The 72,089-nt window shown below is 43.5% G+C and overlaps 1 long non-coding RNA gene across 1 annotated transcript; it reads left to right on the top strand.

Moving 5' to 3' along the window:
- The first annotated feature begins 20,554 nt into the window (after positions 1 to 20,554).
- LOC140186330 (uncharacterized) lies at positions 20,555 to 44,965 on the top strand. The gene is made up of 3 exons (XR_011882844.1): positions 20,555 to 20,607; positions 42,335 to 42,619; positions 44,166 to 44,965. It is a non-coding gene; the product is annotated as an uncharacterized lncRNA (long non-coding RNA).
- Positions 44,966 to 72,089: the final 27,124 nt, after the last annotated feature.

Genomic DNA, 72,089 nt, shown 5'->3' with positions numbered 1-72,089 from the left:
AATGAATTGAACGCCACTGTCAAATGAACAGAATAATTTAAAACATGGAAGATTTATATCTTTGGGGCTTGCGGACCTGAGTTGCAGGGAAAGCAGTTTGACAGATAATGACCTGCCAGGCATTTCTTCCTGCTCTGCTTTTTGCATCTTTCCCATCCCCTGCCCTCTCCGTCTATCTATAATCCATGCGTTCCTCCTTCCAGTTTCCCTTCTCACCTCCTTACCATTATTCCACAGTCTACTGTCCTCTGTTCCCTTTATTCCATGTTCCACTAGCCTCTCCAATCAGATTCCACTTTCTTCAGCTCTTTGTCACCTCCACCTATCACCTCACATCCAGGCTACTTACATCATTCCCACACTCCTTCTTCCTCATCTACCTATCTTCACCCTGTTACGTACCCCGTAACTGGGTTGCCAAACCAGCAGAAATGGATCACTCAGTTGGAGTCTGGATTACTGGAACTAAGAAAGTTTTATTAAAGAAATAAGCAACACAGTACTCTAATAGTAAGGATATAAATGCAACAGGTTAGCAATGAATAAACACACATGTACACAGATCTAGGATAATAGGATCAATCAAGCTCTATCGTCGTCTAGGGGTAAATGACCAGTTTCAAAGAGATGCAAAGTTCAGTTCCATTGAGTTCAGTTCAGTTCACAGTAATCACTGCCATGGCGGTGGACTGGGGGGGGGGGGGGGAGGGAGAGAGAGAGCGAAAGCGAATGAATATTCAAAACGGCTTCCACACAGACCTTCGATATTCCTCGCAGTCAGCTTTCGGGCGAGCCCTTTGTAATGTCTTCTGAGGTCACCGACTGTGACCCCTCCATTTCAGATACGATCGTTCCTCTGCAGTGAACCTGGCACCCAGGCAAGGGCGGACACACACCAGGTTTCCGCCGATCGTACCTTTCCACCCTGTGCATCTATGGCTTGGTCCCACGACCAGCCCTCCAAAACTCCCACTGACTTGTGGGAGACGCACCGCTTCCAGGATTTCGTTACCTCGGGGTGTCGTGTGTGTCCTGCCTTAGCGAACCTGTCCCTTTTTATCCCCCTGCTGGGGTATCGCCTGTCCATCACATTTCAAACAGTTCAGGGTTCAAAATGGAGCCGATCTTGACAGCTCTCAGACCATGTCTCCTTCCGTTAAACTCTCCCATCTCTTCATTAACATTTCCAAATGCTGCTCCATTGTCTTCCTTATCTCTCTTTCTCCTGAAGACAGGTGGCAGATCAACTATTGATCCCACTGGTGCCAGCACAGGACAGTTAACATCTTAATCTATGTGTACTCTTTGTAACCCTCTTTCGTCACAACCCTCACCTGGATCCACTTATCTCCCACCAGCTCTTGCTTCAACACCCACATACCCCACCCCATCTTTTTTATACTGACTATCTTCCTCTTTCTTTCCAGTCCAGATGAAGAGTCTCAAGTCTCAGCCCTGAATATTCACAAACAACAGGAATTCTGCAGATGCTGGAAATTCAAGCAACACACATAAAAGTTGCTGGTGAACGCAGCAGGCCAGGCAGCATCTCTAGGAAGAGGTGCAGTCGATGTTTCAGGCCGAGACCCTTCGTCAGGACTAACTGAAGGAAGAGTGAGTAAGGGATTTGAAAGTTGGAGGGGGAGGGGGAGATCCAAAATGATAGGAGAAGACAGGAGGGGGAGGGATGGAGCCAAGAGCTGGACAGGTGATAGGCAAAAGGGATACGAGAGCATCATGGGACAGGAGGTCCGGGAAGAAAGACAAGGGGGGGGGGGACCCAGAGGATGGGCAAGGGGTATATTCAGAGGGACAGAGGGAAAATTCACAGTCCATTTCCTTTCCCGGGTGCTGCCTGCCCCATGAGATATCCAGCATAATTCCAGAGTTCCAATATCTTCCGCCTCCCTGCTTTTGTATTTAGATTCAGATTGAGATTTATGTATTTATCACATGTACATTGAAACATACAATGAAAGATTTCATTTGCATTAACAACCAACACACCTATGGATGTCCTGGTGGCAACCCAAAGCATTCCCACGCTTTCCGGTGCCAACATAAAATGCCTGTAATGCTCAGCAGGACAACAATGAAAACAACAAAGCAAGCCCCGAACCTCCCTACCAATGCTTACACACTCACCATCCTCCAACCCCAGGACGGGCTGTCTTCAGCCTCCTCCCTCCTCCAATCCCCAGCAGACGCGTGGATTCGCTAACCGGTACACTACCACCATGATAAAGTAAGTGGTGGTTAGCGCAATGCTATTACAGCTCAGGAGTGTTCAATTCCAGCATCCTCTGTAAGAATCTGTGTGCATGGGTTTCCTCTGGGTACTCCAGTTTCATCCCACAGTCCAAAGATGTACCAGTCACTAGGTTAATTGGTCATTGTAAATTGTCCTGTGATTCTTCATCATCATTACGTGCCGTGTCGTATGACGTGGGCGATCATGGTCCCATGATCATGTTTTTTACTGGCAAATCTTTCTACAGAGGTGTTTTGCCGTTGCCTTCTTCCGGGCTGTGTCTGATACAGAAAGATGACCCCAGTCATTATCAATACTCTTCAGAGATTGTCCGTCTGGCTTCGGTGATCACATAACCAGGACTTGTGATGTGCACCAGCTGCTCGTACAACCATCCACCACTTGCTCCCATGGCTTCATGTGGCTCTGACCAGGGGGCTAAGTAGGTGCTACACCTCGCCCAAGGGTGACCCGCAGGCTGGAGGAGGGAAAGGGCACGTTACACCTCCTTTGGTAGAGATGTATCTCCACTCCACTATCTTGTCCTGGGAGTAGAGCTAAACCAACGGGTGGTTGAGTGGTGCGATTTGGTGGGCTGGAAGGGCCTATTCTGTGTTGTATCTCTAAATAAATAAATAAATTGGGTGCACAGCCATCAAACCTCAACTTCTGGACTTCCGAATAACTTTTCGAGCTTTGATCTTTGGTATCGACCCCAGGACTCGCTGATACAAATGAATGAGGAGTCAGAATGAGAATGCCTTGCATTACATCTCCAACTCTGGTCTCCCCGATTCACGTACCTTGGGGGGCACCGTCACTGTGCCTCCTGCCCGCATGGAACTCTGATCCTGGAACCCATCGCTGACTCACTAAGCTGGTGGGGCCACCGGCCCTTGTCCTCACTGGTCTGCTAGCCCAACATCCAACCATACAGGTCCTTCACTCCAGCTCCACATTACTGGCCTTCAAATGTGGATCAGAGACCGAGACTCCGGCCTGACCTGCAACTCCCCCACATTCTTGTGTTGTTCTGCAGAATCTTGTGTACATGTTACGTTGGCACAGAAATGTGAGGCTACACGTGTGGGCTGACCCCGACATACCCTTGGGTGAGTTAGTTGTGAATGCAAATGAATACAGCAGGCCAGGCAGCATCTATAGGAAGAGGTACAGTCGACGTTTCGGGCCAAGACCCTTTGTCAGGACTAACTGAAAGAAGAATGAGTAAGAGATTTGAAAGTGGGAGGAGGAGGGGGAGATCCAAAATGATAAGAGAAGACAGGAGGGGAGGGGGTGGATCTAAGAGCTGGAAAGTTGATTGGCAAAAAGGATACCAGGCTGGAGAAGGGAGAGGATCATGGGATGAGAAGCCTGGGGAGAGAGAGAAGGGGAGGGGTTTGGAACATAGATTGTTCCACAAAGCCAACAAAAAGGCAGGCATAGCTGGGACCCATACGGGTGTCCATGGCTACACCTTTAGTTTGGAGGAAGTGGGAGGAGCCAAAAGAGAAATTATTAAGAGTAAGGACTAATTCTGCTAGACAGAGCAGAGGGGTGGTAGAGGGGAACCGGTTAGGTCTGGAATCCAAAAAGAAGTGGAGAGCTTTGAGATCTTCCTGGTGGGGGATGGAGGTATATAGAGACTGAACATTCATGGTGAAAACAAAGCAGTGGGGGCCAGGGAACTTAAAGTCATTGAAAAGATTCAGAGCGTGAGAAGTGTCACAAACATAGGTGGGAAGGGATTGAACAAGGGGGGATAAAACAGTGTTGAGATATGCAGAAATAAGTTTGGTGGGGCAGGAGCAAGCTGAGACAATAGGTCTACCAGGACAGGCAGGTTTGTGGATCTTGGGTAGGAGGTAGAAACGGGAAGTGCAGGTTGTGGGAACTATAAGGTTGGTAGCAGTGGGTGGGAGATCCCCTGAACGGATAAAGTCAGTGATGGTGTGGGAGACAATGGCCTGGTTCTCCTTAGTGGAGTCATGATCGCGGGGTAGATAAGAGGAGGTATCTGTGAGTTGACACTGTGTCTCGGCAAGGTAGAGGTCAGTACACCAGACTACAACAGCACCCCCCTTATCGGCGGGTTTAATAATAAGGTTAGGATTAGTGCAGAGGGAGTGGAGAGCAGAGCGTTCGGAAGGAGTGAGGTTGGAATGGGAACAAGGTGTGGTGAAGTCGCGGTAGTTGATGTCCCGTCAGCAGTTAGCAATAAAGAGATCCAGAGCAGGCAGAAGACCAGAGCGGGGTGTCCATGAAGAGGAGGAGGGTTGAAGACGGGAGAAGGGGACATCGGTGGGGGTGGGAGAGTCCTTGCCGAAGAAGTGGGCTCGAAGACGGAGCCGGCGGAAGAAGAGTTCAGCGTCATGGTGTACATGGAACTTGCTGAGGTGTGGGCAAAGGGGGACAAAGGTAAGGCCCTTACTTAGGACAGAGCGTTCTGCCTCAGAGAGTGGAAGGTCGGAGGGGATAGTGAAGACCCGGCTCAGATGAAAGCTGGGATCAAAGGGGGGAGGGGGAGGGGGAGAGGGAGGGAGGCAGGTAGTGTCAGTGGAGGGAGAGGGTTGGGGTGAGAGGAAGATAGAGCCTCCCCTCTCCACTAACACTACCAGTCTCCCTCCCCCTCCCCCTCCCCCCTTCTCTTTCTCCCCAGGCCTCCCATCCCATGATCCTCTCCCTTCTCCAGCCTGGTATCCCTTTTGCCAATCAACTTTCCAGCTCTTAGATCCACCCCTCCCCTTCTGTCTTCTATCATTTCAGATCTCCCCCTCCCACTTTCAAATCTCTTACTATCTTTTCTTTCAGTTAGTCCTGACGAAGGGTCCTGGCCCGAAACATCGACTCTACCTCTTCGTATAGATGCTGCCTGGCCTGCTGCGTTCACCAGCACTTTTTGTGTGTGTTGCTTGAATTTCCAGCATCTGCAGATTTCCTCGTGTCGGTGAGTGCAAATGATGCTTTTCACTATATGTTTCGATGTACAAGTGATAAATAACTCTGAATCTGGTCTATCCTAGCCTATATCCACATTGACCTTGCTTCTTCTTCCAGCTCTGCTGTAGAAACTGACACCCCCTCACTCTTACCCCATTTCTGAGGGTCATTGACGCAAACCGTCAACTTGTTTCTCTGGCCTCAACTGCTGCTTGACTTGCTGAGTTCCCCTGGCATTTATAACTCTGTATTTTCAGCTTTATAACAATATGTCCAAGTGGTTTTTAACCGTGAAGACAGACTCTGTTTCTAACACCTTTCCATACAATGAATTAATGGGTTTCTTCATCCTCTGGGCGAAATTCTGATCCTCATCCTCCCATTAAAACTACTATCAACCACCTTAAATATTTAGTCCTTCTAATTCCCTGGAGCGCAGAAGACTGAGAGGTGATCTTATAGTGGTAAGTGCAGGCCGGCTTTTTTCTGCTCAGTTTGGATGAGACCAGAACTAGAGGTCATAGGGTTAGGGTGAAAGGTGAACTATTTAAGAGGAAGTTGTGGGGGGGGGGGAATCTTCTTCATTCAGTGGGTGGTGTGAGTGTGGAATGAGCTCCCAGTGGAAGTGGGTTCAGTTTTAACATTTTTTAAGAGAAGTTTGGATATGGACATGAATGAGAGGGGTATGGATAAGGTTGCCAACTTTCTTACTCCCAAATAAGGGACAAAAGTAGCAGTCAAATACGGGACATTCGTGTTTACCCCAAGAAAGACTACCATGACCATGAAGCCTTGCGCGGGCACCTGTGTGCGCATACGTGTACGTGTCGATTTTTTTTCTACCAATCGGTTTTGGCAATTCTGTTCGGTGAAACTACACTGAACATACATTATTTCTACTTTACATAGGCTGTGTATTTATCATATCATTCCTGCTTTTACTATATGTTAGTGTTATTTTAGGTTTAAAGTGTTATTTGGTATGATTTGGTAGGTTATTTTTTGGGTCTGGGAAAGCTCAAAAATTTTTCCCATATAAATTAATGGTAATTGCTTCTTCGCTTTACGCCATTTCAGCACGAAAGCTTTCATAGGAACGCTCTACCTTAGCGGGGGAAATACGGGACAAGGCTGGTCCGGTATGGGACAAACCAATTTAGCCCAATATATGGGATGTCCTGGCTAATATGGGATAATTGGCAACCCGAGGTATGGAGGGCTTTGACCCAGGCACATGTAGATAGGATTAGACAGGAAACCATGTCCACACAGACAAGATAGGCCAGAGGGCCTGTTTCTGTGCTGTAGTGCTCGATGATTATTGTGTCTTTTTATGCATCTTGCTGTGAGATCCTTATCTCTATTAATAGAAGAAAAGATTTGCATCTCATTAGCACCTTGCACATCCTCAGGATATCCCACAGTGCTTAATGTCCAATGTGGTACATCTGTCGTGAAGTCACTGCTACAATATTGAAAACAAAATGCCTTTGAGAAACTCCTCCGTGCACTCTCAGAGACAGGCATTATACTGTACCCACAGGAGGTAAGACAGAGTTACTCTGTTTACGTTGGCGGACGCTTTTAGACAGAGAAGGCTGGTCTCCACACAGTTAATTAGAAAACTACAGTATATCTGTTGAAATTAATAGCCAATTAGTACATGGATAGGATACAGAGATGCTTGAAATCTTGAGCAACACTCATGCAACAGTTAGCATCTATGGAGGGAAATAAACAGTCAACATTTTGGGCCACGACTCCATCAGGAATGCAAGGACCCTTCCTGATGAAGAGTCTCAGCCTAAAATGTCGACTGTTTATTTCTCCTCACGGAAGCTGCCTGACCTGCTGAGCTCCTCCAGCAATCTGCACATAGTACAGTGTCGGGGATGATTATTCTATGTGCTATCAATGAAATTATCCATTTCACTTTTAATGGGATGAAATAATGAGTTTTGATAAGCCTGCTGTAGAGAAGCAAGAATAGTCTTAAGTGCTTTTCTAACCTGCTCAAGAGACGTATTTTTGGACAGACTTCTGATGAAGTTGGTCCTAAATGTTAAATAGTGAGTGACATTCAATTTTTGGTCTCTAATGTCCTACAATGTCTCTTCGTTACTCCATCTGCAATTAATCAATAGAAGGTTTATCTTATTTATCCAGTCTGAGGACATTAATGAAAATGATGAGATCATGTTGTGTGGCCTCCTAAACTAATTTGCTATCTGCACAGAACTCAACTAATCGCACACCCCAATTACTAGTCTCTGATAGCTGTTCAAATGAAAAACTTGCGAGGAGCTTAAAGCTCAGTGTCTAATTTTGGACCGATATGACCTTGAATAGGACTGTGTTTGTCAATTTACCTTGAAAATTAAATCCAACTTACTTCAAAATCCAATAAGCTTAATATGTCACTAGAGTTTTGGGATGTTTAGTTGCAAAAAGCCTTTGTCCATAGTGTCTTTACAGTGACTGTGGTACATTCAGAAGCAAGTGATTGTTGGGGAAGCACCATTGGTATTTTGTATATCCATTCATAGAATGTTTATGTTAGGATCAGAGCTGGCATCTATTGTCTATCATTAATTGCACCTCAAACTAAACATCTCACTAGAGCGTATAAAAGATTCAGCTACATTGATGGGTCAGGAGTCACATATAGGCCAGAACTATATGTTCTTTATGACAATCCAGTAACCTAATGCTCACCATTATTGAGTCCATACGATCATAAGACAAAGGAGCAGAATTAGGCCATTTGGCCCATTGAGTTTTCTGAGCCATTTCATCATGGCTGATTTATTTTCCCTCTCAACCCCATTCTCCTGCCTTCTCCCCGTAATCTTTGACACCCTGACTAATCAGGAATCTATCAACCTCCACTGTAAGTATACCCAATGTCTTGGCCTCCACGGCTGTTTGTGCCAGTGACTTCAACAGATTTGCCACCCTCTGGCTAAAGAAATTCCCCACTCATCTCTGTTCTAAAGAAACATCTTTCTATTTTTGAGTCTGTGCCCTCTGGTCCTAAACTCTCCCACAATTGGATTCTCCCTCTGTAGGTCCAGTCTATCTAGGCTTTTCAACATTTAGTAGGTTTCAGTGAGATTCCCCTCCTCACTCTTCTAAACTCCAGTGAGTACAGGCCTGGAGCTATCGAATGCCTGTTGTACATTAACCCTTTCATTCCTGGGAGTCATTCTTATGAAGTTGTACAAATAAAGAAGATAGGGTTGGGGATATTGTCTGTGTGGATATCAGCAAATCATTTGTCAAGATTCTTTAAGATAGACCCCTTATTTTGAGATGTTGACCTCTGGTTCTAAACATCCCTACTGGGGGAAACATTACATGAGTCTTATTTCTGAAGCTTTATAACATAAAACGTAGTACATTACAGCACAGTACAGTACAGGCCCTTTCATCCACAATGTTGTGCCAACCTCTTAACCTAGTCTAAGATCAATCTAACCCTTCCCTGAGACCTAGCCCTTCAATATTCTATCATCCATGAGTTAAGGTAGACTAAATCACATTGATCCATGGTGAATTGGTAAGGTGGGTACAGAATCAAAAGTATGTTTAATATCACAGATACACATCGTGAAATTTGTAGTTCTGTGACAACAGTTCAGTGCTTTGAAACAGGGGGCAGTGGTGGAGGGGTGTTGGATGGTGGTCTCTGACCAGTGGTGTTCTGCAAGCGTCATTGCAGGCAACACAATTTGTGATCATTATAAACGATCTGGATGAAAATGTAGATAGTCTGTTTAGTAAGTTTGTAGGTGAGCAAAGAAATGGCAGATGGAATACAGTGTCGGGAAGTGTATGGTCATACAATTTGGTTGAAGAATTAAAAGCATAGACTATTTTCTAACTGGAGAAGAAAATTCAAAAATCTGAGGTGCAAAGGGACTTGGGAGTCCTTGTGCAGGATATAAGACCAGAGGACACAGCCTCAGAATTGAGGAACATCCCTTTAACACAGAGATGAGGAGGCGTTCATTAGCCAGAGAGTGGTGAATCTATGGAATTCGTTACCACAGGTGGCTGTGAAGGCCAAGTCATTGGGTATAATTAAGGCAGATGTTGACAGATTCTTGTTTAGTTAGGGCATGAAGAGAAACAGGAGAAAGGCAGGAGATTGGGGCCGAGAGGGAATATGGATCAACCGTGATAAAGTGGCAGAGCAGACTTGATGGGCCAAATATCCTAATTCTGTCCCTATATCTTATGGTCTTATGACATGAACATTGATCGATACATGGGCAGCAAAGAAGGTCTTCAAAGAACCTTTGAAGGATATACAGCAGATCAGTTGGAGATTCAGGCCTGAAAAATGGCAGCTAGAGATTGATCTGTACAGGTGTGAAGTCCGGATGAAGGGCCTCAATTCAAATTATCAGAATTCGGAGTTCTCACAACAACTGCAGCAATCAAGCTCCCAAAGACGGCAACAATCACGTGAAGACTAAGAATCACGAGTCCTGAAATCTTTGTAGAAATCTTTGAAACTTACTACTATTTAGTATTTGATGTGGTTTACATGTGTTTTCTATTTTGTGATAATAAATTAGGCTTAAGTTAATTTGTTGTGTTTGTGCACTTTGTTATGTTTGTTCTTTAACAAAGACAAACTTGTGTGGGTAAAGGCGCTAGAACTATTTTATTATCTGCAGATTTACAGAATGGCTTCAGCTCGACCCCAGTTTACTTGGGAACTTCAGCTCGTCAAGAGCGTGTATGAGAGTGCATGACCTGGTCACCAATGTCACTTCCGGTTCCGGGTGAACCACCCGCTTAGCACACCGGGAACTGAAATTCTTTATTAAGTACACACATAATAACACATGCTTTATTGCCACATTTCCTGGGCACTTGAGTTGTTTGGGTCTGATCAACCCAGTCCACTACACCTGGTTCTGAAGTTTTGTGCAAAAGCATGTCAAGTTCTTTATTTTCAAGAACCCTCTTCAAAGATGTGCAGTCTCGCACGTGGTGAGGTAACCACTTGTACTCTGTAAACGCTTCTCGCAGTGAGGTAGGCAGGTAAAGTTCTGCTTTTGAAATCTGATTCTGCTGAGGTCCACGGAGTTTCAGAAACAAACTTCAAGGGGCATATATTACTAGAACAGAGCATGGAACAGCACGACTTCACCCTTGCTCTTCACCATTAAAATGTATCACCTAAGGCCTGCTTTCAGCTCTTCAGAGAGTCATAGAGTCATAGAGTCACAGAGCTCTGCAGCACTGAATCAGGCCCATGGGTCAGCTAGTCTACACCAGCCTGATTTCCTGCTTAGTCCCATCTCCCTGCACCCAGACCATATCTCTCCAAGCAACTTTCCTTCCATGTACCGACACAAACTTCTCTTAAATATTACAGCTGAACCTGCATCCACTGCTGGCAATTCACACCACCCTCTGAGTGAAGAAGATGCCCCTCAGATTACTCTGGTGAGGTAGTTCACCTTTCACCCTAAACCTATGACCTCTAGTTCTAGTCTCACACAACCTGAGGGTAAAAAGCTTGTAAGTATACAGCTTATCTATATCCTTACTGATTTTGTATACCTCAATAACATCGTGCCCTCATTCTCTTGTGCTCCAGGAAATAATGTCTTAATCGATTCAGCCTTTTCCTATAGCCCAGGTCCTCAAGTCCTGGCAACAGCCTTGTAAATTTTCTGTGCACATGTGAGGAAGGAAGTAAATCTATAATTTTCTTTTTCTGTTTTTGAGATGCTTTCGCATTCGTGTTTTGGTAGCAGCACCCAATCACATCCCAAATCACTTCAAATGTAATGGAGTTCATCCAAAGTGTTGCTACTGTGTAAATGGGCTGTAACTTGCCTTAAAGCTATGGAACAAGATCACAACTTACTCCCTCGAGTTGAGGCTTTAAGTCTCAGGGTAAGGCTGCTGAATCAGAGTCAGAAGCAGGTTTATTGCCACTAGCGGCACAGTGGTGAAATGATTAGCGTTGTTACAGCAACACACACAAAATGCTGGAGGAACTCAGTAGGTCAGACAACATCTATGGAAATGAATTAACTGTCAACGTTCTTCAGAACTGAGAAGGAAGGGGTAAGTGCTATACAAGGGGTGATTGATAAGTTCGTGGTCTAAGGTAGAAGGAGTCAATTTTAGAAAATGTAGCACATTTATTTTTCAACATAGACCCCTCCTATATTTACATACTTAGTCCAGCGGTCGTGGAGCATACGGATCCCTTCTTTGTAGAGGTCAGAGTCTTGGACGTCCAGAAAGTGGTTCACAGCAGGGGTGATTGATAGGTCCGTGGCCTACGGTAGAAGGAGATGAGTTATACAGTTCTCGTTACATGCACGCTCAGTTCAACTCTTTGAGTAATTATGCAGAAAGTTTGAAGCTAATAACTCATCTCCTTCTTTAGTGAATAATTTGATTCAGTATTCACTATGGAAAAGGATCTTGGCAATTGTAGAGATGACTTACAGCGACTGAAAAGCTTGAGCATGAACACATTAAGAAAAGGGACATGCTGGAGCTTTTGGAAAGCATCAAGTTGGATAGATAGATATACTTTATTGATCCCTAGGGAAATTGGGTTTCGTTACAGCTGCACCAACCTAGAATAGAGCATAAATATAGCAATTCAAAACCACAAACAATCAAACAACAATATGCAAACTATGCCAGATGGAAATAAGTCCAGGACTAGCCTATTGGCTCAGGGTGTCTGACCCTCCACGGGAGGAGCTGCAAAGTTTGATGGCCATAGGCAGGAACAACCTCCCATGACGCCCAGTGTTGCATCTCGGTGGAATATGGCTGGAGTCCAACAACAAAAAGTTCAATATCCGTGCTACAAACACGTTCCTTGAATATAATATGACCAGGATTGCTTAACCAGATAAGTCACCAGGACCGGATGAGATTTACCCCAGGCTACCGTGGGAGACAAGGGAGGAGATTGCTAAGCCTTTGGCAATGATCTTTGCATCATCAATGGGGATGGGAAAGGTTCCAGAGGATTGGAGGGAAGCAGGTGTTGTTCCCTTATTCAAGACAGGGAGTAAGGATAGCCCAGGAAATTATAGACCTGTGAGTCTTATTTCAGTGGTTGGTAAATTGATGGAGAAAATCCTGAGAGGCAGGATTTATGAACATTTGGAGAGGCATAATATGATTAGAAATAGTCAGCATGGCTTTGTCAAAGGCAGGTCGTGCCTTACGAGCCTGATAGAATTTTTTGAAAATGTGACTAAAACACATTGATGAAGATAGAGCAGTAGTTGTAGTGTATATGGATTTCGTAGACGGGTCATATTCTGCATGGAGGTTGGTGACCAGTGGTGTGCCTCAGGGATCTGTTTTGGGACCCCTTCTCTTTGTCATTTTTATAAATGACCTGAAGGAGGAAGTGGAGGGATGGGTTAGTAAATTTGCTGATGACACAAAGGTTGGGAGTATCATGGATAGTGTGGGGGGCTGTCAGAGGTTACAGCGGTACATCAATAGGATGCAAAACTGGGCTGAGGAGTGGCAGATGGTGTTCAACCCAGATAAGTGTGAGGTGGTTCATTCTGGTAGGTCAAATATGATGATAGAATATAGTATTAATGCTAAGAGTCTTGGCAGTGTGGAGGATCAGAGGGATTTTGGGGTCCGAGTCCATAGAACACTCAAAGCTGCTGCACAGGTTGACTGTGTGGTTAAGAAGGCATACGGTGTATTGGCCTTCATCAACCGTGGGATTGAGTTCAAGAGCCGAGAGCTAATATTACAGCTATATAGGACCCTGGTCAGACTCCACTTGGAGTACTGTGCTCAGTTCTGGTCGCCTCACTGCTGGAAAGATGTGGAAACTATAGAAAGGGTGCAGAGGAGATTTACAAGGATGTTGCCTAGGTTGGGGAGCATGCCTTATGAGAATAGGTTGAGTGAAATTGGCCTTTTCTCCTTGGAGCAACGGAGGATGAGAGGTGACCTGATAGAGGTGTATAAGGTGATGAGAGGCATTGATTGTGTGGACAGTCAGAGGCTTTTTCCCAGGGCTGAAATGGCTAGCATGAGAGGGCATAGTTTTAAGGTGTTTGGAAGTAGGTACAGAGGGGATGTCAGGGGTAAGTTTTTTACACAGAGTGGTGAGTGCGTGAAATGGGCTGCTGGCGACGGTGGTGGAGGCGGAAACAATAGGGTCTTTTAAGAGACTCCTGGACAGGTACGTGGAGCTTAGAAATACAGAGGGCTATGGGTAACCCTAGGTAATTTCTAAAGTTAGTACATGTTTGGCACAGCACTGTGGGCCGAAGGGCCTGTAATGTGCTGTAGGATTTTTCTCTACTTTCTATGTTTCTATGTTTTTTTTTCCTTCAGGCTCCTGTAGCTCCTCCCTAATGGTAGTAATGAATATTAATCAGTTAAACTAAGTGATTCATTAAATCAGTTGAAACAGTATATGCTCATAATGCTGGACAAACAAGGCAAGGTGCACACACCAAAGCTAAAAAAATGTGGAAATTAAATGGTAATAGGCTACCTTCTCTCCGACACACACATGTCGGAACCACTTACACCTTAGAAATATATCTGGTTATGATTTGAATGGTGAATAATTAATTATTTTGATAAGTAAAGAAGATTCCCTACAAGACTGCCATCTAGCGCTGCTCACCAACCAATAACGTGCTCTTTGAATTCTAAGAGCAACAATTGGCGCAGACCCTGCCGCAGGCTTGATCCAGACCCAGACCCAGACCCAACAACAGCATAGCCCAGCATTAATGAGACCATCTGAACAACAAGTAGCATTCAGTTTGGTTTAGCACCCACGAGCCTAAGAAAAGCCAAGGTCAACATCAAAGACTTGTAGTTGGTGCCATCTCTAATGTAAGAAAACATAGTTTTGTTGCCTGGAAGTCTTTCATCACTGCCGAGACACCATTCTGACAGAAGTGCCTTCATCTCACCATCAACATACGGATTCACTTTACACGGCTCTACAAATTACGTTCTCAGCATCTATCTATCTATTTATTTATTAGCATGGTTTATCTCCTTTTGTACATTGGTAGTTTGTCAGTCTTTGTGTGTAGTTCTTCACTGATTCTATTGTATTTCTTTGTATTTACATAACATAAGAACATAAGAAATAGGAGCAGGAGTAGCCATCTAGTCCATCAAGCCTGCTCCACCATTCAATAAGATCATGGCTGATCAGGCCATGGACTCATCTCCACCTTCCTGCCTTTTCCCCATAACCCTTAATTCTCCTCCTATGCAAAAATCTATCCAACCTTGTCTTAAATATATTTACTGAGGTAGCCTCCACTGCTTCATTGGGCAGAATTCCACAGATTCACTGCTCTCTGGGAAAAGCAGTTCCTCCTCTTCTCTATCCAAAATCTACTCCCTGAATCTTGAGTCTATGTTCCCTAGTTCCACTCGCACCTACCGGTGGAAGCAACTTTCCTGCCTCGATCTTATCTATCCCTTAATTTTATATGTTTCTATAAGACCGCTTCTCATTCTTCTGAATTCCAGCGAGTACAGTCCCATGTGACTCAATCTCTCCTCATAGCCTAACCCCTTCATCTCTTGAATCGACCTGGTGAACCTCCTCTGCACCACCTCCAAAACCAGTAGATCCTTCAAGTAAGGAGACCAGAACTGCACGCAGTACTCCAGGTGTGGCCTCACCAGTACCCTGCACAGTTGCAGCATAACCTCCCTGCTCTTAAATTCAATCCCTCTAGCAATGAAGGCCAGTTTGCCTTCTTGACAGCCTGCTGCACCTGCAAACTAATCTTTTATGATTCATGCACTATCACCCCCAATTCCCTCTGCACAGCAGCATGCTGTAATTTTTATCATTTAAATAATAATTTGCTCTTTCAGTTTTCCTTCCAAAGTGGATGACCTCACATTTCCCAAAATTGTACTCCACCTGCCAGACCAATCATCACTCACTTTACCTATTTATATCTCTCTGCAGACTCTCATTATCTTCTGCACAATTTGCTTTTCCACTCAATTTGGTATCATCAGCAAACTTAGACACACTACACTTAGTCCCCTCTTCCATATCATTAATGAATATCATGAACAGTTGAGGCCACAACACCGACCCCTGCAGCACACCGTCACCATTGTTTGCCAACCAGAGTAACACCCATGTATCCCATCTCTCTGCTTTCTATTAATTAACTAGCCCTCTGTCCATGCTAATACATCACCCCCATCTCCATTCATGCTTATCTTATGTCTTTTATGCGGCACCTTATCAAACGCCTTCTGGAAATCCAGGTAAATAACGTCCAACTGTTCCCATCTATCTACTGCGCACGTTATATCCTCAAAAAACCCCAGCAAGTTTGTCAAACAATATCTGCCTTTGCTGAATTCATGCTGCGTCTGCCTGATGGATCCATTTCTTTCCAGATGTCTCACTATTTCTTCTTTAATGATAGCTTCAAGCATTTTCCCAACACAGATGTTAAACTAACTGGAATATAGTTACCTGCCTTTTGCCTACATCCTGTTTTGAACAGTGACGTGTCATTTGCCATCTTCCAATCTGCCAGAACCTGCCCAGAGTCCAGAGAATTTTGGTAAATTATCACAAAAGCCTCTACTATAACTTCTGCCATTTCTTTCAGTACCTGGGATGCATTTCATCAGCACCAGGAGAGTTATCTATCTTCAGGCCCACAAGTTTGCTCAGCGCTACCTGTTTAGTGATAGCTGTTGTATCAAGGTCCTCACCTCCCATCACATCCATAACATCTCTCTTTGGCATGTTAGATGTGTCCTCCACTATGAAGACTGACACAAAATAGTCATTCAAAGCCTCTGCCATTTCCTCATTACCCAATATCAATTCCCTTTTCTCGTCCTCCAAGGGACCCACGTTCACTTTAGTCACTCTTTTCTGTTTTATATAATTTATAAGCTTTCCTTTCTTTATTGCTTGCTTAGTAGTTCTTTGCTGCTTTTTAAAGTTTTCCCAAGCTTCCAATTTCCCACTACTCTTGGTGACTTTGCATGCACGAGCTTTAGTTTGATGCCTTCTTTTATTTCCTTAGTTATCCAAGGCTGGCTCTCCCCACCTTTACTGTCCTTGCTTTTAACTGGAATATACTTTTGTTGAGCACCGTGAAAAATCTCTTTGAAAGTCTTCCACTGTTCCTCAACCATCCCACCATATAGCCTGTGTTCCCAGTCTATACTAGCCAAATCCTCCCTCATCCCATTGTAGTCTCCCTTGTTTAGGCATAACACACTGGTTTAAGATTGAACTATTGCACCCTCCATTTGTATGAGAAACTCAGTCATACTGAGCTCACTCTTTCCAAGAGGATCCTTAACTACAAGATCACTAATTTTACTTGTCTCATTGCACAGGACCAAATCTAAGATAGGACATTCCCTTGTAGGTTCAGTAACATGCTGTTCAAGAAAGCCATCATGGATGCATTCTATGAAGTCCTCCTCTAGACTTCTCTACCAACTTGATTCACCCAATCTATGTGCAAGTTAAAGTCCCCCATGATAACTGCAGCCCATTCTTACATGCCTGAGATACCTCTCTGTTTATTGCCTGTGCCACTGTAATGTTATTGTTCGGTGACCAATAGACAACTCCCATCAGTGATCTTTTTCCCTTTACTATTCCTAATCTCTACCCAGATGAATTCAACATTCTGCTCCTTAGATCTTATATTGTCTCTCACTATCACCCTGGTCTTTTCTTTAATTAAGAGAGCTACCCCACCTCCCTTACCTTCTTGCCTATCCTTCCGTATTACCAGATATCCTTGGATATTTAATTCCCAACCCTCTCCACCCTGCAACCATTTCCCTGCAATGGCTACTAAATCATACCCCTTTGTACTGATTTGTACCACAAGTTCACCGAACTTGTTTTAAATACTAAGGGCATTCAAATAAAGTACCCTTACACTCATTGTGCTTTTAAAATCTCGTAATCTTTTTCTCTCTTGCACTTGACTTTTCTTTGGACGAACCAAGGCAGAACATACAGGGTAAGTGGTAAGGCACTGAGGAGTGCAGTAGAACAGAGGGAGCTGGGAATACAGATACAAAATTCCCTAAAAGTGGCGTCACAGGTAGATAGGGTCATAAAGAGAGCTTTTGGTACATTGGCCTTTATAAATCAAAGTATTGAGTATAGGAGTTGGAATGTTATGGTGAGGTTGTATAAGACATTGGTAGGCCGAATTTGGAGTATTGTGTGCAGTTTTGGTCACCTAATTACAGGAAGGATATTAATAAGTTTGAAAGAGTGCAGAGAAGGTTTACAAGGATGTTGCCGGGACTTGAGAAACTCAGTTACAGAGAAAGGTTGAATAGGTTAGGACTTTATTCCCTGGAGCGTAGAAGAATGAGGGGAGATTTGATAGAAGTATATAAAATTATGATGGGTATAGATAGAGTGAATACAGGCAGGCTTTTTCCACTGAGGCTAGGGGAGAAAAAAACAGAGGACATGGGTTAAGGGTGAAAGGGGAAAAGTTTAAAGGGAACATGGGGGGGTGCTTCTTCACACAGAGAGTGGTGGGAGTGTGGAATGAACTGCCAGATGAAGTGGTAAGTGCGGGCTCACTTTTAACATTTAAGAAAAACTTGGACAGGTACATGGATGAGAGGTGTATGGAGGGATATGGTCCAGGTGCAGGTCAGTGGGACTAGGCAGAAAAATGGTGCGGCACAGCCAAGAAGGGCCAAAAGCCCTGTTTCTGTGTTGTAACGTTTCTATGGTTTTTATGGTTTCTTTTTTATCTTTTGCTTTTACTTTATCTTTATCCACACTATTCTTTTTTACTTTATCCATACTTCTCCAATCTGCTGAACCCACACCCCTACTATTTAGTTTAAAGCCCTATCCACAGCCCTAGTAATGTAATTCTGTAGGATCCAGGTCCCATCACAGTTCAGGTGGAGCCCATCCCATTGGGACAGCTTCCTCCTTCCCCGGTACTGATGTCAATTTCCCATGAATTCAAACCCACTTCACCCACACCAGTTCTTGAGCCATGCATTTAACTATCTAATCATCTTGACCCTATGCCAATTTGTACGTGGCTCAGGTAGTAATCCAGAGATTACCACCTTTTTGGTTCTGCTTTTTAATTTAGTCCCTAGCTGCTCAAATTCCCTCAGCAGAACCTCTTTCTTCATTCTAACTATGTTGTTGGTACCAACATGGACCACGACAACTGGGTCTTCCCCTCCCACTACAAACTCCTCTGCAGGTCATATAAGATGTCCTGAACCCAGGCACCAGGCAGGCAGCACAGCCTTTAGGATGCTCTATCCTCACGACAGAAGCTCAGATTCCAGGTCATCAACTTTGAGCCTGAGTTCCTCGAGCAGCCAACGCTTGCTGCAGATGTGGTCACCAGGAACCACAATGGGGTCCACCAGCTCCCACATCATGCAGCAACAGCACATCACCTGATCCTGTATCACCACTACTTTATTTGATTAGCTGTAATTTAGTGACCTTTTATTCAACCACTACAAAAAGCCTTACTTGCTACTTACCTGTGCTTTGCTTTACATGAGTGCCCGCAAGTTAGTAAAGGAAGAAAGAAAACAAATCTCAAGGTAGTATATGGTGACATATAAGTACTTTGATAATACTTTGAACTTTGATCTTTAACTGATGGGTTCTGTTTGCAGGCTCATCCCAAACGTTCCAATACAAGCTACTATAGGGAGTAAATGCATTAAGCAAGTACATTCTCACTTGCTATGATGCGTACCCAGTCATAATCCTTCCTTCCTATGGTGTTAAGGTGGCGGATCCATTGGAAGTTTCTACATCCTTATGTTGCTTTCTGTGGGGGCTTGTGCTGGTGGCCCAGATTTGAGTTTTCTTTAGTGCATGTCAGCACAAACCTGGGTGTTTCACAGGTTGCAGGCTGTCATCAACCAGTCCCATCAAGATCCCTCAAAATGCCATGCACGTTGATAGGGCAGTTAAGAAGGTGCATGGTGTGTTGGCCTTCAATAGTAGGACGTGAGGTAATGTTGCAGATCTATAAAACCCTACTTCGAGCACACTTGGAGTATTGTGTTCAGTTCTGGTCGCCTCATTATAGGAAGGATGTGGAAGCTTCGGAGAAGCTGCAGTGAAAATTTACCAGGATGCCTCCTAGGCGAGAGAGCATGCTTTATGTGGATAGGTTAAGAGAGCTAGGGCTTTTCTCTTTGGAGTGACGAAGGATTAGAGATGTCTTGATAGAGGTGTTTCAGATGATAAGAGGCAGAGACATAGTGGACAGCCAGAGACCATTGTCTAGAGACTCAAATGGGCCAACAACAACACTATTGAAGATGCCTTTAGACATGGAGGAGATCAGTGGTTCTCAACCTTTTTCTGCTTGTGGCCCACTTGTGACTTTCATTTACCTCTGTGGCCCCACCCTCCATAGTCTCCGTTAGTTGCTAAAGTTTATATGGTCAACTGTACTAATTATTCTAATATACAGTCAATATTTATGTTTTAACTGGTAATTGGTATTAATGTTTGGTATTAATAAGTATAATGTTACAGGTTTATTTGAAAAAGAAAACTATTTCAAAGATCTGTATAGGATACTTTATTTATAATAATAATATTCTCCCAATGAGCAACGAAAAAGTGCTACTTTGGGTATTTAATGAGATCCTTTCAACTGATGCAAACTAGTGAGTATTTGAATATCAGGTTACAACTTGGTTAAAAGATAATCGAAGATCTCTTTTCACAACATCAAGACAGTTACAAGCTTTTGACAGCAGTTGAAAAGCTTGACTAAAACCACATTCAACTATCTAACAGGTGGGAAATCCAATTAAAAACAACTTAGCTTTCTCCCAGAGCTGTAGAAACATACAGTATTTTGAATATTACTGTTTATCCAGAAATTTTGCTTGAGCTGTTATATCACTCTGCAATTCAGTGAGACATTGTTGCAATGTGGTGTCAACATCATTCACTTTCACCCCAATGGATCCACCACCCAGTCTGGAATATGCATCTCTAGCGGGTCTCTGAACTGAAACTCCCTATCAATGTGCAGTTGTTTCAAATAATCAAGATACTGTATACAATCAGATCACCATCCTGCAGTTCTATTTTGAGTGGTCAGTGAAGGAAATAGCGTTAAGCCATAACATTCAATATTGTTGTTGAAAAGCTTGTTTTCTGAGGAAAGTGGTAATAACCTCTTTGCATGATATGAGATTGCAGCTTTTTTCATTGTAACCTTTTGTTTAATAATTTCTGTTTTCCATATATATCTGACAGGTAAAATATGTCAAACTTAGCCGTGACAATTTCTTCTCCAAACTTCTTATCACTTAGGAATACTACAATGCTATCAAGAAAAGCGAATTGAACTTCCTTTCAAAATATGGTAAGTATCAGGGGTGTAATGGAAGTCGTAGTGGTAGATAGTGATGCAGTGGTGGACTTCACGTTTCTGGCAGATAACCCCACGGCAATGGACCCAGCACCGATCCCTGCAGCACTCCACTAGTCGCAGGCCTCCAGTCAGAGTGGCAACCACGTATTACCACTTTCTGGCTTCTCTCTCAAAGCCAATGGCTAATCCAATTTACTACCTCATTTTGAATGCCAAGCAACTGAACCTGCCTGACCAACCTCCCATGTGGGACTTGTCAAAGGCCTTGCTAAAGTCCATATAGACAATATCCACTGTCTTACCTTTACCAACTTTCCTGCACGACCCACTATGCACAAAGCCATGCTGATTATCCATAATCAGCCCCTGTCTCTTCAAATGCTCAGATAGAATCATGAATACCCTAGAATACCTTCCAATAACTTTCCTACTACGGATGGCAGACACACCGGCCTGTAATTTCCTGGTTTGTTTTTGGAGCCTTTCTTAAACAGCAGAACAACATAAGTATCCTCCAGTCCTCTAATACCTCACCTGGCAGTAAGGATGATTTAAATATCTTTGTTAGGGCCCCTGCAATTTCTGCATTTGCCTCTCACAGGTTCCGGGAAAACATCTTGTCAGCCCTGGGGAATTATCTACCTTAATCTACCTCAAGACAGCAAATACTTCCTCCTCTGTAATCTGTATAGGGTCCATGACCTCACTGCTGTTTTGCCTCACCTCTATAGACTGAATAAAGCTAATCTTTAATTTGATTTTTCTTTCTTTGGATGGCCCAACAAATGGATTTCATTATACCATCCCCATGGAAAACAGGAGAATGATTCCCAGTCCTGAACCAATTCTTAACCCTCAATCAAAATACTGAACCAATTGTTTTGTCATTCTTAGTTCACTGTTTGTGGGAGCTTGCTGAGCAGAAAGTGGATTGAACCTATGAATGTTGTATTTTTTATCTTACAAATGTGACTGTCCTTCAGCAGTGTCTTACTGGCTGTGAAAGATGTACTAAGAATATTAGCCTTTTATTCCAAAGTTGGAGAAATAAATAACCACAATAATCAATAACCAGCCTGATACACAATTCTACATTAATGCTGCCTATCATACTTATGTTAAATATTAACCTTGCAGAACAACTTAATGGCCTATTACTAATCCTGTAATGACATTTTACAAACTATAATATGAAAGTAATTAGTAAAGTAATTGGAAGAAATGTGAAATTAATTTTATCACTTGGTGAATTGTTGTAACCTGGATTGCTGATAGAGCATAGAACATAGAACTGTCCAGCACAGGATAGGCCCTTTGGCCCACAATGAATAGTCCTTGAAATTGAATCTGTAGTTTGTGGGAACAGTTCAGTGATTGGCCAAGTGAAGTTGAGTGAAGTTATTCCTTCTGGATCAGGTGCCTGATAGTTGAGGGGTAATAACTGTTCTTAAACTTGGTGGTGTGAGTCCTGAAGCTCCTGTACCTTCTTCCTGATGGTGGCAGTGGAACGAGAGCATGGTCTGGATGGTGGTGGTTCATGATGATGGATGATGCTTTCCTGTGACTGCGCACTGTGTAGACGTGCTCCATGGTAGGAAGGGCTTTATCTACGATATACTAGGTCGTATCCACTACTTTGTGGAGGATTTTCTGTTCAATGATTCGCTGTTTCCAGACCAGGGCATGATGCAATCAGTGAACAAAGTCTTCACCACACATCCATAGAGGTTTGTCCAAGTTTTAGATGTCATGTCGAATCTTTGCAAAATTCTAAGAAAGTAGCGGCAATGCCGTGCTTCCTTCATAACTGCACTTACGTGCTGGGCTCAAGACAGATCCTCAGGAATTATAACACTGAAGAATTTTAAGTTGCTGAGCCTCTCCACTACTGACCCCTGACTAGGACTGGCTCCACCTGAAGTCAATAATCAACTTCTTGATCTTGCTGACATTGAGTGAGAGGTTGTTGTTGTGGCACCACCGAGCCAGATTTTCAATCTCCCTCTTACGTACTGATTCATCACTACCTTTGATTTGGCGAATAACAGTGTTGTTGGCAAACTTGAATATGGTATTAGAGCTGTGCTTAGCCTCACAGTCATAAGTATAAAGTGAATAGAGCAGGTAGCTAAGCACACAGCCTTGTGGTGCACCTGTGCTATGGAGAGTGTAGAGGAGATATTGTTTCCAATCCGAACAAACTAGGTTCTGTGTGTGGAAATTGAGGATCCAATTGTACAAAGAGATACTGAGGCCTAGGTCGTGAAGCTTATTGTTTAGTTTTGAGGGGATGATAGTATTGAATGCTGAGCTGTAGTCGATAAAGAGAATTCTGATGTATGCATCTTTGGTGTCCAGGTGTTCCAGGATTGACTGAAGAGCTAATGAAATGGCATCTGCTGCAGACCTTCTGTGAAAGTAGGCAAATTGGAGCGGATCCAAGTCGCTCCTCAGGCAGGAGTTGATATGGTTCATCACCACCCTCTCAAAGCACTTCATCACAGTGGATGTGAGTGCTACTGGATGGCAGTCACTAAGGCAGGTTACCACATTTTTTGTAGACACTGGTATAAGTGAAGCTGCTTGAAGCAAAAGGGTATCTATGACTGCTGAAATGAGAGGTTAAAGATATCTGTGAACACTCCAGCCATTGGTCAGCACAGGTCTTTAGAACTCGGCCAGATAACCCATCTGGGCCGAATGCTTTTCATGGGTTCCTGAGAGACTAAAATCACAGGGTCATCAGGGTCTGCAGGAGTTTGTGAAGTTTCCTCCATATTTTGATGGTCAAAGTGAACATGGAAGGCATTGAGATCATTTGGGAGCGAAGCCTTGTTGTTGTCTATGTTGCTTGGTTTTACTTTGTAAGAGGTAATAGCATTGAAACCCTGCCACAGCTGTCAAGCATCCCCCAGTAACTCAGGTTTGGTCTGGAATTGCTACTTTGCACGTGAGATGGCATTTCAGAGATCGTTCCTGGACCTTGTGCATCTTACTTGGTCACCAGATCTGAATGCCACTGAACTGGCTCTCAGCAGATTGTGAGTCTTATGATTCATCCAGAGCTTCTGTCTGGGGAAGATCCTGAATGATTTTGTGGGGCACCCTTGTCGACGCCTGTTTTAGTAAAGTCCATGACAGCCATGCTCTATTCATTCCGATCATCTGATGAGTCTTTGAACACGACCTAGTTCACTGACTCGAAGCAATCCCGTACGCGTTACTCTGCCTCCCACGATCACTTCTTTGTTGTTACCACTCTGGAGCCTTGCTCTTTAGCCTTTGCCTGTATGCAGGTAGGAGGAAAACCAAGTGATCAGATTTCCCGAAAGCAGTCTAGGTATTCTTTACCATAGTATCGTGGAGGTCTAGTGTGGTGAGACCCCTAGTGTTGCAGGATATATGCTGATGATAATTGGGCAGCAATTTCTTCAAACATGCCTGACTGAAGTCCCTGACTATGATTTGAAATGTGTTGGAGTAGGTAGTTTCTTGTTCAGTGATGGCAGAATTTAATATCTCGAATGCTTGGTGAGCGTTTTTTTTGGTGGTATGTAAACCGTGGTCAGGATCTTGGAGGAGAACTCTCTTGGTAAGTAGAATGATCCTCACATAATCATTAGATGTTCCAGTCATGGGAATAAGAGTGCGACAAGAGCAAGACTGCTGCATCCGAGCACCACAGAGAGTTTATCAGGAAACACAAGACCCCCTTTTGCCTCCTGCAAATCATCAGGTCAGTCCACCCTCTGTATCGAGTCCGATCGACCTTGGGTCTGATCATTGAACTCAATATGTTCAGAGTGAGCCAATGCTCCATGAAATACAGAATGCAGCAATTCCTCATTTCCCCCTGATACAGCAACCATACCCTTAGTCCTCAATCTTGTTCTTCAGCAACAGTATCTTTGCTATCAAAAGGCTAGGTTGAGGAACTTTAATAGCTTGGCACTTCCGGCTAGATTTGAATTCTTTCCCCCTCCTTCTCTTCTGGCTACAGTGATGTACCTTTGTCCACTTAAAGGTGCCGTAACTGCATGCTTGAGAGTTAAATCCGTCGAGTCCTTCAGAAGAACATGAAATGGTTAGTTCATTCAGATGATGCAAAAATACTTTGCTTACAGGGAAATTACAGGCTGCAGATTCCAGTAAGTGTAATTGAGAAGAAATATATTTAGAATTTTTGCAAGCATCACTGTGGTTCACCAACTCTACCTTTGTGTCACCAGCAGTTTCTGAGATACTCAAACCACCCTGTCTGGCACCAACAATTAATCCATGGTCAAAATCACTTAGATCACATTTCTTCCCCATTCTGATGGTTGGTCTGAAAAACAACTGAACCTCTAGACCATGTCTGTGTGCTTTAATGCATCCAATTGCTGCTACATGATTGGCTGCTCAGATATTTGCATTAACGAGCAGGCATTCAGGTGTACCAAATAAAATGGTCACTGAATGTAATTATGACTTTTCATGTACACTTTGCTGTTTTCTATAATTGATATTTGATGTGTATTTTTTTCCTTTGTATCCACGAAGGAACCCATATTGTTTTATCAAATGGAATCCGAAAACTTCATTTCATTTCCATTGCTTCTATCCATTATTTCACAATGTTTTCTTTCTAAAAGTAGCCTTGCAAAGCACTGGATGCGTAGCTGCTATCAAAAGCCTTTCAGAAGTGATTGTAGTTCTATCAGATTCACATCAAAGATTGCATGTTCTTGCTATAGAAATGCATTTTCTTAGTGTAAGTTCCAGTGCACCATGCAAAGGAATTTAATTTAAAACCTAAGTACAAGAGGTCGTGCAGATGCTAGAAATCCAGAGTAATACACAGAAAGTGCTGGAGGAAATCTCAGGTCAGGCAACATCTATAGAAAGGGATAAACAGTTAATGTTTTGGGCTGTGACCCTTCGTCAGGACAGGGAATGAAGGAAGAAGAAGCCAAAATGAGAAGGTGGGGGCAGGGGAAGGAGTACGAGCTATACAAGGTGATATGTTAAGCCAGTTGAGAAAGAAGTTAGTTTGGAGGGGGAAGGGGGATGAAGTGAGAAGCTGGGAGGTGTTTATTTAAAACCTCATTTCCAAATGCAATCAGGTCTTTGTGCACAGGAAGAGCACTTCTAAATATTTGTTCAGAGTCCTCCTGAATAATGTGTACATGTACGACAAGCCTGTGTTCTCAAACAGAATACAACAGGCGACCTGCACAGTAAACTTGCTTATTCAAAACCTGCAAATAGTGGGGGTTGAGGGCACTCACACAGAAACAAGCCGGATCTGGTATAAAGATCGTTTCGGCATCAGGTGGCAATGACCATATTTCCTGGTCCATGCTGGAGAACCCAGAGTGTTGAGGTTCTGGCAAGTAGGCTGCCTTTAAATATTTAGCATTGTGCACACTTTCAGCCTTCCCCAGGCTCCTAATTGCATGCTCAGTTATGATCTGTCTGCTCCGAATCAGAATCAGGTTTAATATCATCGGCATATATGTAGTGAAATTTGTTAACTTTGTGGCAGCAATACAATGCAGTACAAATTAATAGAAAAAAACTGTGAATTAAAGTAAATATATATATATATATATAAAAAAATAGTTAAATAAGTAGAGCAAAAATAGAAATTAAAAAAAAGTAGTGAGTTAAGTGTTCCTGGGTTCAATGTCCATTCAGAAATTGGATAGCAGAGGGCAAGGAGCTGATCCTGAATCGCTGAGTGTGCCCCTTCAGGCTTCTGTACCTCCTTCCTGATGGTAGCAATGAGAACCTGGCATGCACTGGGTGGTGGGGGTCCTTAATGATGGACACCAACTTTTCGAGGCATTGCTCCCTGAAGATATCCTGGAAACTACGGAGGCTAGCACCATGAGGAAGCTTACTATTTTACAACTCTCTGCAGCTTACCTCGATCCTGAGCAGTAGTCCCCCCATACCAGATAGTGATGCAGCCAAGTTAGGATGCTCTCCATGGTACCTCTATAGAAATTTGCAGGAGCCTGGCCTGGACATGGGAACTACCCCAGGATCCTGCCCGTCATGGTTCAATGCTCACTGGTCTCAGGAATGGGCTCTGATCATGTTTACTGTACTCACCTACCCCAACACCCTGCCACACCTATCGTGTTTCAATGCCTGCAATCCCAAGGTCCGCAGGCCCAGCATACTTCCAAAAAAAATGGTCCCAGTTTGAGGAGCTTTGGTATATCATCAAATCATTTCTACAGATATACTGTGGAGAGCATTCAGTGAGAGACACTGAAGCAGGTCGATAGTTCACAAACTTTAATGTGAACAGTGTTAAAGGGAAAATAAACAATAAACACTAGGCCAAATAGGTTGTTAACTAAAACTCTCAAATGGGAAACGAAGTCTACACTGCAGCTAAAAAGAAAATCTAAACATTAAACAAAATACCGCTAGTCTTCAGAGTCAGTTGACTCGAAAGTCCAGTTTCTCAGGGAAGGCCGAAAGCAAACAGGCAGCGAAGCGTTGCTGTGTTCTGTCCAAGTCTCGACAAGCACTACGACGACAAGTATGGAGTTAAATATTATCACGATTAAATAATAATTAACTGACACGTGCAAATTCACATGCGTAATTGCCGTATCTACTGCGCTGCCGAATCCGTGGTTGTGACACTATTCAGTATGGAGGCACCATTGCACGCGAATGAAAAACACTGCAGAGGACTGCAAACTCAGCCAGTTTCATCATGGGCATCAGCCTCCCCAGCATTGAGAAAATCTTCAAATGCTGATGCCTCAAAACAATGGTATGCATCTTTAAGGACCCTCATCACCCAAGACATCCCCTCTCCTCATCATCAGAGAGGAGCTACAGGAGTCTGAAGACACACAATCAATGTTTCAGGAAAAGCTACTTCCTCTCTGCAATCAGATTTCTGAATGTCCATGAACCCATGAACACTCCTTCAATATTTTACTCTCGTTTTGCACACTTACTTATTATCTATACATTTCTTATTGTAATTTACAATATTGTACATGGCATTGTACTGCTGCCGCAAAATAAATTTCACAACATACGTCAGTGATAATAAACCTCATTCTAATTTTGATCCAACATGTCAACCCTTATTTTTCTGTAAAACAACCACATACCTACCAAAACTCATGGTTTTCTACACTGAAACCACCTTTTTGTTTTATCCAGCTTGACACTCACCCCCTATTTGATCTCAGCCTTATCTCTTTGAGAAGTAATATTCTTAAAATCCGTGTAGATATCGGTACATGGTAGCATAAGGGTAAGCATAACAACATTGGTCAGGGTTCAGAGTTCAACTCAGGCTCTGCCTATAACGAGTGTATGTTCTCTCTGTGAGCATGTAGGTTTCCTCCAGGTTCTCTGTTTCCTCCCACAGTCCAAAAGCATACTTGTAGTAAGTTAATTTGCCATTGTGAATTATCCTGTGATTGGGCTAGGGTTAGATAGATGTGTTACTTGGCGGTGTGATTCATTGGGATGGAATGGCCTGTTCTGTGCTCTCTCTAAATAAATAAATATATAAATAACCTCCACTACAATGCTCCCATTAACTCTGCAAATCTATCGAATTTCTGAGTGGTCCAGTGAACACTACCTCACTAATCCTCTTTCACACTATTTATTTATTTATTTATTTATTTATTTAATTTCTTATTGTGCCTTGTAGTAATTTCACTTCCCACTAGTTCTACTCCTCCTTCCCTTTCTCCCCTGGACAACTGAACCCCGGAACAGTGAGCTGCCAGTCCTGCTCCTCCTGCAACCAAGTCTCGCTAATGGCTACAATGCCTAATTCCACATGCTGATCCATGCCCTGAGCTCACCTGCCTCTCGTACAATATTCTTTGCAGTGAAGTATGAGCAGCTCAGAACATTATACCATGAGACTATTAGACATAGGAGCAGAGTTGGACAATGTGTCCCATCGAGTCTGTTCCACCATTTCATCACTAGTCCAACCATGCTGAACCTTCGATGCCTGATTTGTATGTAAGCTTAAGAACGTCTTTCTCCACACCCACTCCACTATCTTTTCTAGTGTTCTGGTTCCCACCCCTCTACAACTCTAGTTTATATGTCATCCCCCCCACCCCCAGTGCAACACTAACAGATCTTCCCGCTAGGATATTAGGCCCCTCCATTTTAGGCACATACTGTTCCTTCTGTATAGGTTCAACCTTTCCTGGAAGAGAGCCCAGTAATGCAGAAATCTGAAGCCCTTCCTTCTGCACCATTTCCATAGCCATGTGTTAAATTGTACAGTCTTCCTATTTCTGGCCTCATAGCACGTGACACAGGGTGCAATCCTGAGATCACCACCGTGAAAGTCATGTCCTTTAACTTAGCATCGAACTCACTGACCTTGTCACCCATCATAACCCGTGTCATTGATACCATCATGGACCATGGCCTCTGGCTGCTCACTTCCCCACTTAAAAACGCTGTGGACTCAATCCTGGCACCTGGGAGGCAACAAACCATCCGAGAATCTCATCCTCATCCACAAATCCCCATTTCTGTTCCCTGAGCAATGAATTCCCTATCACTACAGCTCCTCTCTTCCCCACCCCTTTCCCTCTGAGCCAGAATCAGAGCCAGAGGCCTGCTGACAACTGCTTCTCCCTGGTGGGTTGTCCCTCCCCACAGTACCCAAAGCAGTTTACTTATTATCTAGGGGATCAGCCACCGGGGTACTCTGCACTAGCTCCCTATTCCCCTTCCCTCTCCTGACAGTCACTCAGGTACCTGCCTCCTGCAACGTAGGGGCGACTACCTCCCTGTAGCTCCTATCTATCACCTCCTTGTTCTCACCTTTGAGCTGAAGATCATCAAGCTGAGCTCAGGTTCTTTACTCAGACTCTAAGGAGCTGCAGCTCGCTGAACCTTGTTCTGATGTAGCTATCAGGGAGACGGGAGGTCTCCCAAAATTCCCACATCCCAGTGTCCGCTCCCCGGACAATAAATTGGACTACATCCGACTCCAACAAAATACTCGGCGGGAGCAAAGAAAGCGACGGAATCCCGGACACCACTGATGTAGCAATTTCTCTCCCAAGCCATCAGACTCAATGCCCAGAACCTGGACTGACACCAACCTACTGCCCTCTGCTGTGCCTATTGTCTTGTTTATTATTTATTGTAATGTCTGCACTGTTTTGTGTACTTTGTTCAGTCCTGGGTAGGTCTGTAGTCTAGTGTAGTTTTTGTGTTGTTTTACATAGCTCAGTGTAGTTTTTGTATTGTGTCATGTAGCACCATGGTTCAGAAAAACACTGTCTTGTTTTTACTGTGTACTGTACCAGCAGTTATGGTTGAAATGACAATAAGAAGTGACTTGACTTGACTTGACAAGGAACATACCACAAACTCTGGATCCATTCTTAGTGCACTAACACAGGGAAAGATAACATGCTAGAAATTTACTTCGAGTCTGCATTTGTGCCTGTTGAGCCAAAGCTGGACCACTCTATCACTGCCAGGCTGCCACAATGGCTGCTCCGCTTACAACTCTTTCTTTTTATTGGCTCAAACAGTGGTCCTCTCCTGACCAGAACTGCAGTTTTCAAATCGCATAATTCATTGTGTTTATTATAGTAACATTTCTTCTGTGTGTTGCACTGTACTGCTGCCGCTAAGCAACAAATTACACAATATATGTTGGTGATAATAAACCCAATTCTGATGCTAATTCATTCGAAATTCAATAAGCAAATCCATATATAGCCTGCTTATTTATTTCAAATATTTTTGTTGTTTTTTTAAATAAAGAGAGCATAGTATAAAGGAGGTTTGTGCAGTTCATAACAAATGTATCAAATGTACAATTTACATCTATGAAAGAGATGCACCCATAGTACAATCATGCTTTGGTTGCCTCCCTGCCCCGACCCAGCCCTCCCAATCCCCATCTCCAAGCCAGCATTGCATTCGGGAAAAGGGTTAAACAGAACCTATGTCCCCACAGAGCTGCATTGGTATAGAGAAGGTGTATTTTCCTAATACATAGACTGTTGTATGTTTACAAGTCTGGGTCCGTAGAAGTTTACCAGGAAATGCTAGAAGTCAGGGATTTATGTGCAGAGGAAAGGAATAAAGGATGGACCTATAGTTTGGCTGGGAACTGAAAATATTCAAGAAAGGGTCCCCACAACTTTTGGAACTGTATGCCCGAGTTGAGAATTGAATACTGGATCTTCTCAAGCTGTAGACTGGACATGATGTCCCTGAGTCACTGAGCATGGGTGGGCGGGGCAGCATCCCTCCACCTGAGCAAGACCGCGCACCTGGCCAAAAGAGGCAAAAGACAGTAAGCGACGTTTGGTCGGACTTAAGTGCATGACCCCCTCTCCGGATGTGCCGAAAAGAGCAATCAAAGGGTTAGGTTCCAAATTATAATTAAATATTTGGGATAGAGTTTGGAAAACACCTTTCCAGTATTTTTCCAACCTAGGGCATTTTCATTACATATGAATAAGGGAAGCCTCACCCCTTTTGCATTTGTCCCAGCAGGCATTAACATCTGGGTAAATGCAAGATAATTTAGTTTTAGACATATGGGTCCTGTGTACGATCTTGAACTGTAACAAGCAGGGCGGGCACATAAAGAGGTTGAGTTAACTAACTTGAGAACTGAATCCCATACATCGTCTGACAGTGAGGAATTTAAATCTTGCTCCCAGGCAGTTTTAATTTTGTCAAGGGGGCTCGCCTCAGGATGGCTAGCTTGTCGCAAGTGGTAGATATTAGACTTTTGCGCAATGGATTCATGCAAAGAAACATATCAACGATGTTTGTGTCGGGTGCCTCAGGGAAGCTTCATATCAAAGAGCTGATAAAATGTCTAATTTGCAAATATCTGAAGAAATGAGAGTTGGATAGGTTAAACTTTGTAGACAGTTGTTTAAGTGATGCAAAGCAGTTGTCTATAACAAGATCTTTAAAGCGCCTGATACCCTTTCTATACCAGTCTTGAAATGTTGAATCATGTATAGAAGGCTGGAGGAGATGATTATATAGAATAGGACTTGAAAGAGAGAAGCCAAGGAGACCACTATGCTTTCTGAACTGAGCCCATACTCTCAGGGTGTGCCTGATAACAGGATTAACAACTGGTTTAGGCGTAAGAAAAGGGAGTGCGAATCCAAGAAGTGCAGAGATGGAGAAATTCTTAATAGAGTTCAGCTCCATTGCCACCCATATTGGGCAGTCAGATTGGTTGTGAAAATGAGACCAAAAGATGACACAGCGTATATTAGCTGCACAGATGACACAGCGTATATAAGTGGAAATTGGGCAAAGCTGTGCCCCCAACACTTAGATTTTTGAAGATGGGCTTTATTAGGTTGGGGACGCTTGCCCTTCCATAAGTAGGACGATATGACTGAGTCTAACGAGTCGAAGAAGGCTTTAGGAATGAAAGTTGGTATGGATTGAAAAAGGTATAAGAATTTAGGAAGGATATTCATTTTGACAACATTAATTCGGCCCATCAGGGACATGGACAGGGGTGACCACTGTGCTAGGCTCTGTTTTGTATGATTTAACAAATTTAATGACATTTTCTCCAAAAAGACACTTATGTTTCCTTGTTACTGTGATGCCGAGGTAAGTAAATTAGTTATTCACTACCTTAAAAAGGAGGTTATGGAACTCTGATGCTTGTGCTTCTCCATTTATTGGAGAAAGTTCGCTCTTGTGTAAATAAAGTTTGTATCCTGAAAACTGGCTAAATTTGTTAAGGAGCGAGAACATGGGGGGTAAGGAGGTGGTCGGGTTTGATATCGAAAGTAAAAGATCGTCAGCATAAAGGGAGACTTTGTACTCAACTCCCTCCCTCCAAATCCCCGTCAGATCCGCACAACTGCGGAACGCAATCGCCAGTGGCTCTGTGGCCAGATTAAAAAGTAAAGGGCTTAAAGACAGCCTTGGCGGGTTTCACGTTTGAGGTTGAAAGGTTGGGATTGCTGAGAGTTGGTTAAACCAGAGGCAGTGGGACGCGAATATAACAGTTTAATCCACGTGATAAAACTTGGTCTAAAATCAAATTTTTCTAAAACAACAAAGAGGTACTTACATTCCACATGGTCGAACGCTTTCTCTGCATCTAAGGAGCTAACACATTCAGGGATCCCAAATGAAGGTGAATATAAAATATTTAATAAACGGCGTATGTTAAAAAAAGGGAGGTGGTTTTTGACAAAACCAGTTTCATCTTCAGAAATAATTGAGGGTAGGATGTTCTCCAGTCTATGGGCCAAAACGTTAGCAAGATTTTGACATCGACATTTAACAGAGAGATTGGCCTGTATGAGGAGCACTCTGTTGGATCTTTGCCTCTCTTTGCTAGAAGAGTGATGCATACCTCAGTAAATGATGCTGGCAGTTCACCTTGTTTAAACAAATCAGATAGAGCCAAGTTTAGTTGGGGTAAGAGCAGTGATGAAAATGATTTAAAGAATTCTACAGGGAACCCGTCGGGTCCTGGAGATTTACCAGTCTGCTGTAACAAGATGGCTGAGGATATCTCCTCTTATCATATTGGTTCATTCAGTCTCATTTTGAGATCAGAAGAAAGTGTGGGGATATTTAAGCTGTTTAAAAAATTCTCGACCAAAATGTTATCATTTGGGGATTCAGAAGTGTGAAGTCGGGAGTAAAATTTCCTGAATGTGTCATTGATTTCAGAGTGATTCAAAGTGATGCTTCTGCTTTCCATTCAAATTTTTGTAATGTGTTGTTTGGCTTTGAGGGCCCTTAATTGGTTGGCTGAAAATTTACCAGATTTGTCACCATGGATATAGAACTGGTTCTTGCTCTTCAAAAGTAGGCTTTCAATTGGGTGAGTGGAAATAAGATCAAATTTAATTTGGAGTTCCACTCGTTTTTTGTACAACTCCAGATTTTTAATTTGAGCATATTGCTGGCCTATTTCTTTAATTTGATTGGCCAGATCTAGTTGTTCTTTATGGGTCTTTCTTTTCATATTCGCAGTGTAGGAAATTATTTGACCCCTGAGGTATGCTTTCAAAGCGTCCCAAACAACCAGGCTTGAGGTTTCAGGTGACATATTGGTATTAAGGAAAAAGATTATCTGGTCCTCTGTAAATTTTACAAAATCATTATCTGACAATAAGGTCGAATTAAAACGCCAATGCTTATTTATTTGGGAAGGCCAGGAAGAATTATAGACAGGACAACCAGAGTGTGGTATGATATCACTATACTCTAATAAACACAAGAATGGACCAATGGAATCAGCTGGTTATCAATTAGAAAGTAGTCAATTCTAGTAAAGGTGTGATGGATGTGTGAGAAGAAAGAATATTCTCTCATATTTGGGTGGAGAAAGTGCCATATATCAGAGATGCCATAGTTGGAGAGGAAGGACTGAATTAATGAGGCAGATTTGCTGAGCATTCTGGGAATAGGAGACGATTGGTCCAGCACTGGAACAGTTGAAGTCTCCACCAAGTATGAGAGAGTATGGACTCAGATCAGGCAGCGCAGAAAAAAAACATTCAAAGTAGTCCACATCATCCGAGTTAGGAGCATATATGTTATCCAACACTACAAATGTATTATATAATTTCCCTGAGACAATGACAGAACAGCCGTTTGTATCTGATATTGTATTGTGGAGCTCAAAGAGAACATTTTGATTTATCAGAATTGAGACCCCCCTGGCTTTAGCCTGAGAAGTGGAGTGGAAGTGCTGACCCGCCCATTGTGACATAAGACAGGAATTGTCAGAACTGCGAATGTGTGTTTCTTGTAGAAATGCAATTGCTGTATTAAACTGTTTGAGATGCTAGAACACCTTCCTTCTTTTAACAGGGTGATTCAGCCCCTTGACATTCCAGCTTACAAAATTTAACGGACTAACCATTCTCCTATAAAAGAGATACAGGTTGGTAGGCATAAGCGGAGTCAAGATTTCGGGTATCAGCTCTGAGGCAAAAATGTAAAACAGAGAAACAGGGCAGAAATAAATCCTGTATAACAAGGACTTCTAAGAGTTCTTAAGTCAGTACCGGCATTGGAGTACCCTCCCCCCACTCCCCCAACCCACAACAAGACAGCTGCCAGAGAGCATAGCAGCAAGCTCTTAAGAACAATGATCATCCAACAGTACAACTTCCTGTCACTCGTAGCATCATCTCCAACTCCGTTATTGATATTTAAAGGAAACAGTAAGCATTCAACACTCCCAAACTGACATTGTGCTTAGTGAGAGTCTCTCACTAAGCCTGCTTTTTGATGAATATGTGTTGCCCCTCCTTAATTAATTGAAACCTGTTAATTTTTCTTTGATTATGGTTTCCATGATTTTACCTATCGCTGATGCTACACTGGCCAGCCGGTTGTTACTGGGAATGTCCTTTCACTCTTTCTTGAACATTTGCCACTTTACAGCCCTTCAGCAGATCCCTCATATGTAGGGGAAAATAGAAGATTGTGGCAAGGCCTTCACCATCTCCCCCATTTTCATTCGGAACATGAGACAGAAGCCTTCTCAACCAGGCTACATCAGAAGTTTCACCAGAATGTTGCCTGGATTGGAAGACATTGGAATTAGAATTGGTAATGGTATTGATATTGGTTTATTGCCACATTATTGAGGTACAGAGAAAGGCTTGTCATGCTTACTGCTTACACAGATCAAATCATTACCCAGTGCATTGAAGCAGAACAAGGTGAAACAATAACAACACAGAATAAAGTATCAACTACAGAGAAATTGCAATAAGATGCAAGATCATAACAAGCGTGATTGTGAGGTCACAAAGCCATCTCACAGCACTAGGGAACTATTTAGTAGTCTTCTAACAGTCAACAGAAGCTATCCTTGAGCCTTCACTGTCCATTTCCATTCAGAAATGTGATGGCAGAGGGGAAGGAGGAGGACGTGTCCTGGGTGATGTTGCTTTTAGGCTTTTATATCTTCTGTCCAATAGGAAGGGGAGAAGATATAGGAGTTAGAGTGGGTGGGTTTTTGATTATGCAGACTGCTTTACTGGGGCAATGAGAAGGCAGAGTCTGTGAAGAGGAGGCTGGTTTCCATGATGTGCTAAGAGGAGGCTGTGTCCGCAACTGTCTGAAGTTTCCTGTGGTATCGTGCAGAGCAGTTACCAAACCAAGCCGTTATGCAGCCAGGTAGAATGGTTTTGATGATGCATCAATAAAAACCGGGAAAGGCGATTGTTACCGGGAGAGATTGAATAGGCTGGGCTCTGTTTCCCTGGAGTACTGGAGACTCAGGAGTGACATTGTGAGCACAAAATGCAATACACAAGACTGGAAGAGGTGCAAATGAGACACTTCTTCACCTAGAAGGACTGTTTAGTTTCTGGAAAGGGATGAGATAAAGAATGGGTCATGCATCTCTGACGTTTTCTTGTGAAACTGCCTCGCGAAGGGAGCTGGAGAAGAAAGAGAGAAGCAGAGAGTCACAGGTAGAATGATCCCCTCACAATGCTGAAAGTGAAGGAAAGAGAAATTCAACATTCAAAGTATGTATAGTATGCCATATACAACCCTAAATCTGGAGAATACATTCGATGTAACTAGATACACAACTACATTACAGGTCACTCGGAAGTGAAGCAGTTGACTAATACCAGCATTTTTCATGCAAGCAAGAGCTAAGAGAATCCTTTGATTCTCCTTTTCATTAAATGGAGCTGCAACTGTTGATAATTGAGTTTCAGAGATCAGAAGGACTTACTCCTCATCAATCACATTACCCGTGGAATTTGGGAGTCTAGCCTTGGGGGAGCATTCGGCAGGGGAAGAGAAAAATGCATACAAACATGCAAAGCTGTGGAGCTAACTCAAGCCAGGCCAGATATGTTGGCTAACCAACAACGAGTTGAACATGCAGAGGAGCTCAAAACCTAACATGGACCAGGAGAGCACTACCCAGGATGCTGAAGTGGTACAGAAGGTGGTATGAGTGACTGAGAAAGAGTTTACCGTGCAATATAAAAGGGTGATTAAAAGGCATATGGTGTGTTGACCTTCATTAATTGTGGGACTGAGTTCAAGAGCTGCAAAATAATGATGCAGCTCTGTAAAAAAAAATGGTTAGACCACACTTGCAGTATTGTGTTCAGTTCTTGTCACCTAATTGTAGGAAGGAATGTGTATCCATTAAAGAGGGTGCAGAGATGATTTATAAAGATGCTGGCTGGAATAGAGAACATGTTTTATGAGAATAGATTGAGTGATCTTTTCTCTTTGGAGAAAAGGAGAATGGGAGGTGATATGATAGTGCTGTATGAGATGATAAAAGGCATTGATCGAGTGGCTAGCCAGAGACTTTGTCCAGGGCAGAAATAGCTAATATGGAGGGACTTAATTTAAGGTGATTGAAGGAAAGTATAGGTGGGGTGTCAAAGGAGGGGTGACTGCTTGGAATGAGCTGTTGGGGCTGATGGTAGAGGCAAATATATTGGGTACATTGCCAGTGATGTTGTGGGGATGGAACTGGACTCTCTGACGGTGGTGTCTGAAAAGAAGATGCTGTCCAAGTTGCATGTCATCTTGGACAATGCCTCCCATCCACTACATAATGTACTGGCTGGGCACAGGAGTACATTCAGCCAGAGACTCATTCCACCAAGATGCAACACAGAGCGTCATAGGAAGTCATTCCTGCCTGTGGCCATCAAACTTTACAACTCCTCCCTTGGAGGGTCAGACACCCTGAGCCAATAGGCTGGTCCTGGACTGATTTCCTGGCATAATTTACATATTACTATTTAATTATTTATGGTTTTATTACTATTTAATTAATTATGGTGCAGCTGTAACGAAAAGCAATTTCCCCCAGGATCAATGAAGTATGACTATGACTGTGACTACTACATTTGAACGACTTAGGCACATAGATGATAGAAAAGTGGAGGGCTATGTGGAAGGAAAGTGTTAGATTGGTTTTTGGTGCAGTTGATCTCCCTCCTGGCACTTATCCTTACAGACGGAACAAGTGCTACACCTGCTTCCTACCATTCAGGACCCCAAACAGTCCTTCCAGGTGAGGCGCCACTTTACCTGTGAATCTGTTGGGGTTATATACTGTGTCTGGTGCCCCTGGTGTGGCCTCCTGTACATCAGTGAGATCCAACGTAGATTGGTAGACCACTTCAACGAGCACCTACCAAAAGCAGGATCTCCCAGTGGCCACCCATTTTAATTCCACTTCCTATTCCCATTCCAATATGTCTATCCATGGCCTCTTCCACTGTCGCAATGAGGCCACACTCAGCTTGGAGGAATAATACCTTGTATTCCGTCTGGGAAGCCTCCAACCTGATGGCATGAACATCAATTTCTCAAACTTCCGGTAATGCCCCCTACCCTCTTCTTCACCATTTTCCATCCCCTTTTCCCTCTCCCATGTTATCTCCTTGCCTATCCATCACCTCCCTCTGGTGCTCCTTCCCCCTTTTCTTTCTTCCGTGGCCTTCTGTCCTCTTCTATCAGACTCCCCCTTCTCCAGCCCTATATCTCCTTCACCAATCAACTTCCCAGCTCTTCACTTCATCCCTACCCCTTTGGATTTTCACCTACCACCTTGTGCTTTTCTCTCCCCTCCCCCCACCTTTTAAAGCCACTCCTCAGCTTTTTTCCCTCCAGTCCTGCCGATCGGTCTCGGCCCGAAACGTCGACTGTACTCTTTGTCCATAGATGCTGCCTGGCCTGCTGAGTTCCTCCAGCATTTTGTATGTGCCGTATGTAGATTGGTGCATGCAATGTGGGCTGGTGAGTCACTTCTGCAGACAGTACACAATGGAGGGGACAGTGAAAGACCATCAATTGTGCAAGATCAGCCCCATAGGCTCAGGTCAGGTTTGGAGCTTCAGCTGAGCCCAGTGACCCTAACACTGAGCTCAATCAACTGAGTGTCGGGATTACCCAGCAGATGTACCTACTCCTTGATCTTGGTGCAAAGACAGTCACCGCCATCATCAGTTTGTGCTGGGTGCCATCATAAAATACTGTGGCTGAAACCAGTGAGTGATGTGCTGTTAATAAAGACCAGAGCTACACTGCAGATAGCTGGGAAATGCATTCTCAACCCGGTGAACACAAAGAATCAGAGAACCAAGAAACATAGAGTAGACTAGACCCGAACACACAGCACTGGAGACGATTTAGTGGTGAGCGATAACTTCAAAACAACACTGCAGAATAACAAGCAACGAGGGGCCAAAAGAACAAGAGAGAACAGCTATTTAACACAACAAAGCAACAAGGTAATGAAGGCTAGGAGAAGCTGATTAAGGCTGTCTGGTTTGTATGAGTGAACAAGGATGAGAGCTGAGTTTAGACAGGCTGCAGGTGAAGAGTTGGAAATGAGTGGCGGGTGACTCCTGTTAGCTGGGTAGAGACTGAGAGGAGTTTTCATGTGCAGACCTGACAGGACGCACCCCCCCCCACCCCCAGCAGCCGGCCCCCGATGGCCCAGGATGATTGAGATGTGCCCAGAGGAACTCCTTGATGAGCAATAGATCCAAGACATGGTTGGATGGCACCCAAGACCTCTCCTCCGGCCACGCTCTTCCCAGTCAACCAGGTTCTGCACTCGCGTCACAAAGGCGTGAATCGATCAACCACTGGACCACGTGTACCGGACCACCTTCCATCTTCCTCAGTTCGGGAGATGCGCACTCAGGTGGGCTGAGTGATACACAAACAACGAGCTTGAGGGAGGACACCTGGAATCCTGTGTGATCCTGAGGGATAATGGCTGTTGGAGACGGTAAATGACTGGGTTGATGCGATGGGTAATCTTAAAGGGACTCATGAACTAGGGCGAGAGGCTGCAGGAGCCGGTGCACAGGGGCAGATCTTGGGTTAATGGCCGGAGGGGTCTGGCTGGGCACCGATGGCAGTTACCTTGGTGGCAGTAGGTGCGGTTGGCAGCTAGGATGGTCCTTTTCCAAACAATCCAGGGCTCTGGTCAACTGCTGGCTCCTTCACGGGGAACAATAGAGGTTGGTAGCCATGAAAAACTGCAAAAGAGTGACATACCCATGGCAGTGGAGGTGTTTAGATTGTGGGACAGCTCAGCCCAGAGCAGATGCTTCCTCCAAGTGGAAGGGTTAGAGGCGGTGAAGCATAGCAGAAACTTCTTTGTTTTCTGATTGGTTCCTTCTGACTCTCCACTCATCTACGGATAGTAACCAGAGGACAAACTCACCGAGGCACAGAGGAGTGAGCAAAAGGCTCACCAGAAGGCATGGGACAAATGGTGGGCCCCGGTCCGACACAACGTCCTGGGGGTAGCTGTGGAGGTGAACTACATGTTGGAAAACCAGGTCCGCTGTCTCAGCGGCTGATGGAAGTTTGGGGAGAGCAATGAAATGGGATGCCTTGGAGAACCGGTCCACCACTGTCATGATCACTGTGGCTCCATCCGATGACGGGAAACCCACGGTGAAACTGATGGCGATATGGGAGCACAGGCATCCAGGGATCAGCAGAGGCTGCAGACCAGGGGAACTGAGCACACTGAGGGCAGGCAACGATGAATTGACATACATCTGCGAACATGGTGAGCCACCGGAACCAGTGTCACAGAAAATCCAGGGTCCGTTGTGCGTCAGAATCAGAGAAGGGTGAAGGGTGGGGTGGAGTGCCTCAGAGCACATGGCAACCAGCACGTTCATTTGGCTGTCTGATGTGTCAGCCAAAGCAGTCTCATACTGTCAGGCTTGGCTAATCTGGTTCTCAATGTCCTGTGATCAGGGTGAGGTTCGGGGGGTTGCAATGATGGGCTCAGGGGTGATCTCTGTTTCAACTGGGTCGAACTGTCTTGATGGCACCCGTCTTCATGTTCTTGGAGCAGGGTCGGTAGGGTATGGTGAAGACGAACTGCTCAGGGTGGCAGGCACAGTGAGCCTGACGTGGGTCGAGTTAGTGGGTCTGCTGAATGTATATGAGTTTCTTGTGGTCGATCCAGACCAGGAAGGGCTTGATGTTCTCCACCAGTCAAGATCTCCATTCCTCCAAGGCCCACTTAATGGAGAATAGCTCCCTGTCTCCTACTCCATAATGGCGATGTGTAGAGTGAACTTGCCCACGAAGATGGCACGAGGGTGTGTATTCCAGTCCAGTCCTCTCTTGAAGATGATGGCCCTGGCGCCCACGCCAGATGCACTCAACTCTACCACGAAAGGTCGGGAGGGGTTTGGGTGGCGGAGAGTGGGAGCAGTGGTGAAGTGCCTCTTGAGCTCCTCAAACATGTGGTGTGTGAGGTAGGTGACTTGGTGAGGGAGCTGAGAGGGGTGGCGAATTGGCTGTCATTTCTAATGAACCAGAGGTGAAACTGGAATAGCCCAAGAAGCACTGTAGCTGTTTAAGGAGCATGGTCAGGGCCCTTCAACAACAGTGAGGACATTCTCTGAGTCTATGGTTATACTTTGGGGTGAAGGGACATAACCCAGGAAGGAAATGACTGGGTTGTCGAACTGATATTTTTCTAACTTGCAGTACAGTTAGTTTTCGAGAAGGAAACCACCTGAAGGACTGATCGGACACGATAGATGTGGTCTTGAGGGTTAGTGAAGGAGATGAGGATGTCCTCAAGGTAGACAATCACATACCCGTGGGCGATGGGCAGCTTCGCACTGAGTGCACAAGTTGTTTCTCCACTGATCCTCATGCTCTTGCAGGTGCTAAAGAAGCTCTCGCTAACTGCCTGGGTTCTGGAGGGATTCATGATGAGGATCCTGCAGCCTGAAATGGCTCTGGGAATGGAATTGGAGTTCAGGTTGATGGCCTGGGGCAGTGGTTCTCAACCTTTTTCTGCTTATAGCCCACTTGTGACTTTCATTTACCTCTGAGGTCCCCACTCTCCATAGTCTCCGTCAGTTTATATGGTGAACAATACTAATTACTCCAATGTACAGTCAATATTTATGTTTTAACAGGTTAAAGTCATCCATTAGTCTTGCGAGACCATGGATCTGCGCCTGGAAAGCCTTCACTCTCTAGGGCGCAGGCCTGGGCAAGGTTGTATGGAATAACAGGTTATTGGTATTATAATATGTTAAGTATAATGTTACAGGGTGTATATGAAAAAGAAAACTACTTCAAAGCTCTGAATAGGATACTTAATTTGTAATATATATGATACTCTTCCAACAGCTATGAAAAGCACTTAATATTGTCACTTTGGGCTTATTAGGCAGTATTTTTTTTAAAATAATTTAATTTTTTAGGCAATTTTTAGATAAATTAAATTATATATGCAAATTCGATGTGGCAATAAAGAGTGTGTACTCACCAATTAAACTTCCTTTCAAAATATAATAATCAGGGATTTATGGCGGTAGATAGTGATGCTGTGGTAGATATCATCGCCACTCTGCGGTTTAGTCACTTCTGGCAGATGACCCCACTGCCGTACCTGCAGCCTTCATGTCACATTTATAAGTATTATTACACGCACGGGTCGGTGGAAGGCAAACGGAACCAGCCTCCTGCTGCATAGCTGCCGATTGCCCTTGCTGCAGTCAGCTCTGCTCAATCTGAAGTTTGTGATTTGGGGGAAAGGGGCTCAGTGGGCCACCATCCAGGGTGTAAGTGGTCGAGCAGGAGCAGAGATAACGATTGATGTATCACACACCCCCCCCCCCCCACTGTGTTGCTGCCTCATTTGCATCATCTAGCATATTTTCCCATTTATTTCATTCAGGGTTCCAGTTTTCCACTTGTGACCCCTACAAAATCAGACATGGCACCTTGGAGGGGGACACAAGGACAAAGTCGAGAACCACTGAGCTGAAGGGCTGTTCCATAAGACTCTTGTCAATTTGGAGGGCCAGAGTGATGGACGTTCGAGGTCGGTGGGCATCTCCTGGTCAGTGGACAGCTAGTCTATCAAGCGCTCCGAGACGCCGTGATGGTAATGGGTCAACAGTGCTTCTACGTTCCAGATGCATTCCACCACCGCTTCTTTTGAGCAAGCAAACTCTGCTAGGTTAGTCAATGGTTCACTTGTCCTGTCAGGAGATGTCAAGGAAGTTTGATCCAAACGCAGAGCCATGAAGACGGTTTATGTGAACTGCGTTTAATTGTGTTATAAGTTACAAAATGACAAGCCGTGAGTGGCCACAAAACAAGAGAGAACAGATACTTAACACGACAGGGCAACATGGTACCTGAGGGCTAGGAGTGACTGGTTGAGGCTGATTGGGTCATATGAGTTATCAAGGATTGTAGTGAGAGCTTGGTTTAAATAGGCTGCAAGTGATAATTTGGAAATGAGTGACAGTTGACTCCTGTTACCTGGGCTGAGCTCTTCACTCAATCCTGGAACATCTGGACAGCAAAGATGCATAGATCAGGATGCTCTTTATTGACTACAGCTCAACATTCAATATCATCTTTCCTTCAAAACTAATCAATAAGCTTCAAGACCTCCTTGTGCAATAGGATCCTCTATTTTCTCACTTGCTGACCCTTATCGGTTCAGATCAGCAACAACATCTTCTCCACAATCTCCGGAAGCACAGGTGCACCACATGGCTGTGTCTTTAGTCCGCTGTCCTACTCACTTTACACTCATGACTGTGAGGCTAAGCACAGCTCCAATGCCATACTTAAGTTTTGTCACTGGCTAAATCAAAGGTGGTGATGTACAGGAGGGAGATTGAAGTCTGGCTGCGTGGTGCCACAAACGCCACCTCTTACTCATTGTCAGCAAGATCAAGGAGCCGATTAGTAGGAGGAAACCAGAGGTCTATGAGCAAGTCCTCATCAAAGGATCAGAAGTGGAGAGGGTCAGCGACTTTAAATTCCTCTGCATTAACATTTCAGAGGACCTGTCCTGGGCTCACAACCTAAGTGCAATTACAAAGAAGGCACAGCAGCACCACACTTTAAAACTATCCAAGTTATCTCCCTTCACTTCCCTCTTTTCTATTCCCACTATTCTTTTTCTATTTATCTTCTCAGCCCTTCTCTTTTCCTCACCTGCTCATCACCTCATTCTGGTGCCCTTCCTCCATCCCTTTCTCCCATGGTCCACTCTCCTCTCCTATTAAGTTCCTTCTTTTTCAGCCCTTTTCTTCTTCTATCTAACACCTTCCAGCTTCTCACTTCATTCCCCTCCCCCCACCCCCCACCTTCCCCATCACCCTCCTTCCCCTCCCCCTACCTTCTTAGTCTGGCTTCCTCTCCTTCCCTTTCCAGTCCTGATGAAGGGTCTTGGCTCTAAACATTGACTCTTCATAGATGCTGCCTGACTTGCTAAATTAGACCATAAGACCATAAGAGATAGGAGCTATTTGGCCCATCGATCCTTTCCACACTTTGTCTGCTTTACTGTGGGTTCCCAGCATCTGGAGAATCCCTTGTGTTTATAATTGTCTACAAAGTGCTTCGTATTCTGATGAAGTTGCTGCATTTTTTTATATATAGCCCTCTCTGACTATAAATATACATGTTCGCTAAATGCACAGTTAAACTCAAGGCCCCAGAGGCAAAGTTTGCTGACTTTATATTCTTTTATTTCTTGTCTGCAGGTTCGGTGAGAAATTGGGTCAACTAAATGAAGTGACGGAATGTCATCATCTAGCTTGTGGGGAGAACTAATGTAGTTTTTGACCTTGATGTATTAAACCATGAATTATTCTTCAAGCTACATTTGGTTTCAGTGGTAGTAACAGTAACAGATCTGTACATATCCTCTACCCACTCTAGTTGCTGTTAGATCAAATAAAGTAGACCAGTGTCAGCTTGATCCAGCTGTCAAGAATCAGAGCTCAGATCACTCTATCCTTGTGTCTAACTAAAGACAGAAATCTGTAAATGGAAACCTGGGATGGACGCAGCAATGCCCTGGAATGGAAAAGATTACAGAAAGTGATGGATACAGCCCAATCTATCACAGACAAAGCCCTTCTTTCCAGTGCGTTCATTTACATGGAGTGCTGCCACAAGAAAGTAGCATCTATCGTCAAAGTCCCCCGCCATCCAGTCCATGCCCTCTTCTCACTACTACCATCAGAATCGAGGAACAGGAGCCTCAAGTCCCTCACCACCAGATTCAGGGACAGTTATTACCCTACAAACATCAGGCTCCTGAACCAGTGTGGATAACTTCACTCACCTCGACTCTGAACTGATTCTACTCATGTTCTCAGTATTTTAATTTGTAGTTTCTATTGTCAGTCTTACCTGCTATGTACACTTTCTCATATAATTCTATTGAATTTGATTCTTTTTTCCCGTAAATGCCTGCAAGAAAATAAATCTCAAAATAGTACGAAAATGTTATCATAGATCACTTAAATAATAAATTTATTTTGAACTTTATGAAGTACTAAAAGTAAAGACAAACTATGTTCAGGTCGACCTTCACTAATCCGGCACCACTGGGACCTGAGGAGTGCTGGATTAGTGAAAATGCCGAATTACAGAAGGATCACGTTAAGCATAATCAGTGCCGGATTATCGAAGGAACCGGATTACAGGTAGTCGGATTAGTGAAGGTCCGAAGAGTTTCATGGCTTGGTAGCTGAAAGATACATAAGGAATGGCACCGAGACTTGGGGGAAAACACGCGGGAGGACTGACTGGTGAGAAATGAGTCATGATTAGAGGAGACTGAAGGGAAATATTCACACATCATTACCAGAACCATCTTTGTTCCAAATGTGTAATATTGACCTGGATTCAGAAACACAATGCAAATGATCAAATTTTCCAACAAAACCAAATAGGTGAGGGGAAAAAAGAAAGATAGAAAGGTAGATAAGCTTTATTTCTCACTCACATGGCACAGCACAGCAGTGCATCTACGTTCTTAGCAGTTTACAAAGAATCAGCATGCCATCTAAAACTTTGGCAAACTTTTATGGATAGGAGGTGGAAAGTACATTGACAGGTTGTATCAGGCATGGTATAGCAATACCAGTGCCCTTGAATGGAAATGCCTACAAAGTAGGAGATACAGCCCAGTCCACCATTGAGCATGTCTATATGGAGCATTGCCACAGGAAAGCAGCATCCATCATCAAGGACCCCCGTCATTCAGACCATGCTCTCTTCTTACTGCTGTCATCAGGAAGAAGGTGCACAATCCTCAGGACCTATACCACCAGGTTCAGGCGCTAACACGAGGAAATCTGCAGATGTTAGAAATTCAAGCAACACACATCAAAGTCCGCCAGAGAAAGCAGGATCTCCCAGTGGCCACACATTTTAATTCCACGTCCCATTCCCATTCTGATTTGACTATACACGGCCTCCTCTACTGTAAAGATGAAGCCACACTCAGGTTGGAGGAACAACACCTTATATTCCGTCTGGGTAGCCTCCAGCCTGATGGCATGAACATTGACTTCTCAAACTTCCACTAATGCCCACATCCCCCTCGTACCCCATCCGTTATTTCTTTATATACACACATTCTTTTTCTTTTTCTCTCTCTCCTTTTTCTCCCTCTGTCCCTCTCACTATACCCCTTGCTCATCCTCTGGGTTTTTCCCCCCCCCTTTTCTTTCTCCCTAGGCCTCCTGTCCCATGATCCTCTCAAATCCCTTTTGCCAATCACCTGTCTAGCTCTTGGCTCCATCCCTCCCCCTCCTGTCTTCTCCTATCACTTTGGATCTCCCCCTCCCCCTCCCACTTTCAAATCTCTTACTAGCTCTTCTTTCAGTTAGTCCTGACGACGGGTCTCGGCCCGAAACGTCGACTGTACCTCTTCCTAGAGATGCTGCCTGGCCTGCTGCGTTCACCAGCAACTTTGATGTGTGTTGCCACCAGGTTCAGGAACAGTTATTACCCCTCATCCATCAGGCTCTTGAACCAGATGCCTCAGGACCCACACCACCAGGTTCAGGGATAGCTATTAGGCCTCAACCATCAGGTTCTTGAACCAGAGGGGATAATTTCACTCAACTTAACTCGTTGCATCACTGAACTATTCCCACAACCTATGGACTCACTTTTAAGGACTCTTCATCTCATGTTTTTGATAATTTTTTCTTATTAATATTACCTTTATATTTTTTTTCTCAGTTCAAGCTGGTAAAACCTGATATACAGGCAAAGCCAAACATAGTCACTTATCAATTGTTCGGAATTTACAGACTATTCTTGATGGTTGATATAGTGGGTTTCTAGAGATTTACATAAATGTTGTTTAGACTTAATTGTTTAACACTATTGCATGGTGACTTTAGGATGACCCCAGTAGTAGATATTACTATTGGAACAATGTATACCCTGTTCATGTTCCAAAGTCTTTCAATTTCCTTTTTTAATTCAGCATATTTCTGATGTTTTTCACTTATTAATTTTGTATCTTATGTGTGTTTGGAATGGTTATATCTATTAAATATATTGTTCTTGCTTGTTTACCCTGTAATATTATATCCAGACAGTTATTATGGATTGCCCTATCTGCAATAATAGATTGATCACAAAATAATGTGTGGGACATTGACTGGATCAGGCTTGTATTTATAGTAAGGTATGGCATCTTTTATGAACTTGTTCTTTAAAGTAAGGTATGGTGTACTTTATAGTAAGGTATGGTGTCTTTTATGACTTTGTACTTTGGACTGCGTTGTAGAATTTGGAAATGCTATGTCTGGAGCAGTCTGTTGTATGGAGTTGAATCGTGGACCTTATGCAAGGAGGCGCAACGACGACTGGAGGCATTTGAAATGTGGTGTTTAATGAGAATGCAGAAAATTAGATGGGTGATGAAGGTCAGTAATATGGAAGTGTTGAAGAGAGTGAGGAGAGAAAAGGAGTTGCTGAAGAATGTGCAGAAAAGGAAGCTGGAATATGCCGGGCACTTGTAAGAGGTGGTGGACTGCAGAAATTGTTATTGGAAGGGATGATAGAAGGAAAGAGGGAAAGAGGAAGGCAGTGAACCACTTGGTACGATAATGTGAGACAACGGACTGGGTTGAGTTATGCTGAGGCAGGAAACAGGAGGGGCTCATGATAAATATAGGGTAGCCAGGAAGGAGCTTATGAAAGCACTTAGGAGAGCTTGAAGGGGGCATGGGAAGGCCTTGGCATGTAGGATTAAGGAGAACCCCAAGGCGTTCTATGCGTATGTGAAGAACAGAAGGATGACAAGAATGAAGGTGGGGCTGCTAAAGGATAAAGAAGGCAACATGTGCCTGGAGGCGAAGGAAGTTGGGGAGGTCCTAAATGAATACTTTGCTTCAGTATTCACAAGTGACCTTGATCAGGGTGAGGTCAAAATAGAACAGGCCTGTGTGCTGGAGAGTGGGGAGATTAAGGAAGAAGAAGTGCTAGATCTTCTTAAAAACATCAAGATTGATAAGTCCCCAGGGCTGGTCGTGATATACCCCAAGTTGCTGTGGGAAGTGAGAGAAGAGATCGCTGGAGCAGTAGCTATGATCTTTGAATCTTCTTTGGCTGCAGGGGAGGTGCCGGAGGATTGGAGAATGGCAAATGTAGTTCCCTTGTTTAAAAAAGGTAATAGGGAGAATCCTGGGAACTATAGATCAGTGAGTCTTACATCGGTGGTCTGCAAACTATTGGAAAGGATTCTTAAGGATAGGATCTACGAGCATTTGGAGAAGTACAGTCTACTCAAGGATAGTCAACATGACTCTGTGAAGGGAAGGTCGTGCCTCACGAGCCTAATTGAGTTTTTTGAAGAGGTAACAAAAGAAAGTGATGAGGGTAGGGCGGTAGATGTGGTCTACATGGATATTAGCAAGGCAATTGACAAGGTCCCCCACGAGAGACTCATCCAGAAAGTCATGAGGCATAGGATTAGCGGAACCTCGGCTGTTTGGATAAAAAAATTGGCTTACAGGAAGAAAACAGAGGGTAGTAGTGGAAGGAAAGTTTTTTGCCTGGAGGTCGGTGACTAGTGGAGTGCCGCAAGGATCTGTCCTGGGACTCCTGCTCTTTGTGAGTTTTATAAATGACCTGGATGAAGAGGTGGAAGGATGGGTGAGTAAGTTTGTGGATGACACGAAGATTGGAGGAGTTGTGGATGGAGTTGTAGGTTGTCGAAGGTTACAAGAGGATATAGACAAGATGCAGAGTTGGGCAGAAAAGTGGCAGACGGAGTTCAATCTGGATAAGTGTGAGGTGATGCATTTTGGAAGGACAAACCATAAGGCTGAGTACAGGGTTAATGGTCGGTTACTTGAGAGTGTGGATGAACAGAGGGACCTTGGGGTTCAAATCCATACATCCCTCAAGGTCGCTGCACAGGTTGATAGGATAGTTAAGGTGGCCTATGGGATGCTAGGCTTCATTAATGGGGGGATTGAGCTCAAGATAGAGAGGTCATGTTGCAACTCTACAAATCTCTAGTGAGACTGCACTCACAGTATTGTGTTCAGTTCTGGTCACCTCAGTATAGGAAGGATGTGGAAGCTATGGAGAGGGTGCAGAGGAGATTTACCAGGATGTTGCCTGGATTGGAAAACAGGTCTTATGAGGCAAGGTTAGTAGAGCTATGTCTTTTCTCTTTGGAGCATAGAATGATCAGAGGGGACTTGATAGAGGTCTACAAGATTATGAGAGGCATAGATAGGGTGGATAGCCAGTACCTGTTTCCCAGGGCACGAATAACAAATACCAGAGGGCATATGCACAAAATTAAGGGAGGGAAGTTTAGGGTAAACATCAGGAGTAAGTTTTTTACACAGAGGGTTGTGGGTGCCTGGAATGACTTGCCAGGGATGGTGGTGGAGGCTAAAACATTAGGGGTATTTAAGAGCCTCTTGGACAGGCACATGGATGAAAGAAAAATAGAGGGTTACAGGGTAGTGTGGGTTTAGTACTTTTTTTTAAGGAATATATGGGTCGGCACAACATCGAGGGCCGAAGGGCCTGTACTGTGCTGTAGTGTTCTAATGTCCAGTGTCTAGTTTCTCTTCCTCCTTCTGTCCTAGATAATGTTAATCTGAATGTGTTTGAGTGTACATAGAGTTTTCTAAAATTTGTCATTTCAGTTCTTATTTTTCTTTGTAAATTTTCCAGATCAGTTTCAGACCAAGATATTATGCCAGAAGAATACATTAATATGGGTAGAGCAAAGTGTTTATTGTCTTTGTTATAGTTTTACCATTGAGCTCAGTTTGACAGATTTTCTTTAGCCTTGAAGTAAATTCTAGTGAATGTTTACTCTTTATTGAACTATGGTCTATTTTCTTTGCTTGTTGATATCCCAGATGCTTATCTGCTTCATATTCAACCACCAGTTGAATTGTATCCTACTGCTCTGTTTCAGATTCTATTAGCTGTATGGGACTTTTCTTTATGTTTAATATTGTGCACTTCTCTAGTCCAAAGTTCATACTTATACCTTTAGAAAATAGTTTGAATTAATTGCTTTAGCTTTACTGATGAAGGAGCATATCATTTCAAGTGATCCATGTATAGAAGGTGTGTCAAGGTAAAATTCATTAGGTTATTTCTGATTTCATACCTTATTTTTGGTCAATTCAGTAAATTTAAAGCTAGACAGAACCATAGTAGATTTGCCCTGGAAAATACCTCGGTTTATTTTGATAATGGTGGTTTGTTCTTTATTGATTGTTAATAGACAGGGTGATTATAATACGCCAATGTTTCATCAGGTGTTGCAAGAATTTCACAAGTATTAGGTGTAGTTTATATATATTAACAACTTCTATTAGTCATGAGTTGGGGCAGAATTAAATGCTTTTTGGTAGTCACATGAAAGATTTCTGCTTTTCCACCGGGCTTGATTTAGAATTACAGAATCTATTATCAATTGTTCTTTACATCCTTTCGTATCCTTATAGCATCCCGTCTGTTCTTCTGTAAGTACGTTGTGGTTTTCCAAGTGAGTGGTGATTAGCTGCGAGATACATGATGCTACAATATAATATGGTTTTTAAACAATTAATAGGATGAAATTTTGATGGGTCATTTGTGATTTCTCCTTTCGGTAAGAGATTATATGTTTTATCTTTATCAAAACTTCAAGCAATTTTTCAGGATTTTTAAGAAAAATGTTGATATGCATTAATAGGTATGGATGAAGGCAAATCAATTTTTATACCAATAATATGAATATTACCGCTGTCTGTATTTTTCCAGTTGTAGGTATTTTTTATAACCACTTTAGCAAGTCCATTGTAAATTCAGGCGTTTGCATGTCTTTAATTGTGTGTGTGTGTGTGTGTGTGTGTGTGTGTGTGTGTGTGTGTGTGTGTGTGGTTGGGGGGGGGGTGGGGTGTTCTTTTTCCTCCCTCATCCAGCTTGCTTCTTGGTTGTGTGTCAGCCTGTTTGACCAGATATTAGACCAAAAGTTGATTATCTCTATCTTTTCTGGGAATTCTGTGCTAGGGTTAGTGACACTTTGATATGTCGAATTGATTCATTTATAGAATCACATTCACAGTAGAACAAAGAAATACAATGGAATTACAGGCAGCATCTCTAGGAAGAGGTACAGTCGATGTTTCGGGCTGAGACCCTTCATCAGGACTAACTGAAGGAAGAGCTAGTAAGAGATTTGACAGTGGGAGGGAGAAGGGGAGATCCAAAATGGTAGGAGAAGACAGGAGGGGGAGGGATGGAGCCAAGAGCTGGACAGTTGATTGGCAAAAGGGATATGAGAGGATCATGGGACAGGAGGCCCAGGGAGAAAGGAAAGGGGAAGGGGGGAAAACCCAGAGGATGGGCAAGGGGTATAGTGAGAGGGGCAGAGGGAGAAAAAGGAGAGAGAGAGAAAGAATGTGTATACATAAATAAATAACGGTTGGGGTACAAGGGGGAGGTGGGTTTCAATTAGTCCTGACGAAGGGTCTCGGCCCGAAACATTGACTGTGCCTCTTCCTAGAGATGCTGCATGGCCTGCTGCATTCACCAGCAACTTTGATGTGTGTTGCTTGAATTTCCAGCATCTGCAGAATTCTTTGTGTTTACAATGGAATTGCATTGATTGGTCTTATCTCAAACAATAACGAGGTGACCTACAGGGAAGAAGTAATCTCTCTGACACAGTTGTGTCAAGAAAGCAACCTCTCCCTGAATGTCACAAAAACAAAGGAGCTGGTTGTGGATTACAGGAGGAATGGAGATGGGCTAGCTCCTATTGACATCAATGGATTTGAGGTAGAGAGGGTAAACAGCTTTAAGTTCCTCGGCATCCACATCATCGAGGACATGGCACAACAGCACCTTTCACCTCAGACTGTTGAGGAAGCATGGTGTGGGCCTCCAGATCTTAAGAACTTTCTACAGGGTCACAATTGAGAGTATCCTGACTGGCTGCATCACTGCCTAGTATGGGAACTGTACCTCCCTTAATCGCAGGACTCTGCAGAGTTGTGAACTTCCCATGATTCAGGACACTTACAAGGACAAGTGTGTAAAAAGGGCCCGTAGGATCATTGGACACCCAGGTCTCCCCAACTACTATCTATTCCAGCTGCTACCATCCAGGAAGTGCTATGGGTACCACAGCATAAAAGCCAGGACCAACAGGCTCCAGGACAGCTTCTTCCACCAGGCCATCAGACTGATGAACTCACGCTGATATGAGTGTACTCTATATTACACTGACTGTTCTACTTATTATAAATGATTATAAATTACTATGATTGCATCTTGCACATTTAGGTGGAGATGCAACGTAAAGATTTTTACTCCTCACATACGTGAAGGATGTAAGAAATAAAGTCAATTCAATTCAATTCAATGTCCTGTATAAAACTTTTTCATTGTTTCTGAACTGATAATTCTGTTTTCTTCATCTGGCATTCTTCATGTATCTATTTCGTCTGGGTTTGTACGCACCACATTGTCTGTTGTCTTCTCTCATTGCTTCCTCCAATGACCTCTGCTCAAAATGCTGCTCCAGCACTGCTAAGAGGGCCCTGCCGTTACACTGCTCAGCTGGCATTAGGTTAAGGAGGACCCACAGGGCATCTCGCTCCAGCACCAAGGCAATATGCATCACCGTCTTGGTGTGCCGTGTAGCAAGTTTGACTTGTGCCAGGTAAGACTCCAGGCAGCTGGTACTGTCATATCTGGGAAGCTTCAGGGTGGACTTTATGGTGTGAATTGCTGAGTTGTTGTGTGAATTGTTTTAAGCTGTTGGCCTGGGGTCAATTTAGTAACACTGATATTTATGCACAGACAATAAAGTGCAAGCTTCGATTAATTCAGAGCTGTGAAGTGAATTGTCTAACCTAGATTAACTGATGATAGATCAACAGTTCAAAGTTCCAAAAAATTATCAAAGTACATCTACGTAACCATATGGTACTTTAAGATTCATTTTATAGAATCACGTTCACAGTGGAACAAAGAAATACAATGGAATAAACGAGAAACTACACACAATGACTGACAAACAACCAATGTGCAAAAGAAGACTACCTGTGCAAATATAAATAACAATAATAACAATAATGATGAAGTAAATAAATAAAACTGAGAACATAAGATGAAGAGTCCTTGAAGGTGAATCCACAGTGTTATGTTTTGTAACTTCAAAACATTAAACTAATTGAAAAGAAAAGATAGGAGTCTGAAATGTGAGGCTAGTTTTGTTTTGTTTACTGTAGTTCAAGACACGCATGAATGATGATGTAAGGTATTCACTTATTTTTATATATAACCCATAATGAATAACCTAAATGAACAAGAATGCTTAATCAACCAATTAATTTACAATATTACTCAAATATTGAGTACTGAGTGCCTCCTGGGAGGGGGCAGAAGATGGCGGTGCGAGGGCAGTGCGCACGGACACTTCGATGATGATATCTGTTATCTGTCAAGTAGGGGACCGTGCACAATCCTGATCTGATGGAGATAGACGTGAGAGCACGGAGAAGCATCTGGAAAACTTCTGAAATGCCCGCTTCGCTTCCGCTGCTACTGTGTGGTAACCAGAATCTCCGGAGCAGAAGGCCCTGAAATCCTCGGCTTTGCGCGTTTCATCGAAAGCGCTCGGCAGCGGAAGGCGCTCGGGAGGCTGTATCGGTGAGGCTGGTCGGAAGCTTGGATTTTTCGGACAGATGGGCTCAGTGTCGGCTGTGGTTGGCTGCTTTCAAGGTATTGGCAAGTTGTCGGTGCCTGGAGGTTTATGGCAGGGAGTTTCTCTCTTTTGCCGCCTGCTATCGGGGACTCAGGAGTCGATGGACTCGGGACTTTGAGACTTTTTTTTGACTGTGCCTATGATCCGTTCTTCATCAAATTATGGTATTGTTTTGCACTGCTGTAACTATATGTTATAATTATGTGGTTCTGTCAGTGTTAGTCTTTGGTCTGTCCTGTTTTCCGTGATATCACTCCAGAGAAACGTTGTATCATTTCTTAATGCATGTATGCATTTCTAAATGACAATAAAAGAGGACTGAGTGTTCTCATAATCTAAATACTACTGAAATATTAAATATACAACACTCCTCCCTGCCTAGCAATAAACTCTAACTGAAGTTAGAATGCATCTCAACTACATACACAGTATACTATATAATGCAACTACTATACAGACGTCCACAGCACAGTAAATTTTTAAGTTGCACTATTCGGGCCAAAAGATTCAGTCGCTGTGAGGCTTTCTTACTCTTGTCGGATAATGTTTTTCCTGACAATGGCAATCACTCTGCTTGGCTGGTGAGACTTGTGGACGTGAAACAATCTTAGTTTCTGTGGAGGCTGTAGGAGCTGACTCAGAGACTGCAGGAAATGGTTCCGACAGCTTTGGATACCTTACTTCTGTTTTTCTCACCTTTTCTCTCTGGATTTACTTGCTTCTCTCCCAGTCCCATCTTCATTCCCTCCCTCTATCCTGCTCTCGATCCCTGTCATGGTCTATCTCTATCTCTTCACTCTTTTCCAACTTGTCTCCTCACTTTTTCTCACCTTCCTTTCTCTTTTTCCTCAGATGCGCACCTTGGTCTTCGGAAGGTGCATTTAGTTCACAGGGGTATTCCCTTATTAAACCTTCTGCTGTTGCCTTTATGATCATATCTCTCCTCTTGGTTTTCTCATCCACATCATCATCTGACAAATCCTCTGTTTTCGTATCTCCATTGACTCCTTTTTGTTTGGCCTTCCATTCATCCAGCTGGGCTTTGGTCTTTTGCACCTACTTTTACAAGCAGCTTTTTGTCTCCCACTTGATGTTCATCTAATAATCTTAATCAAATCAAATCAAATCAAATCGAGTTTAATTATCATTCAAACATGTGTGGTTACAGCTGAAGGAGGCAGCATTTCTCTGAGGCCAGGGTGCAAAAAATACATGAGCATTCAAAACAGTGAGAAAGAAAAGAAATACGTGGTCATGCAAGGAAACACATTTTTAGTCCAAGACAACAGATTTTTAGTCCAAGACTGTGAGCGACAAGTCCTGCAAGTCCAGCCTGGAATTCCACTGATCCACCACTGGAGGGCAGTACCGACAGGAGAGACCACCTCCGACTGAGGATGAAAACTATATGGCTTGAGGCCTAGACTCGCTACAACGGGGGCTACGCTGCGGTCTCACTGTCTGCTCACCACCAAACAAGGGAAACAGATCTTGCTTTTGTAAGAGAAACGCCGAAGACAGTCACTCAGGGTTTCTCTGTATGCTCACTGATGCAGTAGACCTGCTGTGCTTGCAGTTATTGGAGTCCAGTATAGTCTTATGATCATAAAAAAACACATTTAACAAAGAAAAGAGCACCTATGTTTGGCCCCTGAGAGGCTGCTGCATCTGTACCGCCATCTTACCAGAAGTGAGGCACACAGAGTAGATTCTGATTCTTTATGTTCACAAAAGCTGAATGCTTGTAACTTTCCTGAAGCTCCTTGAACTCTCTTCCAGCACAGAACCAAGCCACATTTTGCAAGTACTGCCTAATTAACATATCAGAAGCTTTCTCAGATATGTTGCCTACAAAAACTGTTGTTTGTTGGAAGCAACACACATAAAAATTGCTGGCGAACACAGCAGGCCAGGCAGCATCTCTAGGAAGAGGTACAGTCGACGTTTCGGGCCGAGACCTTCGTGAGTCCTGACGAAGGGTCTCGGCCTGAAACGTCGACTGTACCTCTTCCTAGAGATGCTGCCTGGCCTGCTGCGTTCACCAGCAACTTTTATGTGTGTTGCCAGAAATTCCAGCATCTGCAGATTTCCTCGTGTTTGCGTTGTTTGTTGGAACTCTGTTTTCATCACTTTCACAATTCCTCTGAGCAACATAGGTTTTCTTGGTCCAAGAAGCTTTCCAACCAGAGGCACAGGGGTTGGTACCAACACATGTTTGCTCTCTGTTGGGCAATGGTTCATGGTGGTCAGCATGGACACAGTTGTGGCATCAACCAGTACCTTTCGTAATTTTCTTTCTGTTGACTCTATTGAAAGGGATGCGGCATGCAAATGGTGGGTGGATCTCCAATCAAGTTGTAGTTGTCTCTGACAATCATGGTCCCACAATGCTGTCCCTCCTGATTTTATCACATACAAGACCAATGTGGCTTGTTTAATGTTCTATTTCACTGTTACAAATGTCATTCCCATAGGAATCATCTTTTCTCCAGAATAATTTCTGAGCTGGATATCTGCAGGCTTCAGTTCAGTATCTTTGAAATGTTGTTCAAACACATTTTGTGGAATGACTGACACAGCCCAGCCAGTGTCGAATTCCAATTTGTTGTTCACTTCTAGTGTAAACCATCTTGCTTGTCTGTTATTAGTTTTCACATTGTGAATCTCAAGGCTATTGCAGTCTTGTGTCACTCTCATCATCAGATTTTTTATCAACCTTCATGCATGCAAACTATATGCCTTTAAATCCAATGCACAGAGCAAAATTGGCACTTGCTTCTCATTGGCTATTCCATTTGCTTAAAGTACTCCTCGATAACTCAGTGCACATGATCCAGTTATCCATTGTTCAATGATCTCTCCAATTTAGCCAGCCATTTTTGCTCTTTTTCTATTTATTATCATTATTATCCGGTACTCACTGTTTATGGTGGACCCGTGAATTTTTCCATTTTCTACCTTTTTTTTAACTCAATCGCCTTTGCTTTTGCGAAGAAAATATGCTGCACCGTAGAAAAAACATGGGCTGTGGTTTTTTTTTATTAAACTTGACCATTTCTCTCTGCACTTTTTTAAAAACTCAAGCATTTTGCTGTGCATCAAAAGGCAGGTTGCCATCTTGAGTGCATTTAAAATACGTGGACACGTATCAGGTGATAGTGCCATTCACTTATTTTCACATAAGGAATTATTTAAATGAGCAAGAATGCTTAATCAATCAATATATTTACAATATTATTCAAATACTACTGAAACATTAAATGCACAACACATTGATTGTGGAAGCAGTTCAGAATTGAATTGAGTGAAGTTATCCTGGTTGGTTGAGGAGCCTGATGTTTGAAGGGTAATAACTGTTCCTGAACCTGGTGATGTGGGACCTAAGGCTCCTGTACCTCCTTCCCAATGGCAGCTGTGAGAAGAGAGCGTGTACGAGATGGTGGGGTCCTTGACAATAGATGCTGTTTTCTCCTGGCAATGCTCTTGGTGCATGTGCTCTGTGGTGGAGAGGGCTTTGTTTGTGATGGACTGCGGTTTTGGCGGGCTTTTCCATTCTCGGGCCATAATGCCGCCAGCCAGGATACTCTCCACTAAGTATCTATAGATGTTTGTCAATGTTTTAGATGGCGTGCTGAATCCGCACAAACTTCTAAGAAACACGCTCTCATGATTTCAAGGGGCTCTTACACAGAATCCTAATCATTTTCTCAAATGCATTTATACAGCACGAACTGCGCTTTATCTATGCACATAAAATTAGTCAAGCATATCATGAATTATTTTTCCACAGGTTTTGATTGATGACATATTAAACCCACAGCTCTTGACCTCCCATTCCCGTTTAGAATAATTAGACTTAACATGCTCTGAGAGTCAGAGATATACGAGGTCAGAAGCCAGGTATGTAATTTTACAAGGTCAACAGCCAATGAAGTATTGGCAAACTATCGTAAGCACACTGGGTCTAGTTGTTCAATGACATTTCAGAAGACTGAGGGAACACTTTTATAGATAAAATGCTGAGAATTATAAACAGTACAAAATCAGAAAGCTCAAACTAAGTAAATCTGTCTTTAAATCTGACATAATTTTAAGATGATTGGAAGAAAGTATAAGGGGGGGTGGAATGTCAGAGGTAGGTTTTCTACACAGAGAGTGGTGGGTGTGTGGAAAGTGCTGCCGGGGCTGGTGGTGGCAGCAGATACATCAGGGATGTTTAAGAGACTTTTGGATAGGCACATGGATGAGAGATAAATCGGAAGGCTGTTTGGGAGGGAAGGGTTAGACTGACTTTAGAGTACGTTAAAGGGATGACACAACATCATGGGCTGAAAGGCCTGTACTGTGCTGTACTGCTCTATGTTCGATATTGTGGACAAATTAAAATGAAATACAGGTGTCCCCCGCTTTTCGAACGTTTCCTTTATGAAACCTCACTGTTACGAAAGACTTACATTAGTACCCTGTTTTCGCTTTCAGAAGGTGTTTTCACTGTTACGAAAAAAGGAGCGTGCGATAAAAAATCGGCGCGCGAAAAAATCAGCGTGCAATAAAAGGCAGCGCGTGCCCCGATCAGCCGCTCCCCCCCCCGCCGGATTCTCGCCGGCATTGCTTAAACACGAGCCTGTGAGCAGCCGTTTGCAAGATGAGTTCTATGGTATCGGAAAAGCCTAAAAGAACTCGTAAGGGTGTTACACTTAGCGTAAAACTAGACATAATTAAGCGTTTCGATCATGGTGAACGAAGTAAGGACAAAGTGAGTTTGGCTTGTGGAAGCTGACGAACATGGTGTTGAAGAGGTTTTGGCATCCCATGACTAAGAACTGACAGATGAAGAGCTGATGCAATTGGAAGAGGAAAGGATAACAATCGAAACCGAATGAGTAATGATAAAGTACGACTTTAATTTTGAAAGGGTACGTCGGTTTAGGGGATATTTGCAGGATGGTTTGAGTCCTTACAAAGAACTGTGTGATAGAAAAATGCGTGAGGCTAGCAGTCAAGCAAGCCTTCCACATCAGCCACAGCAGAAGACGAACCTCAACCTTCGACATCGAGGCGGGCAGAGATAGAAGATGACCTGCCTGCCCTAATGGAAACAGACGATGACGAGATGACACCCCAGTGTCCCACCACCCCAACCCCCAGGCCATGGACAGATACAGATTCACGGAGAATGCAGCAGTAGCCGGGAGGCACACAGCACATCTTTAAGAAAAAAGCCGAAATAAACATACTAATTAATTAGGTGCCGCCGACATGTAATTGTCGGCCCAGATCAGAGACGGCGCAGTCGGAAATCGGCACTGATCTGGGCCGACAATTATGTGCCGGGCGGCACCTAATTAATTAGCATGTTTGTTTCGGCTTTTTTCTTAAAGATGTGCTGTGTACCTCCCGGCTACTGCTGTACCCCTGCATGCTTTGCGCAATGTATCAGTCGGCAGCCCAGAGGGTGGAGGCCACTGCACCACCCAACCTGCGACGACTCAGCCCAACACACCATCATCAGTGTGCTCGGCGCTGTCTTCCCGACTCCGGTAAGTGATACTACACTGTACATACATTATTTCTACTTTATATCGGCTGTGTATTTTCATGTGTTACTTGGTATGATTTGGCAGCTTCGTAGCTTACTGAAGAGCGCTAGCACCGTGTTTTTGCCAACAGCGCTTGCGTGAGATTTTCTGCCGACGGCGCTTGCGTGAGATTTTCGCTACGGAGAACAGTGCAGTAATGATTGTGGAAAAGTATTTCTACTTTATATAGGCTGTGTATTTATCATATCATTCCTGTTACTGTTATTTTAGGTTTTATGTGTTATTTGGCATGATTTGGTAGGTTATTTTTTGAGTCTGCGAATGCTCACAAAATTTTCCCATATAAATAAATGGTAATTGCTTCTTCGCTTTACGACGTTTCGGCTTACGAACCATTTCATAGGAACGCTCTACCTTCGGATGGCGGGGGAAACCTGTAATGAAGCAAAATGACGCTCACAGGTACGGGCAGAAAAGAAAGGGTATTCACAAAAATGAATACTTAAATTTAAGACAAAGATAATCCAGAAGTTGCTTTGAATCCTGGGAATTAAAGTGTCAACAAATAACAAATGAGCTTTTGCACTCATTGGAGTTGAGAAGAATGAAGGGGCTTCTCGTTGAAACCCACTGCATATTGAAAGGCCTGGAAAGAGTGGATATGGAGAGAATGTTTCCTACAGTGGAGGAGTCTAGGACCAGGGGGCACAATCTCAGACCAGAAGGATGTTCCTTTAGAACAGAGATGAGGGGGAATTTCTTTAGCCAGAGGGTGGTAAATCTGTGGAATTCATTAGTAGAGATGGCCGTGGAAGCCAAGTCATTGGGTATATTTAAAGCAGAGTTTGATAGGTTCTTGATTCGTAAGGTCATCGAAGGTCATGGGAAGAATGCAGGAGAGTGGGGTTGAGAAGGATAATAAATTGGGTGTAATTCAATGGGCTGAATGGCCTAATTCTGCTCCTGTGTATAATGGTCTTATGAATCTAGTTCCCTTCCAGGGAAAATCGTGCAAATTCATGTTCCATTTAATGAAACTACCTGGTGGTCAGCCAAGCCTACCACGTGAAGCTCCTTCTATCTCTAAACATTTCAGTTGTCTTATTTTCAAAGTGGGAGGCTTAAGTTTTGTCAAGATATTTTCACACCCCTGGCACTAAGAATTCACTCCATAGCTCTCTGCTGTACTGCCTCAGGGTTTCAAAGTCTTCTGTATTACTTGGCAACCAGAATTGGATGCAGTATTTATGGAGCTATCTCATTGCAACATTATAAAGTTAGTTCACAAATTGTTATGAGTACAAGAGCCTGAATTTTTCATAACTCATTTTTTGTTAGACGAGTTAGAGCAGAAGAAAAAAGAACTGTTTTCACAGAAAACAATTAAGGAGATTTCTTGCTTCTCTGGCTAAATGCCAGAGACATTGGTATTTGCTTTGATTCTTTGGCCAACTAAATTAACAGATTGTCCTATATGAAAGAGTAATATCACTCAATAAAGTGCCATTGGGTATTAGCATAACAGCAGTTTAAGCCATTTAGAAGAACGCAAATTGATTTAAAAACATGAATTAAGCCGTAAGAAATTCAAAGTAGAGCTTGAAAAGAGACAACATCTATTGAACTATTTCTTTAAGAGGAGATGTTGCCCTTTACAATCTCCAGTTAAACAACACAACTTGGGAATTCATTGCTGAATTAAAATTTGAACAACATCAACATAGGTTGATCTTGTCAATTATATTGACTGGTGGTTTCCTTAATCCATTAAAAATAATCTCACATAATCACTATTGTCCAGAACACTAATCAGGCATCACCATACCTGCCTTAACCTTGGAATGGGTGCTGTAGAGATGATGATAATGTCTGGACTAAAAGAGTTAAATTAAAAAGACAATATACCCTCAGTGGCCATTTTATTAGGTACACCTGTACACCTGCTCATTTTGATAGACCAATCATGTGGCCACAACTCAATACATAAAAGCATGCAAACATGATTAAGAGGTTCAGTTGTTGTTCAGACCAAACATCAGAATGCGATCTAAGTAACTCTGTGACCGCGGAATGATTGTTGGTACCAGACGGGTTGGCTCGAGTATCTCCGAAACTGCTGTTCTCCTGGGATTTTTATGTACAACGGTCTCTGGAGTTTATAGAGAATGGTTAAAAAAAAAATGAAAAAAAAAATCATCCAGTGAGCAGCAGTACTGTGGGCAAAAATGCCTTCTTAATAAGAGAGGTCAGGGGAGGATGGCCAGACTGGTTTTAGCTGACTGGAAGTTGACAGTAACTCAAATAGCCATGTGTTACAACAGTGGTGTGCAGAAAGTCATTTCTGGACACACAGCACATCGAACCTTGAAGTGGAAAGACTGCAGCAGCAGAAGACAACTCAGTGGCCACTTTATTAGGTACCGGAGGTACCTATAAAATGGACACTAAGTGTACACAGACTAGATTCAGAGTTGAATTTGATAGACCGAGGGGTGAGCTAACCTGGATGCTTGTGAGGGAACGTGGTGACCTTAAAATTAGAATCGGACGATATTAGAAAGTACTTTACACAAAGTAGGAGAAATCTGGAACTCTATCCCCCAAATAGATGTTGACTTTATGTTTTGGACAAATGGATCAACTGAAAATGTCTAAACTCAGAGAACGGATATTTATTGCACAAGTGAATAACTGGTCATGGAATTAAGGTGTTTAATTAGAGCTAATCTGATATTTTTTATCATTTAATGTTCAAAGAAGGGTAAATGGATTATCTTATTTTCCTCATTCCTATAAATGACCATTGTATAGAAATTAAATGACCCTGCTTTTAGTGTACTAAATTAATCCTGTGTATTGCTAACACTAGATTAGATTAGATTAGATTATGAGGACACACAGTCCTCTTTTATTGTCAATTAGTAATGCATGCATTAAGAAATGATACAATTTGTTCCTCCAGAATGATATCACAGAAACACAAGACAAACCAAGACTAAAAAAACGGACAAAAACCACATAATTATAACATATAGTTACAACAGTGCAAAGCAATACCGTAATTTGATGAAGAACAGACCATGGGCACGTAAAAAAAAGTCTCAAAGTCTCTCGAAAGTCCCATCATCTCACGCAGACAGTTGAAGGGAGAAACTCTCTTCCTTCCCTGAGCTTCCAGCCAGCGCCACAAACTTGCTGATGCAGCATCCTGGAAGCACCTGATCACAGACTGACTCTGAGTCCATCCGAAAACTTCGAGCCTCCGACCAGCTCTCCAACACCAAGCACCGAGCACCATCTCTGCTGAGCACTTCAACCCCGGCCCCGACAACAGGCAATAGGCAAAGCCGAGGATTTAGGGCCTTCCCCTCTGGAGATTCTCGATCTCACAGTAGCAGCGGCAGTGAAGCAGGCATTTCAGAAGTTTCTCCGGATGTTCCTCTGTGCTTCTTCACGTCTGTCTCCGTCAAATCAGGATTGTGCACGGCATCCTACTTCACAAATGCGATATCATTCGGAGCGCCCCCCTCACTGTAAACAGTCACAAAATTAGTCCATGCTTTAAAAAGTGTTATTGTCAGCAGATATTAGAACCTGACATCAGGATTTACAGACTTCATATTTTACTCAGCAGATAGAGGTACTGTAATGCCATTCACAGCTCATCAGTAACACTCTGAAAATGGGTCAGCACTCTCAAGGCGAACCCTCCATTGTAGATTCAAGAGACAGGATCAAACGGGTAAGGGGCCAATACCAAATATTAGGAGTGGGAGGGGAGAAGATGGGATAACAGCATGTTGGTCTCCCAAAGGAGAAACAAACAGAATTATCAGACCCCATTACCTAACAATTAAAAGCAGCCTTCAGGACCACACATTAGAATTCAGTGAACTCCAGTGAACTCCTAACTGCAGATCACAAAAGCCTTAAACTGCACTGAGAGCTTCCATGCCCAAATCTGAGTACAAGACAAAATTACAGGATGATTTTTAACACATATGTAACGCTGAGGCAGTGCTTAAAACCATGTGAACTTCACTTCATTCAGTGTGAATGATCTTTGTTAAACTGTGAGTTTATTACAAAGGTCTTGAGCTGGATCCCTCTGATCTGATTTCCATTGGTAAGTAATTACTCAGTGCTGCACCCAACAATGATGTGGTCAGCAACACGTGCAATGCTGGCGGAACTCACCAGGCCAGGCAGCATTCAATGTTTGAGGCTGAGACCCTTCTTCAGTGCCGGAAAGGAAGGGAGAAGAAGCCAGAAGCTCCGCTTCTTCCTTTCCAGTCCTAATGAAACGTCGACTGTTTATTCCTCTCCATAGATGCTGCTTGACCTGCTGAGTTACTCCTGCATTTTGTGAGTGTTGCTCGGATTTCCAGCATCTGCAGAATCTATGTTGATGATGTCATCACGGGTTAACCAAACGGAAAAGATTTGCAGAAAAGCAAATGGGGAGCAGACACCTCAAACTGTGCCCAAATCATATATTATGCACTGTATATGAATAAAAAAAACATGGGTGTAAATACTTACTTTGATAATCTAGTATCTTAGCTCAAAATTTCATTCTTTTGACCTATCATGTTCAAAATTACGGACGTTGAACCCACAGACTGTACCAACCTTGAGTTGTTCCGGTACTAATGGAACTTGACAAACAGGAGATAGATTTAACTTCAGATGTCAGTGTTACCGTGCTGGTAAAAGCAGATGGAGATACATGAGCCGTGTTCTACTTTAAGTATTCCTTTCTGGTCAAAGAACATACAACAGTCCAGCACTGGACAGGCCATTTTGTCTATAATGCTCTGCTGATTTTGATGCCAATTTATACTAAATGTCCCCCTCCTGTGTATCATCCATATCCCTCTATTCCCTTCGTATTCATGAGTGACCAAGGGCTGGACTGGAACCAATGTCCGAGGGGGAGCGTTTGCTCCTGTTGTTCAGGAGGATTTAAACTAATGTGGCAGGGGGATGGGAACAAGTGCAGAAATGAGGGTAGAAGCAAAAAGTAGTAAGGTGAAAAGTAAAGTGGCAGGCCGGCAAATCCAGGGCAAAAATCAAAAAGGGCCACTTTTCAACATAATTGTATAAGGGCTAAGAGTGTTGTAAAAGCGAGCCTGAAGGCTTTGTGTGTCAATGTAAGGAGCAGGCGTAACAAGGTGGATGAAATGAATGTGCAGATAGTTATTAATGATTATGATATAGTTGGGATCACAGAGACATGGCTCCAGGGTGACCAAGGATGGGAGATCAACAGGGGATATTCAATATTCAGGAGGGATAGATATGAAAGAAAAGGAGGTGGGGTGGCATTGCTGGTTAGAGAGGAGATTAACACAATGGAAAGGAAGGACTTTAGCCGGGAGGATGTGGAATCGATATGGGTAGAGCTGCATAACACTAAGGGGCAGAAAACGTTGGTGGGAGTTGTGTACAGGCCACCTAACAGTAGTAGTGAGGTTGGGGATGGCATTAAACAGGAAATTAGAAATGCGTGCAATAAAAGAACAGCAGTTATAATGGGTGACTTCAATCTACATAAAGATTGGGTGAACCAAATTGGTAAGGGTGCTGAGGAAGAGGATTTCTTGGAATGTATGCGGGATAGTTTTCTGAACCAACATGTCGAGGAACCAACTGGAGAGCAGGCCATTGTAGACTGGGTATTGAGCAATGAGGAAGGGTTAGTTAGCAATCTTGTCGTAAGAGTGACCATAATATGGTGGAATTCTTCATAAAGATGAAGAGTGATATAGTTAATTCAGTAACAAAGGTTCTGAACTTAAAGAGGGGTAACTTTGAAGGTATGAGACGTGAATTAGCTAAGATAGACTGGCAAATGACACTTAAAGGATTGACGGTGGATATGCAATGGCAAGCATTTAAAGATCGCATGGATGAACTACAACAATTGTTCATCCCAGTTTCTCAAAAGAATAAACCAGGGAAGGTAGTGCACCCGTGGCTGACAAGGGAAATTAGGGATAGTATCAATTCCAGAGAAGAAGCATACAAATTAGCCAGAAAAAGTAGCACACCTGAGGACTGGGAGAAATTCAGAGTCCAGCAGAGGAGGACAAAGGGCTTAATTAGAAAAGGGAAAAAAGATTATGTGAGAAAGCTGGCAGGGAACATAAAAACTGACTATAAAAGCTTTTATAGATATGTGAAAAGAAAAAGATTGGTTAGGACAAATGTAGGTCCCTTACAGTCAGAAACAGGTGAATTGATCTTGGGGAACAAGGACATGGCAGACCAATTGAATAACTACTTTGGTTCTGCCTTCACTAAGGAGGACATAAATAATCTTCCGGAAATAGTAGGGGACCAAGGATCTAGTGAGATGGAGGAACTGAGGGAAATACATGTTAGTAGGGAAGTGGTGTTAGGTAAATTGAAGGGATTAAAGGCAGATAAATCCCCAGGGTGAGATGGTCTGCATCCCAGAGTGATTAAGGAAGTAGCCCAAGAGATAGTGGATGCATTAGTGATAATTTTTCAAAACTCTTTAGATTCTGGACTAGTTCCTGAGGATTGGAGGGTGGTTAATGTAACCCCACTTTTTAAAAAAGGAGGGAGAGAGAAACCGGGAATTACAGACTGGTTAGCCTAATATCGGTGGTGGGGAAAATGCTGGAGTCAGTTATCAAAGATGTGATAACAGCACATTTGGAAAGCGGTGAAATGATCGGACAAAGTCAGCAGGGATTTGTGAAAGGAAAATCATGTCTGACGAATCTCATAGAATTTTTTGAGGATGTAACTAGTAGAGTGGATAGGGGAGAACCAGTGGATGTGGTATATTTGGATTTTCAAAAGGCTTTTGACAAGGTCCCACACAGGAGATTAGTGTGCAAACTTAAAGCACATGGTATTGGGGGTATGGTATTGATGTGGATAGAGAATTGGTTGGCAGACAGGAAGCAAAGAGTGGGAATAAACGGGACCTTTTCAGAATGGCAGGCAGTGACTAGTGGGGTACCGCAAGGCTCAGTGCTGGGACCCCAGTTGTTCACAATATATATTAATGACTTAGACGAGGGAATTAAATGCAGCATCTCCAAGTTTGCAGATGACACGAAGCTGGGCGGCAGTGTTAACTGTGAGGAGGGTGCTAAGAGGATGCAGGGTGACTGGGGTAGATTAGGTGAGTGGGCAAATTCCTGGCAGATGCAATTTAATGTGGATAAATGTGAGGTTATCCACTTTGGTGGCAAAAACAGGAAAACAGATTATTATCTGAATGGTGGCCGATTAGGAAAAGGGGAGGTGCAACGAGACCTGGGTGTAATTGTACACCAGTCACTGAAAGTGGGCATGCAGGTACAGCAGGCGGTGAAAAAGGCGAATGGAATGCTGGCATTTATAGCGAGAGGATTTGAGTACAGGAGCAGGGAGGTACTACTGCAGTTGTACAAGGCCTTGGTGAGACCACACCTGGAGTATTGTGTGCAGTTTTGGTCCCCTAATCTGAGGAAAGACATTCTTGCCATAGAGGGAGTACAAAGAAGGTTCACCAGATTGATTCCTGGAATGGCAGGACTTCCATATGATGAAAGACTGGATCGACTAGGCTTATACTCTCTGGAATTTAGAAGATTGAGGGGAGATCTTATTGAAACGTATAAAATCCTAAAGGGATTGGACAGGCTAGATGCAGGAAGATTGTTCCCGATGTTGGGGAAGTCCAGAACGAGGGGTCACAGTTTGGGGATAAAGGGGAAGCCTTTTAGGACTGAGATTAGGAAAAACTTCTTCACACAGAGAGTGGTGAATCTGTGGCATCTCTGCCACAGGAAACAGTTGAGGCCAGTTCATTGGCTATATTTAAGAGGGAGTTAGATATGGCCCTTGTGGCTAAAGGGATCACGCGGTATAGAGAGAAGGCAGGTACAGGGTTCTGAGTTGGATGATCAACCGTGATCATACTGAATGGCGGTACAGGCTCGAAGGGCCGAAAGGCCTACTCCTGCACCTATTTTCAATGTTTCTATGTTTCTATGTTCATAATTAGTGAGGATATCAAAAATTTTGGGGAGAAGGAAGGGAAATGCGACTAAGAGGAGTAATAAATCAGCCATGATGGAATGGCAGAGCAGATTCAATGGGCTGAATGGCCTAATTCTGCTCCTGTGTCTTATGTCTGATAGGAAACATCCTCTCCACATCCATTCTAACTAGGCCTTTCAATATTTGGAAGATTTCAATGACATACCCCTCATTCTTCTAAACTTCAGATGGCTTTGGGTTCAGGCCCGAAGCCATCAAACCGTCTTCATATGTTAACCCTTTCATTCTCAGGATCATTCTCGTGAACTTTCTCTAAGACTCAGTAAAAACTTTTAATTCTATTACTCCATTGTTGTTCTTGCTCCATGGCCATTGTGTGTTCTTCATGCCGGACGTTGGAGTCCTGGGAGACCCAGAGGTTCCCAGGGAACTACATCTCTCTAAAGTGCATTCAGCTGCCCCTCTTTGAAGTTCATGTTAGGAATCTGGAGCAGCAGCTGGATGACCTTCGGCTTGTACGGGAGAGTGAGGAGATAATCGATGAGAGTTACAGTGAGGTAGTCACCCTGAAGTTGCAGGAGGTGGGTAGCTGGGTGACTGTCGGTTGAAGGAATAGGAAGGTGAACAGGCAGTTAGCGCAGAGCACCCCTGTGCTCATTCCCCTCAATAATAAGTACATTGTTTTGGATACTGTTGTGGGGATGACCTCCCATGGGAATGCCATGGAGACTGGGTTACTGGCACTAAGCATGGGTTGGTGGTGCAGAAAGGAAAGAGGGAGGAGGCAGAAGCGGTAGTGATAGGCGGATCAGGTATATTAGATTGGGTGTTATGTAATGAACCGGAGGCGATTAGGGAACAAGGTAAAAGAACCCTTAGGAGGCTTTGATCACAATATGATTAACTTCAACTTGAAATTTGATAGGGAGAAAGTAAAGACTGACATAGCAGTATTTCAGTGGAGTATAGGAAATTACAGTGGTATGAGAGAGGAGCTGAACAAAGTAAATTGGAAGGAGATGCGGCAGGGATGACAGCAGAGCAGCAATGGTGTGAGTTTCTGGAAAAAATGAGGAAGGTGCAGGATAGATGTATTTCAAAAACAAAAAACTACTCAAATGGCAAAATAGTACAACTGTGGCTGACAAGGGAAGTCAAAGCTAACGTAAAAACAAACAAAAGGGCATACAACAAAGCTTTTAAAAGCCTATACAAAATAACTAAAAAAAATTAGAAAGGAAAGGATAAAATATGAAAGGAAGCCAGCAAACAATATCAAAGTAGACAGTAAAAGCTTTTTCAAGTACGTAAAGAATAAAAGACAGATGAAAGTCGATAAAGAACTGCTAGAAAATGAGACCTGAGAAATAATAATGGGGGACAAGGAAATGGCAGATGAACTAAAGGAGTATTTTGCATCGGTCTTCACTGTGGAAGACACTAGCAGTGTATCAGTTATTGAAGAGTGTGAAGGAAGAGAAGTGAGTGCAGTTAATATTACAGTGGAGAAGATCCTCAAAAAGCTGAAAGACCGAAGGGTACATAAATCATTCGGACCAGAGGAACTGCACCCTAGGGTTCTGAAAGAGGTAGTAGTAGAGACTACGGCGGCATTACTAATGATCCTTCAAAAATCATTGGACTCTGGCATAGTGCCAGAGGACTGAAGAACTCCAAATGTCACTCCACTCTTTAAGAAAGAAGGGAGGCAGCAGAAAGGAAATTATACACTAGTTAGCCTGACTTCAGTCATTGGGAAGCTGTTGGTGTCAGTTGTTAGGATGAGGTTATAGAGTACTTGGTGACACAGGACAAGATAAGACAAAGTCAGTATAGTTTTCCTTGGGGAAATCTTGCCTGACAAACCTGTTAGAATTCTTTGAGGAGACTACAAATGGGATAGATAAAAGGGATGCAATGGATGCTGTATAATTGGACTTTCAGAAGGCTTTGACAAGATGTCAATCATGAGGCTACTTAACAAGTTAAGAGCCCATGGCATTACAGGAAAGTTACTGGCATGGTTAGAGCATTGGCTGATTGGTAGGAGAGTGTGAGTGGAAATAAAAGGATCCTTTTCTGGTTGGTTGCCTGTGAGTAGTGGTGTTCTGCAGCGGCAGTTTTGGGATTGCTTCTTTTTATGCTGTGTATCAGTGATTTAGATGATGGAATAGAGGCATTTGTTGCCATATTTGCTGATGATATGAAGATTGGTGGAGGGGAAGGTAGTGTTGAGTAAACAAGTAGGCTGCAGGAGGACTTAAACAGATTAGGAGAATGGGCAAGAAAGTGGCAAATGAAATACAATGTTGGAAAACACATGGCATGCACTTTGGTAGTAGAAATAAATGTGCAGACTATTTTCTAACTGGGAAAAAATCCAAAAATCTGAGATACAAAGAGACTTGGGAGTCCTTGTGCAGAACACCCTAAAGTTTAACTTGCAGGTTGAGTTGGTGGTGAGGAAGGCAAATGCAATGTGAGCATTCATTTCAAGGGGTCTAGAATACAAGAGCAGGGATGAGATGCTGAGGCTTTATAAGGCACTGGTGAGCCCTCAGCTTGAGTATTGTAAACAGTTTAGGGCGCCTCATCTCAGAAAAGATGTGTTGGCTTTGGAGGGGGTTCGGAGGAAGTTCACAAGGATGATTCCAGGAATTGAAAGAGTTATCATACGATGAACGATTGATGGCTTTTGGTCTGTACTCGCTGGAATTTAGAAGGATGAGGGAGGATTTCATTGAAATCTTTTGAATGTTGAAAGCCATAGACATGGTAGATGTGGAAATGATGCTTCCTATGGTGTGGGGGTCTAGGACAAGAGGGCACAGATTCGGGATAGAAGGGAGTTCATTTAAAACAGAGATGCGGAGAAATTTCTTTAGCCATAGGGTCGTGAATTTGTGGAATTTGTTACCACAGGCAGCTCTGGAGGCCAGGTCATTGAGTGTATTTAAGGCAGCGAGTTCTTGATTGGATACAGCATCAAAGGTTACAGAAAGAAGACCGGAGAGTTGGGCTGAGGAGAGGAAAAAAGGATCAGCCATGATTGAATGGTGGAGCAGACTCGATGGGACAAATGGTTTAATTCTGCTCCTCTGTTTTATGGTCTTATGGTCTTATAATACATAACTCAGAGCTGTGCCACCTACTGCAAAAGACCTGCAGCTAACATGAAGCACAGATTTTCTGAAATGCAGAAAAATTGATTCATGCAGATGGTGGTGTATCTTTGGAACTCTCTAACTCAGATGACTGAGGGGATTCAATTAGTGAGTTCATACATAACAGTGTGGCGCGTGGCCAAGTGTCTTCTTTCTTTACGGATCGTGGTTTCCCTTCTGCTGTCATCAATGATGCCCTCACCCGCATCTCCTCCATTTCCCTCACTTCGGCTCTCACCCCATCCTCCCGCCACCACAACAGGGACAGAGTTCCCCTTGTCCTCACCTACCACCCCACCAGCCTCCGGATCCAGCACATTATCCTCTGCAACTTCCGCCACCTTCAATAGGACCCCACCACTAAGCACATCTTTCCCTCTCCACCCCTCTCCGCTTTCCGCAGGGATCGATCCCTCCGTAACTCCCTGGTCCACACGTCCCTCCCCATGGATCTCCCACCTGGCACTTCCCTGTAAGCGTAAGTGCTACACCTGTCCCTACACCTCCTCTCTTGTCACCATTCAGGGCCCCAAACAGTCCTTCCAAGCGAGGCAACACTCCACTTGTGAGTCTGTTGGGGTCATTTATTGCATCTGGTGCCCCCGGTACGGCCCCCTCTACATCAGTGAAACCCGACGCAGATTGGAGGACCGCTTCGTCGAGCACCTCCGCTCCGTCCACCACAACAGACAGGATCTCCCAGTAGCCACCCACTTCAACTCTGCTTCCCACTCCCATTCAGATATGTTCATACATGGCCTCCTCTACTGCCATGATGAGGCTAAACTCAGGTTGGAGAAGCAACACCTCATATACCGTCTAGGTAGTCTCCAGCCCCTTGGTATGAACATCGAATTCTCCAACTTCTGGTAATTCCCTCCCCGTCCCTTCCTCTATCCCTATGTCACTCTGCCCCCTCCTCCAGCTGCCTATCACCTCCCTCAAGGTTCTGCCTCCTTCTACTACCCATTGTGTTTTCCCCTATTCTTTCTTCACCTTTCCTGCCTATCACCTCCCTGCCTCCCCTCCCCCACCCCTTTATCTTTCCCCTTACTGGTTTTTCACCTGGAACCTACCAGCCTTCTCCTTCCCACCCTCCCCCCCCCCACCTTCTTTATAGGGCCTCTATCCCTTCCGTCTACAGTCCTGATGAAGGGTTCCAGCCCGAAACGTCGACCGATCTTTTCCACGGATGCTGCCTGACCTGCTGAGTTCCTCCAGCATGTTGTGAGTGTTGCTTTGACCCCAGCATCTGCAGATTATTTTGTGTTTACTGAAAGAAAATGTTTGGCTATCCACTCAGTCTATGCCTCTTGTACACCTCTATCAAGTCACCATTCAGCTGTCCTTCACTCCAAAGAGAAAAGCCCTCACTTGCTTCATACATTTGGAGGATTAATGAGATATGATGCGTTACAGAAGCAAATTCATATCAGTAAATAGGCAGTCTGATACTTGCCCTCCTTCCTACCCCCTCTTATGCATTACTCCATCCAGTACTCTGGTTGTGAACTGATAAAATTCATCTGATTAATCCAGCCCAGTTCATGTAATGAGCTGCCTTTTGCGGCTATCTTTTGAAAAAAAAATATCATGACAGTTGAAAAAGAATCTTGTTGAAACAGCTTCTATTTCAGCCACATCATTCGCATCCTGAATGTGGAAGAGTGTTCCCATTAGGTTATGATA

Source organism: Mobula birostris, chromosome 1 (genome assembly GCF_030028105.1).
Source record: "Mobula birostris isolate sMobBir1 chromosome 1, sMobBir1.hap1, whole genome shotgun sequence".
NCBI classification, from domain to species: Eukaryota; Metazoa; Chordata; class Chondrichthyes; order Myliobatiformes; family Myliobatidae; genus Mobula; species Mobula birostris.
The sequence above is the reverse complement of the archived record's forward strand: the minus strand, read 5'-3'. Positions and strand labels throughout refer to the sequence as shown.